We start from the raw sequence: 72,089 nt of genomic DNA, 5'->3' as shown, positions 1-72,089 counted from the left end.
TGTGCCTAGATATTTGTAGCTGGGTACAATATCTACAGTCTGTCCGTTGACAACACTCTTCTGGGGGGATTGTGGGGAACGTCTAAAATCTATGCATAGCTCTTTTGTTTTTGAACCATTAAGCTGCAAGAAGGCGTTGTCACACCAGGATAGAAAGTCGTCTACCACTTGCCCGTGACAGTTCTCATCATTGTCAAGCAGGCTGACGATGACCGAGTCGTCAGCGTATTTAATGATGAATCTATTTTGGAAATGGCTAACACAATCGTTGGTATAAAGAATGTAAAGAAAGGCAGATAAAACACAACCCTGGGCGAGCCAGTAGAAGATGTCAGGAAGCTAGACAGTATCTCATTAACCCTTACACGTTGAGATCTGTTAGTTAAGAAGTCAAGAATCCAGCCCACCAGACAGGGATCTACAGTGTAGATCCCTGTCTGGTTAACTCCTTTGGTGTAGATTCTACACCAAAGGAGTTAACCAGTTTATCAACCAAGACATGGGGCTGTATGGTATTAAATGCTGAGGAAAAATCAATAAAGAGCAGCCTAGCATGGGTTTTACTACCTTCAAGGTGTTTGTGCAGGAGATTAAGTAAGGTGGCAAGTGCATCTTGAACACCCCTTCCAGCCCTATACGCAGACTGGAGGGGGTCCAGTAAGCGCTCAGTTTTTGCCACAAGCTCAGACTTGATTAGTTTTTCAAATTGTTTCATGATCAAGGAAGTTAGAGCAACAGGCCTGAAATTATTGAGCGTTTGGGGCTTATTGCTCTTGGCCACCGGAACTATAGTGGACTGTTTCCAGAGGGATGGCACCTTCTGCTGGAAAAGAGATAGATTAAATATATAATAAAAGATAGGGCCTAGTTGTTCAGCGCAGGTCTTTATCAGGTGACCCCCGATATTGTCTGGGCCGGGTCTTTTCCCAGGCTTACAGCCTTTAAAGGACTTGATGACACTCTGTTCATCAAAAAAGGGTTTTAAAGGGGGGGCTGACTGCAGACTGTTCCTTAACACGCAATGGTTATTGCTGAAGTCATGGACATCGAATCTAGTATAGAAATAATTTAGGCTCTGAGCCAATTGATGATCGGAGGTAAAGTTGGGCAGCTCAACCTTTTTCCTTTCTCCCTCTTTCACCCCTGTAATTGTTTTCATCCCTGCCCAGGCAGAGCCCAGGTTGTTTGATTTGAGTTGAACTTAAATTTAGTTTTTGTACTTCATTTTACCAGCCCTTTTGGATGGATGAACCCTAATGGGTCCATGTTACATTTTTTTGCATTAATATTAATTCACAAGAACTACACAATTAGATAATGTGCAAGAATAGTTATTTTGACCGTTTGCCTGTTATCGCTCCTAATGGTACCAACTAGGCATGTATATCGTATATCGATATATATATCGATATTAATCCCGTAGAGGGGAGCTGTGTGTGTCTGTGACTGTGCCCAGGTGATGATGGTCAAATGATGGTCAAATGACTAAATAGTTAATGGGTCTTGATAATGAAAATAGGTTGAAAACCACTGGGCTATACTGCTGTTTGTTATATCGAGTGAATTCCTCAATAAACCGGTTGTATTATAAAGAGAGAAAAAAGAAAAAACCCCATTAAACAAACTGCCCATTTTCGATGCTTGCACATTATTTCAAAATACTGCGCCCATCTCTGGCTATATCCGGGTTCCCTGGTGATTTATGGGACTCATTAAACAGCATTCGACACCTTCCCGACACATACCATCCTTCTCCTGAATAAATACCTATTTATCTCTTGCCAGCCCTCTCTCTCTCTCTACACTACACGCCCTGTAGTCTGCAGCAGCCGTCAGTCCTCTCAATCCTGCATTGTAATTTGTATACATATATCTGTTGCTTCTGTTGCTGCCGGCTACCCCAAATTAATTAGACCATAGACTGAGTAATACTGACATACCGAAGAACCCCACGTTTTTCCCCTGCATTCTATTTTATACATCCTGAGGGAGTTAATTAAATATGAGATATATATTACTTGCCATTGTTAATCTAGTAAATATTTAAAACAACCCCCAGCATGAATATTGATTATAGCGTGGGAGGATATGCTAGTACAATGTGTCCCGCAGACAATATTCTGTAGTTTTCTATTGCAGTCATTATTCTCTACTTGCCTGGAGCTTCAAGTTCATCCACTTATCCTATATTAGAACATTGTCTTAATTCCTTTTTTCTTCTTTATTGTCCCCAAATAGGGGACACCTGCAGGGTGAAAGTGGTTAAAGGCCCACTTCACCACTTTTCAACCTAATAGGTCCTCACTAATTATCATGTAATTATGAATATAATAATCATCTACTCGTACTCGTTGTCTCATAGGAGGGCTGTGGGCAGTTCAGAAACCGTCTTCCAGTGACATCATCGATGGGGAATACAAGCTAATAGAAACGGCAGGCTTTCTAGTCCTGAAAAGTTGCAATGCGAAAATGGAAGCCATCGTTCTCACGATAATGAAAATCTAAACATTTTTGTAAAAAAATCTTGTTTAAAAAAAAATCTGCCTAATGATGATGTCACTGGAAGACGGTTTCTAAACTGCCCACAGCCCTCCTATGAGACACAGACTGAGTAGAAAAAAATGGTGCCATTTTATCATGATTATTAGTGAGGACCTATTATATGAATATAGGTTGAAAAGTGGTGAAGTGGTCCTTTAAGTCTCCACCTGCATGTAATTCCTCCACCGCCTCTCGTGCTCGTCTTTTCCCCTCTCACGTTCCTCCTCCTCTCACTAATCTGTCGAATGGGACTACAGACACTTCTTTAGCGTTATCTCTCATGCACGCACATGCACACACACGCACACACGCACATATCGTATACACACGTCTTATGATGCATCCCATCCCACAGTTTGTCCATCAACTCAAACAGAATATTCTATATCCATATTTTATTGTTCTCAAACCCCTGCCTCTCTTTCTCTCTTGTCTCTTGTGTTCATAGTATACTGTCTCTCCACTGCTTCTTAATCCCTTTAGCTGTTTCTCTCCAGTGGTTTCTCTCTTTCTCGCCAATGCTCTCTTATTCTCTCTCACCGTTTCTCACCAATGCTTTCTCACCCTCTCTCACTTTATCTCGGATGAATCCCCCCCCCCCCCCCCCCCTTTTCCCCCTCACTGTATATGTTTCTTTTCCCTTTTTGCTACCTTTATGATGAATTCCTGTTCTGTTCTTTGACTATATAGAAGTGTCTATTTGTACGTCTCTAAATGTTTTGATGAATTGAACATGGTGGACCCTCTTGTAAACAAGTGTAATGCTTAATTGGGTCGTCCACTCACATCAATCTCACATCAATCAATGCTTTCCATCTCACTCTTTCTCTGTGATGCTTTCTCGTAATGTCTCACTCTTTCTTTGTGATGCTTTCTCGTAATGTCTCACTTTTCTCTGTGATGCTTTCTTATGTCCCACTCTTTTTATTTTTTATTTATGTAACCTTTATTTAACCAGTAAAAAACCCAGTGAGACTGTGGGCTGTATTTTGCCTTTGAAGGAACACGTTATTCCAACCAGTTCCTTTCCCCTCAATCCTTAATTAATCCCCCCCTTCTCTCTCTCTCTCTCTCTCTGGCCCCTGGCCAGCCGGGGCGGCTGGCCAGGGGGAGGCAGTTTAGAGACCAGGATTACTGCATGTTTTTTGTGAGGGTACAAACCCTAGGGGACACGGGGAAAACATGCAAACTACACACAGAAAGGCCCTTTCGCCAACCCCGCCTCGGGTATATGCATGGGCACTGATGACACGGAGGAGAGATCACGCCCCCAGTACCCACAGCTTCCCCAACGGGAATCGAACCCAGGACCTTCTAGGCATTCTCTCTCACACTTTTTCATCATTGCTTTTTCATTCTCTCACTCTTTTTCATACCAAATGCTTTCTCATTCTCTCTCTCAATCTTTATCTCTTTCTTACTACAGTATGTCACACTCGTAAGTCGCTCTTGATAAGCGTGTCTAAATTGTAGATTGTACAAAGTTTAGTTTGTCCCGTAAGTTTTCTATATCCATCTTTTCACCAATGCTTTCTCATCTCGCTCACTCTTTATCCCCAATGCTTTCTTAAATTCTTGCACTCTTTCACCTTCTTGCTCTTTCATACATGGGTTATTCCATCTCTCTTTCACACACGCACGCACGCACAAGCTCACACAGCCCATATTAGACTTATTAGTTTGTCCTCCAACTGCAACAGAACAAAGAATTTCTATACCTCCAAACCCCTCATTCCACTCATTCCGTTTGTTCTCATCTTATTTGCACTCTCTCATATTCTCACTTTCTCTCCAATACCTTCTCTCACTCTTTCTCCCCAATGGCTTTCTCTCACTCTTTCTCACCATTGCTTTCTCACTCTCTCTCACTCTTTACCTCCAATGCTTTCTTCTTGTCTCTCTCTCTTTCTCTTACCTGTTCTTGATCTTTCACTCTTGGGTCATTCCTGTTTTCTCTTCCTGCCTCTTCTCCCCTCCTCTGCTCTCTGCTGACACAGGTTGCTCTTTTACTCAATGTATTTATATGGTTTCTTTTGAATAGATTCCCCAACTACCAATAAATCATTGTTGGCAAGTGTATTCGGAAATGTTGTGCAGTATATTGTCTATGTTGTTAGTGGGTGTATGTGGCTGTGGATGTGTGTGAGAGTGTGTGTGCGTCTCTCCACAGCTGCGCTCATCTCCCTGCAGCTCCACTGTGCAGTGTGCACCCCCTCCTTTCTCTCATCGTTTCATTTTCCCAGCTTGCTCACTCTCTCATTTGTGTTGCCTCGCTCCCTTTTTCTTGCTGCCCCCTTCTACCTCCACATATAAACATGCATGCATGGATTGCACGCACGGACACGGCAACACGCACACGCACACGCACCACATCCATCCATCCAGGATGATCCCCTTATGCCAATCCTTTTTTCTCATTCCCCTCCCTCCCCCACACTGTCATTCTTTTGCCCCTTAACTCCGTCAGGCTCTCTTTACACCCACCACCTGGGCTCTGGAAATTCAGATTTCCTATATTTCCATCAAGGGATCAATAAAGATTTATGTTATCTGATCCCCTCTGTCACACACATTCGTTCTGGCTCTTTCTCACTTGCGCAAACTCTTGCTCGGTTCGACACAATTAATGTCATTATCTCAAACAGTTTCTTTCTTTCTTTCTTTCTTTCTTGCATCATGTTAGAAAAGTCAGTCAGTCAGTCAGTCAGTCAGTCAGTCAGTCAGTCATTTCGTGTATAGGGCTGGGCCTGCTGTTGAAGGTGCAGACAGAAAGGGTATAGTGGTCCTGTAAAACTGGGCAAGGAGGCAAGAGAGAGAGAGAGAGAGAAAGAAGGGGGGGATGAATTAAGGAGCAGTAGAGAATGTAGCATTAGGATTAAAAAAATCCTTAGTAATCTGAGTTGAGAGAGAGGGTTTATGTTTATATAAGGTAAAGGATGGAATTAGTGATGCACGATTAATCGGTAGCATAATCGGAATTGGCCATATATCGACCATAAAAAATAGGGATAGGGATTAAGCTTGTTTCCATTGTGGTCCTATGTATAATATCGGAATCGGTCAGAATCGGTATCGGCAGATATGACCCTGCAAATAATCGGAGATCGGATATCAGTCATAATTTCAGAAGCGTGCACCCCTAGATGGAATGTATTGGGGCGGCAGTGGCTCAGGGGTAGAGTGACCAGATGGAAACCGAAAGGTTCCCAGTTCGAAGTGTCAAAGTGTCCTTGAGCAAGACACTGAACCCCTAATTGCTCCTGATGTGCAGGTTGGTGCCTTGCATGGTTTCCCCCGGCATCGGTGTGTGAACGTGTGAGTGAATGGGTGAATGTAATGCACAATCTCTGTAAAGCGCCTTGGATAATGACGCTATATAAATGCACCATTTACCATTTATGGCAACAAGGAGCGCAAGAATTGAGGCCTTTTGAAGCAGGGAACAGAACTGTGAAGGTGAAGATTACGGCCCTGCAATCAGAGAAGCATGTTATAGGCTATTGGTACTAGAGAGAGAGAGAGAGAGAGAGAGAGAGAGAGAGAGAGACAGAGAGAGAGAGAGAGAGAGAGCTTGTGTCCACGTGTCAGTAGATGAGAGCCGAGGCTGATGGATTACCTTTAGAATCAAAGAGGATAGTGTCGTTAGAAAGGAGTCCGTGATTGAGTTCCGGGTCCCCACTCCCATAACGACTATTGAAGGGCAGGGTCCTTGATGGAAGCACTCTTGGCCCCAGCAGTGCTGCTAGCAATTACACACACACACTCGCACATGCACGCGCACACACACACAGTCCGTTTGCGTTCAGACTGCAGCACTCCCCCATCACATTCATTAACTCAAAGGAAACGACTTGTTCCAAAGCATGAAATTAATATTAAGATAGTATAACATGTAGCCTAACCACCTTCATTAGTATGCATTACATCGGGGTATTACAACTCGGTTTAGTGGCACACCAGCTTGCTAGTAAACGACTTTCAACTTTTAGCGTATTTTATCTGATATAGGTGAAAGATGGATGGATGGATAAGGTACAAAAATTAAAGACTTTATTTATTTCTCTGACGTTTCAATCCTGTGGATCATCTTCATCAGGTCATGTGAACATGCACACCAGTTTTTTTATTTTATAATAATGAGGTGCCCCAATTGTCCCCTATTTAGGTGAACATTTTCAAGTTCTGTCAGATTGTGCTGTACAAATCCACAAGACAGTCAGCTGGGATAAAGATTAGGGGGACTGTCTAAAGAATATTTAAAACTGGAAGCAGTTTTGACACCTGATCTTCTGCTGGGATTTTTGAGCAACGTGCGTGAAACCTTCTACACACAATCTTTGGACCATGTGTGTGTGTGTGTGTGTGTGTGTGTGTGTGTGTGTGTGTGTGTGTGTGTGTGTGTGTGTGTGTGTGTGTGTGTGTGTGGCTGCAAGCACCTATAACAGGCACTTGAACAGGCATAACTCAGCCCTCATTTGGCCAAAAGCCATTGAACTTGTTTACACACTCACGAGGAACACATTATGTTACTTTGTACGTGAAGAAATGTGTTAAAAAATAAAAATTGCTGTGATTTCATAGACAAACATTTAATAAGTAAGTAAGTAAGTACATTTTATTTATAAAAGCACCTTTCTTAACAAGGTTACAAAGTGCTGTACAATGCAGTGCAAATAAGAACAACATAATCAAGGTCAAATAACATCAGGAAAATGTTTCCGAAATAAAAACGTTTTCAGCGAACTTTAAAAAATATTGACAGACTCAGCATTTTTTAAAGTGCAAGGCAGGGCGTTCCATAAAGTAGGTGAAACTACTGCAAAAGCACGGTCAACCTTTGTCTTTCGCTTAGTCCCAGGAACCATTATTAGGCCTTTGTCAGAGGATCGCAGGGATCTCACATTGACCTTGGGGGGCAGAAGATCACAAATATACGGTGGGGCCAGTCCATGTAGGCCTTTGTAGGGCTTTAAAAGTAGTTAAAAGGATTTTAAAATCTATTCTAGCCTTGATGGGCAGCCAATGGAGTGTGGCTAAGACCGGGGTGATGTGTGCTCGACGGTTGGTGTTGGCGAGAATTCTGGCTGCTGTGTTCTGTACAAGTTGAAGTTTGGATAATGAGGAGCTGGATAGAGTGATATATAGTCCGTTGCAATAGTCAAGGCGGGATGAAACAAATGCGTGCATAAATTTTTTTAGGTCAGTGGGAGTGAGAATAGATTTTATTTTAGAAATGTTGCGTAAGTGAAAAGCATAACCCCTGGCTAATTGAATCAATCTTTAATTGTAAGATGCTTATCCAAACCAGAGTAGACTCGCGTAGCCAGACAACTATTCCACGATCTCCGAATGCTATATAATCTGGAACTATACTATACACCCCCCTAAATCCGAATAATCTATTTGTCATTTCCGTTCACAAAAAACATATTTTATATATCTTTAGAGCTAAAAAAAAATATTCCCATTTCTGCTAAGCAGCAAGCTTATTATTTATTTATTATTTATATTTATATTAGGCTAAATTTGCGCGACTAAAGACGAAACGGAAGTGGGGAGGAGGCTTTATTTTACTCATGATCAGAGATTCCTATCACCAGACTGTATGATGGGAGCATTTTGAACATTGCAAGAGGCAACAGTCTGGCAACACAAGACTAAACCGGAGTCAACATTTTATTCTGTCTTTCTCTGGAATCGACACGAGACAGTGTCACGCTAAAGGTTCACAAAGTTTATTACACACAACAGGAACATATATAGAGCTGGATCCCAACTGACGTGACCACAAGATATCAGACATAATAACCGCTAACTGCAGCAAAGCTGACCTTGCTGTCTGAGATGTCTGTAATACATATCAAGTACAGTGTGTCTCCTCTCACGTACAAGTACACAGCCATGGGCGATCAGATCATAACAGATATGTGCCAATTAAACCCTTGATCAACATTGGAAAGTACTGTGGCTGCAGATGGCAGATGTTGCAAAACTTTCTTTGAATTGCCTGCAATGCAACATTCAGCAGCAGGAAATTGACATCTCAGTCCCCATTTTTAATTACTGTACGCTAGGTCCAAGTGATCAATGTAAAACATCAACTGTGGATATTTGCACGGCCTCGTTGCCTCCATAGCCATGATAGGTCAAGGCCAGGAAGTCCCCCTGACCATCATACAGTATCTGCATTGAGACCTGATACTCAAATAACTCTCTCTCTGCCTTCATCCTGTCAACATCAACTCATTATCAGGCCTTTCCCACCCCAGGGAGTGAGCTGTACAAGATATGCAGACTGTCTGCAGGATACAAATATCATTGATTTTAAAAGTCAATCCACTATAATTGGCCATCTACTTGGCCAGAGGAAGGGGGTGAATGGGCTAACCTGAACCCTGTTGAACCTTGGCAGTGTCCATGGCATCAGGGTTGATACATTAGATGTTATACTGTCTTCCTGCCTGCCTGCCTGCCTGCCTGCCTGCCTGTCTGTTAAATTAAACATTTCTGATTAATTTTATTTTTGTATCTGTATTCTATCCCTGTCACAATGCGCTGGCTGGCTATAGACCCCTGAGAGATGGACCCCTGAGGTGGAGCGCCTCACCTACTGTATACCAGCAGCTCCCAGTAATTCAAGCTTATCCCCATTGGAATGCTGCAAGGCGTTCCTCTGCTATGGTAGTGATCTTTCATGATCTCTCATTTATCACTCTTTATTGGATTCACCTTCATTTCTCTTCTGAGTCTGACAATCTCTGCTTTCAGGTTTATCTACAGTAGGTGTAGACCCTACAGGGCAGGAATTTCAGGGAGGCCACGAAGGCCATGGCCGTCGTTGCCCCTCAGTTTGGCCTTGTGCCCCTCAAAAACATTGAGGGGCACAAGGTCCTATAACGCCACAGGGCATGCCAAGAGCTGGCACTCCACCTCAGCGGTCCATCTTTCAGGGGTCTAGCGCATTGTGAGGAGAAAGTAAGTGGTACAGTTAGCTAGTGCTGCACAATTAATCAAAGATTGAGATCTAGATTCAGACACCTATGCGATCTCATTTCTAAAATTGAGCAAGAATCGTGAATCGTGTCCAATTCATGTTTTTGCTACACAGTAGTTGGCTCCAGGTGCCACATTTTGAATGTAGTAATGTTCAGCAACTACAGACTAAAGACAATAAATATTTTCAATTCTTGTGGAGGAAGATCGAGATTCACATTTGAGCAAGATTCGTGCAGCACTACAGTCAGCTGATGGCCGGGGCATTAAGGCCACAGTGGCTTCCACACATGTGCTTGTAGATTACAAGCTTGTTCCCCATCAAACAAAGATTTGGCAGACCCCCTGCAGTTTGATTTGATAGTTTATTGAGTCACCTTCACCTTATTGCTTGAGCCATGCACGGTGCACATTTACCAAATTATTTAACACTTACAGTATCACAGTATCACTGGACATAGGAGTGGCTAGAGCCCCTCAAAAAAGCTTAACTTGTGTGCCTATAATAAAATATAATAAAATGCCCAAAATAGGGCAAGTTGTTTTAGGAGTCCTAATACTAATTTAACTGCAAGCACTCTGTATATACAATTAGCTGTTGTGGCATGACTCACACAAATGTAAAGCCACACAGTAGCCTATAGGCCTATACAGGTCTATTGGTTTGCCATTTCTCTGTTGTAGTATTTCACACTGTGTTTAAACAGAACAGACCAAGTGTTGCAGCCTTGGTTGTGCTACTGAAACTGTGAAGGGAAGACATAATTAGGGAGTTATATTAAACTGTGTGTGTGTGTGTGTGTGTGTGTGTGTGTGTGTGTGTGTGTGCGTTGGCGTGCGTGCGTGTGCGTGCGTGTACGCACTGGATGTCCCAAAGGCTCTCCTTCTACTTATTATACTGTATGGCTAGCTGTCAGTCATAATCGAAGATGGAGCATTAGCCTGTGGAATCTCCAGCTACAGTATGGCAGAACGAAGTCGAGTCTTTTGATCATGCCAGTCTTTCAGAAGCACTGGGGCCATGGCATCATACCAACCAGCACAGCCAACCCACCCTGGAGCGCGGGCCGAAAGTCCTCTGGAATCTCATGACTTATTACTTCCAGCAACAATGGAAGCACATTGGGAAAACGTCCGTTTTCCCAACAAACAATATTGAATAATTTACACGCCGTGGGCCGAGTTCAGTCTCTGCGGTTACATTCAAAATGGTAATGAATACGTTTTGCTCATTTGTGTAAAATGTCTTCGAGGAAATACTGCAGGCAGGGACCAGCAAATTGACAGGGAGAGTTGTATACCCGTATTAGTGTGAAGGAAGCAGGAGTGTACTAATAATAAGGCTTAACTCTGGGGATTACATTACCAAAGCAAGGGAGCTGGGAGCAGCAGACACACTATACCTGAGGAAATTAAAGTTGGATGCAGCAGTCATCCTATTGGCTTTTTCATTAGTGATGCTGAGGATACCTTCCTCAGCATGGCAATGGCCAGTTAACAAGCTAAAGTCTTATCTTAATTTTCTTGTGTTGACTTCTCCAGCGTTGCACCCTCCGTTTTCGATCTTCTGCCGCACGCTCTGTTGCCCATCAAGTGGAATAATTTGTCACCTGCTGTGCTGCTGTGAATGCAGAAGACTGCCCCCCCACCCCCTTTTTCTCAAGTAGATAAACGTGTGAGTACATCCCAGTGCTTCCCAGGGGGAATCCTATGCTATATTGCTATCTCATCCTGGTCTGAATCTGTCCGTAACCTTGGCAACTAGCATCATCCAGGACAAGTCAAGGGTGGAAACTAAAAACATATTACTGAGCTTGCACTCATCGTCTAGCTTGGGGCGCATATGTTGCATACGTTGGTCCGACATACTAACAGTCCGACATGCATCCGACAACATGCGTGGCTGGTTAAGACTCACCCGTGGCTCCCGACATGCGTTGCCGGTTAAGACAGGTTAGGGTTAGGTTAGGGTTTGGGGTAGGGTGTCGGACTAATGCCTGTCGGACTGTTACTATGTCGGACCAAACTAGCTTGTCCCCACTGGAATGCTACAAGGCACCACCACTGCTGTGGTATTCCGGCTATATCTCAATTTAATCATTTACACTGAGTACCTCTCTTCATTGGATATCGCCTTCATTTCTCTAATGTGCCTACAATCTCTGCTTGGCTCAGCTGTATCATGCAATGTTCCTTTGGTTGTGAGCTTGTAGATCTACTATGCATGCCAAATGTCCGGCCCAAAATAGGGAGGTTATAACTTATATATCGTTCAGAGCATCTATCTCACCCTGCTCGGAGTCCTCGAGGAAACTGACCTTAATCCTGGCAACCACTACCAGTGAGGCCAAGTAAACTGGCAAATACAGTTCATATTCTTGAACTTGTTTTGATCCAGCTAGCTTTAGCTTATCCCCATTCCCCGCTGGATTGATAAGGGGCCAAGGGCCATTGCTCTGCTGTGGCGGTGATCTCTCTTCAATTGAGCCGTTGATCTCTCTTTATTGGATTCACCTTCTTTTCACTTCTATGCTGACAATCGCTGCTTGATTCGGGTCTTTTCATATAATGATTTATTGTCTCCCCATTTGTCAGCAAGCTCACATGTCTCTTTTCATAAAAGCATCGGCTTTCATGGTAATGAGTTTGACCACATAATTTGCAGCCGCCTTCTCTCTTATAAGGCGAGTTTTACCTTTTGTCAAATTGTTACGTCCACTGACCCAAACGCTCTCCTTCTAGAATTATCCCTTCCCCCGGAGCAAGTCCTCTACTCTCTGCCTTAATTCCTGCTTTGAAAGTCAGATGAGATGTGTGAGTCAGGAATGATTATCGTCTGGCTTACAGTAGGTTGACATGTCACTCTGTATCCCAAGAGGATGACCAGGTGACATTATGGGAATGTGCTCCCTTGTCACCTTCATCGCAAATGTCACGTTAACTCCATCATCACTCTGACAGGCCAGCTAGTGGCAGTGTTCACGGTCATTGTTCCCATATTGTAGGGCAGAATATCAAATAGTTTAGACTTTTTGAGCGGTGCCTCCGCTCCATTACGCAGCTATGTGTGTCCCTATGTATACGTGTCCCTGTGTCTGTCCGAGCACGGAAAGCTGCAACACGCTAACTCTGTCATTTCTCGACCATTTTGGACGTGGGAAGGCTCGGGGGGGAGGCAGAGGGATTGGCAGGAACCAACCAACCAGTATTTTAATCAGTTTTTCCCCACAACAAAGTTGCTACTGATTGACTGTTGGATTGATTAACGATTGCAGGGCTGAACGTGTCCATTATGCAAATTTTCAGTAATATGAGAGAAGCTATGTGCGTGCATGCGTGCGTGCGTGCGTGATAAATTGACCTATGTGCACTGCTGTCGAACTTCTATTCCCCAGAGGGATTGGCAGGAACCAACCAACTGACATGGTCCACTGGAAACCTCCTCTCTCTCTCTCTCTCTCTCTCTCTCTCTCACAGACTCTCACACACAGTCTCTCTCTCTCTCTCTCACACACACACACACACACACACACACACACACACACACACACACACACACACACACACACACACACACACACACACACACACACACACACACACACACACGCATCGCATGCATGCATGCGTTCGCACACACAGCGTGCCATAGGGATAAAAGCACACCAATGACCATGCACCAGTTGATTGATTCAGGAGTTGCCCTGAGGGAAGATTTGTGTCTAAAGAGCCAGCCAGGACTGTGCGTGACTGTGAACAATTCAAGCTCTATACACCAGCAACAATAATTAGCAGCAGTTTCTAGGTTTTGTATTATGATTTCTACTTGAAGGTCTGCAGCGAAATGGCCAACAAGCATGTAAACTTGTAAATAAATACTATTGCTGACCCTCTTGTGTTTATGATCTTCATCTTTTTCATCACATAGATGAATGGATGCATGCATGAGTAACTTCACCCCCGCAGGCTGACACTGCCACATTGAATGTGCTGAATATTATAATAGATAATAAATAGATTCCATGGTGTTGTTGGAGGTGCTTCATATGTTTCTGCTGAGAGCCCTGCTCTTCAGGCATTAGAAAAATAGCCCAAGTTTTGAGCTTAAACCCTTATCACTCCTCCATCCATCCATCCATCCATCCATTCATTCATTTATTTAAATGTTTCAAGTGAATTGGTGGTAGTGTCATTGAGGAAGAAATGATATTGATTGTTTTGGCCTATATCTAACCTTTATATTGGTGGCTGTGGGGGCATTGGATGTCTCCACTGGGGCTAGTGGCCGTTTGTTTGTGTTATAGCCTATCTTGTTATGGTTTACTTTTGTCCTTGGAGCAGCTACACTATACAGTACATCATACTACCTGAGTGTTATTGTACGTCTCCCCATGATATCATGTTACATATTAAATCACCACCTGAGAAGATTGTCTCGACTCCTATATATTGCCTCATCGATTATTGTTTTCTAATTCAGAATAAACGGAACACCTCAAGGCAACACGTGTTCCAGTAGCATAAGGATTTGTGGAACGTGGTTTAATGAACTATCGATTGTGATGAACAATGTGTTTTCGAATTCCTGCCGACACATTGGCTGTTAGCATACTTGGGGGGGGGGGGGGGAGTCCCTTGTGAGTCCGCTAGCTTCTGGAGAGAACACGCGCGTTTCTGAGACCCCAGTAGACCACATATGCCAGATTGATGATTGTTATGTAGAAAGTAAGTAAATAATGTATCAATTCCTGGCCAGGAAATAAATTACTTTTCGTTCAACATGTGGTGTGGACACACTTTGATGCTTTCCCAACACAAGTCCCCCCCTCTCCGCTCCCTATTCCTTCCACCCTATTCCTCAGATGCTCCCCTTTCAGAAGCTTTTGTTCAATATGATTAAACGCCTTCCCTTCATCCTCTACGTGTTCCTCTACACTCTACACTTATTCCAGCTCAGTATTTCTCTAGCCCAATCTCTAACGTCCCCCTTTTTCTCCCCCCCCCCCCCCCCCCCCCTCCAGCTCCCCCTTCAGCAGGCCAGTCCTCTCCAGGCTGCATTCGAATGCCTTATTTATATGTAAATGAAAAAGCCCTACAGTATATTGTCCCCGACCAAATGCGTAGTAAAAGCAGTGGCGTGTGGGCAAGCGTGACAGTGCATGACTAAAGGAGAGATGGAAAAGGTATATGTTATTGTTACCTACAGGGAGGTTATCTTGCAGCTGAATGCAGCAGATATCATCCATTCAATTCAGTCACAGATTCTCCCACTCGGTAGTAGTGCAACATCTATTATGAGTGTTTGAACTGTGGAACGAGAAGGCATGCCACGCGCATTAGATGATGATTTGTGTGATACTGATACGAATGTGCACTATAAGGCTTTTATGCTTTTAGTTGCGCGTGGGTGTTGCATGCCACAAATAGCAGATCTACAAACTCACACCACAACTCATGATGTTGTGCAGTTCGGCAAAGTATATAGGGAGAGCGGGGCAGGTTGTTATACTTTCTGTTTTCAACCAATACAATGCAAGATAAAAGTATGGCAATCTGTTTTCTTATTCCTTTTGGTGCATCCTCTTCTGGGTCAAGGGAACAGGAACAACCATTTTACATGCATGTCCTTTTACAACTCTCAAAGTAATGGGGTTTGCACCCAGTTGTTTATTTTCACCTACTTAGCTGTGAATCAATCATAATTATAGGCCTGCCGCCTACATGATTTTAATCGGAAGCGAGTCCAGCCTGCTGTCTGTGGTCACTTAATGGGAGATGGCGTGTCTGGGCATTCTGTCTGTGGAGCAAAGGACTCATCCCTGTGACACAGTGTATATATAATAAATGGAACAACTGACCCGTTCACAGGATCAATCTGTCCAGAGTTCAGACGATGGGGCCAAATCCCTTGAGATTGAGTTGAATAAACACCACAGTTCAGTTATTGAATTTAGATTTGTGTCATAATTGAGTATTTGTTTAGTAACTGTGAAGACAAAATGGTGCACATGAACACACCCCACTCTCCCCCTATAAATCAGGCAGTCAATGTAGCTGACATGAGCTGCAGTTTGCATACAGATGTTCTTTCTCGCCTGTGTATCAACTATATATCCTAATACACCTTTGACTGGTAGCAATGTGCATAGTGGTAGATTGGATTGCATAGTGTGTTAGATTTGGGTGTAGATTTTGAGTGGTTGATTTATTAGCTCCTTGAGCTATACCATGTGTGAACATACGCATGTGCGCGCGCGCACACACACACACACACACACACACACACACACACACACACACACACACACACACACACACACACAGTGTACTCACACGTACAGTATATGCACACGAGGACATACCTGCCAATTAAAGTATATATCATTGATTCTTTGTCTCCACTGGGTCAAGAAAGAGTGCATCAGCAAAGGAATGAAAAAAGTATATGGATTCTTTAATGGTTGCGCGCTTCATCATGTCTCATGTCTTCATCAGATCCTCGTCCGGTGAGGCAGCCCACTATACTGTAGTGCTTTGTGGAGGAGAGAGAGAGAGAGAGAGAGAGAGAGAGAGAGAGACAGACAGAGAGAGAGAGACAGAGAGGGGGGGAGGGGGGGGGGGAGGCGGGGGGAGTGAGAGGGTTCCATAAAGTTCAGAAAAACACCACTAGATGTGGTTCTTCCTCTTCTTGTTGTCATTATACACCTGTTGTCGGTTGGGTTAATATTGCCATTAGTATTGCAATGTATGTATTATTGCAAATTATTATTTCAAATGTAGAGAGTGCATAGAATTGAAGTGACATTTTATTTATATGGCAGTACTTCACAATAAGTAAAAAGAAAAATCATAATAAAAATAAATGGGTATGGTTTATAACATGAGGGCAATCCTGGACATAGATCTGCTATATTTTATTTTCAAACATTCTGAAAATTAAGGCTTTCATAACAACACGCCCCGTGGTCTGTTCCACATTGGTGAGCTGCATGGTGAAGAGGGTGTTGAGGGTCTGCCAGAATGGATTTTTGTCCTCCCGAGTGTCTCTAACTTGTTCAAATGGCCATGATCAGTTGGTGCCAAAGTCTCTGGTTGACCTTTATGCAGATGAAGTCAGTGTTGGCACAAAAAAAGTATTTTGTCTTCCAGAATGGTATACGCAAGTAACTACAGATTTTCTGTTTCCACAGCTATGCCATCAAAAGGTCAGTGCCATTAACACCATCTTCAGCGTATAGGATTCAGGGTCCAACCATTGATTTTCAACAGATATAATAGCCCTTTTAGAATGTGGGTATTCAAATGCTCATTTGCTTAAAGTTGTGATGAAGCAGGTAAAAAGACATGAGTGAGGAGACTGCTGTATTCCTGAATGTCCCAAACAGTGCAGCACATGTACAGTAAACAATAAATCCCTTATTGTTTTCCCTCTCAGTTCTTCTCTCCCCCCCTCTCCAAGGCCCTGCTCATATCACCATGTTTACTTCATGTTGACATGGCAAATATTTTAGGGTGAAATAGCAGTGATTCATATATACACACACTCACCCAATGCTGTGTTTGTCTTTAAACTTCACTTTCCCCCCAAATCGTGTATATAAGCTGCATGGTTAGGATGCGTTGATCACTCTGTGCAGAGTTTAGAAGACTGGAGTGCATTCTATTCCAAAGAGGGAACTACTGCTTTTTTTAATGGGGACCTTTATTGGAATTTGAGAAAATTTAACAGATTGTACATGGACTAAGATTGTTGGAGGTGCATGCCATGGCAAATGGGACACGATTGTCTAAAGAAATAGACTGTGTGTGTGTGTGTGTGTGTGTGTGTGTGTGTGTGTGTGTGTGTGTGTGTGTTCTCTTGCTACAACTGTTAATTTTTGAAAGTGGAATTTACGTCGCTGTGGTTTGCAATCCGTCTGCCGATAAGGGTCCACATGCGTGCTTGTAATTTGCTTGAATTCCAGCATTCAACCTTTCTTTGCTGACTATATGTCCTCTGAAGAGGACAAAAGGGAAAAAGGGGCATTTGATGACTCGCATATTGACGACAATGACAATCTCATGATCCCTTTCATCACCTGCGTACTTACTTGTGTCAGGAGTGTGTGAGGGTGTTTACACATAACAGCGGGCTGCGAGTACATCGGGCCCACTTCTGACCCCCAGCAGCGGGCATGACGCCGTGTCTCCAGGCTCGACGTCCTTCTGCTACCGTTTACTAAACAGTCTTGATAGGACATGACTGTTTTAGTAAATACAGAAAGTGTGTGTGTCTGTGTTTTGGGTTGACGTGGCACCAAGGTGGTTTGCTCTTTTCTTTCTGTTCGGCTTAAGAGTCGCCTGAATCAAAGCGGTGACATTTGAGTTGTTTATGCATCTTTCACATTCAGAGACGAGTAAAACATTAACAGTCAACACCTGCCAGACTTGTGGAAATATACGTATAGATTTCCCTTTGCCCACACAGCTATTTATTCAGTGCCCAGCTCACACAGCACACATACACAGACACGCACGCACGCGTGCACACACACACACACACACACACACACACACACACACACACACACACACACACACACACACACACACAAATCCACCATGATATCGTATAATCGTTCTCTAAGTTTATATTATAAACACCACACACACACACACACATGCGTTCCGTTAGTTCTACAGGTGTGTGGAGGACTGCCACGAGCCAGGCAGCAGGTGAAGCTGAGGATTTATAGATTTTAATCGCTTCTCTCTGTTGAGCAATAATTCTACTGCCTAAGGCGAGGAAGGCCTATACAGCTTGGTGATGATTGATGGATTCTGTGCAGCTTACTACAGAAGCAATGTGTTCCATAATGCATGGATAGATTGCTTTAAACCACTTTTAAACCACTTTTATTTGAGTCATTTTCACACTGTGGTCCCAATTTTTGGCATGTTACTGTAGGCAGCCGACAGCAGATCTACAACCTCTTGATCCGCTCTTTTTGAGTGGTTTAAATCATCATGCCTGTTATAGTCATGAGAATATCCAATAGCCAAGGCTGTGTAAGTGTGTATACAGTACAATAAACAAAAAGGGCCATATCAAAGTCAGATAATATGCTTACATTTTAAAGTGTACGATGTACCTGCTAGTGCTACCAATACCCAGTAAGTTCTGTACAAATTACTAACGGACTAAACTGCGAGGGAAGGGGAGTTCCACAACATCAAAAAGCCTTCAGCATTTTGAGTTTGGATGAAAGAAAGATTAATTTGGTTTCAGAAAGTCTGCAAGGTAAATCCCTCAGGTTTTACCGTTTCTGACCTTGTCATCCCCTAGCCATGGAATGATTAACGGTCACGAATTTGCATCGGTTTGAAACCGTCTGAATTAGTCTGCAGAAGGTGATGTCTGCTGTTAATAGCCATTCTCTGGGACAAAATCCCTATAATGTTTCTGTTGGCAGATTTAGCTAGACAGGGCTCATAGGGATAGACGAGGCAACCCCCAGATCTTCACCTGTCAGCTCTGAGTTTGAATAAGATGTAAGAGCGAGAGGGGGGGGGGGGGGGGGGGGGGGTGCTTAATTGGCAATGCAAACAGCCCAGAACGCCAGGCCAATTTGAGATGGAAATATGGCATGTTGAGACAGAGTTTATTTGAATATACTTACAAGAATATACACCTTTACCTCCTCCTTTCCTCTCTCCCACCCACCTGTTTCTCTCCCCCTCTATCTGTCTGTCTGTCTGTCCCTCCCTCTCTCTCTCTTCCCTGGCTTCCTTCATGATGGTTTTCCTGATGTCAGCCTTGAGGAGAACACCGGGTCTGGATGGAGTCTGTAAAAGTCATGTTATTTGCATATGAATACCCCGGTGGCCCAGATGAGTCCTGAGGTTTATGGCTCGAAACAGGCAAGACGTCTCACAGAGTTGAATGAGATGTGCTTTTAAAGTCTGACGAGGATGATGTGGCGGGGTATTATGACCCATCATCTGCAACCACATTGCAGGTTTTGAAATCAGTTATGCAAATTTGTGTCTTATTTGTGCCAAGATATTAAATTCCACTTGAGTTTTCTCATATGTATGAATTAGAAGGGTGTCTGTGCATGCGTGCGTGCGGCATGCGTGTGCGTGTGTGTGTGTGTGGGGCAGGTTGAAGGGGTAATCTCTCTCTGTTTAGGGTAAATGACGGTCATGCTGCCTGTGTTTCTGGGTAAATAGATGCCTAGGGGTAGCAGACATCTATCAAATAGTTGATCTTTATATAAATAACACATGCAAGACCAATTTGAAACCATAGACAATTGAAAATACATACATTTATGCAAAGTGAGTCAATGATCACACAGAGTTAGCCCACTTAAATCACATTCATTTACATGCAAAAACCAATCATGTTGTTCTTCTGCCAAACACAATAGAGCTGATGGCACTCATGATTACCTCAATTTGTTGGCTTTTGTCAGGAAAAGAAAGGAGTCATAGAGACGACTACATGATCAGTCAGCAGCTTATACTTAATACATTCACCATTCCAGATGATTCCAGATTTGTATTGCTATATCTTATCTGAGTACGCTATAGAGCAGGGTTTCTCAACGTGGGTACTGTGGCAAGTATTGTGACGCCGGTAGAGGTTTACGAAGCTTATTATTGTTCAGTCTTCCTGGTCTGCTCTTTCAAAGGCGTGCAAGATTCAAAGACTTTATATATGTCACATGCTCGTACATGTTTGTGCACTGAAACGTTGTGCGACTCAGCCTGACTGAGCTGCAAGTAATGTCCAACAAACTACAAGTAATACAAAAAAAGTTGAACACCCTATTTGTGGGCTAACATTTGGTGAAAATAGCCAATCTACAAGGTCACAATGTGTTGCGTCGCAACGCGTGGTGAGCTTGTAGATTGGGTATTTCCGGCCAACCTATCTAGTACCGTATGAAGCAAAAACAGTAGGGAGTATAAAGCCCTTGGGAATCCGGTCAACCAAGTGTAGGGTTTAAGACCGGATTCCACTATCGCTTAAACTTTAAAGGACCACTTCACCACTTTTCAACCTATCTTCATATAATAGGTCCTCACTAATAATCATGAGAAAATGGCGCAATGTTTTTCTACTCGGTCTGTGTCTCATAGGAGGGCTGTGGGCAGTTCAGAAACTGTCTTGCAGTGACATCATCGACGGGGAATACAAGCTAATAGAAACTGCAGGCTTTCTAGTCCTGAAAAGTTGCAATGCGAAAATGGAAGCCATTGTTCTCACGATAATCAAAATCTAAATATTTTTGTAAAGAAATCTTGTTTAAAAAAATATCTGCCTCATGATGATGTCACTGGAAGACGGTTTCTAAACTGAAGACGGTTTCTAAACTGCCCACAGCCGTCCTGTGAGACACAGACTGAGTAGAAAGAAATCGTGCCATTTTTTCATGATTATTAGTGAGGACCTATTATATGAAGATAGGTTGAAAAGTGGTGAAGTGGTCCTTTAAGTGATAGGCTATAGGTTGCCGCTTGCCTATCGCGGGCCATGGCTCTATAGCCGACTGCAGGTAGCGTAACGTACGCGGCTTGTTAATACAAAGTTCCGGGTTCGCTTCCCGGCCCGAGGCTTCATTGGTGGCAGCGGTGGGATTTGAACCCACGCCTCCGACTAGAGTATGTTCAGCGTACGTTACCAGTCGGCTAAAGAGCCTTGGACCGATAGGCAAGCAGCAATGCAGCCACCTATATCCTGCAGTTGTCCCCCCCCCCCCCCCCCCCCCACCCGGATGCGCATCCACGCGGCACGCACGCCAGCCAGGAGCTATAGGCTCGACTGACTGGGGGGGACCTCCACACCCAGGCAGGTGACGTGCTGTTGACTACGCTCAACTAATACGACCTGTGCCCCCAGGGATACAGAACAAAAACACACCGCTGCCACCAATGTAGCCTCGGCCCGGGAGGCGAACCCAGGGCCTTGTGTCAACAAGCTGTGTTTTTTGATTGATTGAAATAATTATTAACTGTTTGCAGAATTACAGTACATTTCAAGCACAACTCAATACAAAGACTGTTAACTGTGAGTGGACGACCCAATAAAGCATTACACTTGTTTACAAGAGGGTCCACCTTGTTCAATTCATCAAAACATTTAGAGACGTACAAATAGACACTTCTATATAGCCAAAGAACAGAACAGGAATTCATCATAAAGCAGGTAAAAAGGGAAAAGAAACATATACAGTGAGGGGAAAAAGGGTGGGGATTCCGATTTTACGGGGGCCAGTTTCGAATTACAGCTGTCCGTAGGTGCCCTTTGAGAGCGGTTTTGAAGGAGTCAAGGGATTTTGCATGTCTTAATGACTGTTGGTAGGGCGTTCCACATTTTGGTGGCATAGGAGCGAAAATAATTTAGTCCCTTGTATGTGCCGAATCTGGGTTGTACATGGTTCGTTGCACTCCCTCTGGTGTTGTCGGTGTTGACTTCGTTAACATTAAGGAAGTATTTAGACAGGTACATGGGTATCTTGGTGGTGTATCGAATCTTGTGGACCAGACCCATTGCAAGATGCTGTACTCTGTCGTCAACCCTAAGCCATAACAGCCTGTCAAAGTGGGCAGGGGTGAGGTGGGTTCGTGGGGTGAGGCCAAGTAGGAGCCTGACCAGTTTGTTTTGGGAGGTCTGGACTCTGGAGCCTTGTTTTAAGGGCCTTTGAGGTGCTGTGGTACCAGGAGGTACATGCATAGTCGAAGAAACCTTGTACGAGGGCTCCTGTTAAGGTCTTCAAGGTGTTTTTGTTGACCAGTGAGGAGATCCTGTAAAGGAATCTTGTTCTTTGTGTCACGTCCTGTCCTAGGACGTACCACGCCTGGACCGCCGTCCCTACCTTTGCCCCTCTGTTGCCTCCCTTCTCCTGGCTGATTGTTGAGACTGTGTCCACCTGCGCTTCTAAGCTGAAGAGACTTTGGTTAATGAGCATGGAGGTATATTAGGGACTCTGTGTTATTGGTTAGGTTGCTCGATTATAACACTGTTTCCCAAGAGTGGGACTTTATGTTATGTATGCCCTGGGAGGGCTTTCTGAGTTATAAATAAAAGTTGTTGCCTGGACGTTGTTGCCTGGATTTCTGCATACGGGTCCAAATACTGAGGTGTTCCTGACAGTATAATCGAGCCCGTCGAGGACTCACCACCACCCGGGCCCCCTCGTCTTCCCCTCTCCCTGGCCCCCTCGTCTTCCCCTCTCCCTGGCCCCGATGCTGGACATGGCCTTTCCCCTTGGTTCTCCCTTTCCTCTGTCCGGCGGGCCCCCGATTCCCTGTTTGGTGGCAGGACGACCCCCACCTTCGCCGTGGTCGATGCCAGGGGGGTTCCTGCCGTGGGGCCGTTTTCGGGGCTGCCGTCCGGGCAGGTCTGCTGGGCCCCATGTTTCGGTTAACCGGCGCCAGTCACTGCGCTCGGGCGGGGTTCGACCCACCCCTGGCAGTTTCCAGACCCTATTCCCACCCTCCCCCCCACGAGGATTCCGGCCCCTGGTCCACTGGTTGGTTTCCCCCCCCCCCCCTTTCTCCTTCGGTCCCTGGGGAGCGGGCCTTTGAGGAGGGGGTGCTATCACGTCCTGTCCTAGGACGTACCACGCCTGGACCGCCGTCCCTACCTTTGCCCCTCTGTTGCCTCCCTTCTCCTGGCTGATTGTGAGACTGTGTCCACCTGCGCTTCTAAGCTGAAGAGACTTTGGTTAATGAGCATGGAGGTATATTAGGGACTCTGTGTTATTGGTTAGGTTGCTCGATTATAACACTGTTTCCCAAGAGTGGGACTTTATGTTATGTATGCCCTGGGAGGGCTTTCTGAGTTATAAATAAAAGTGCTTGAGTGCAAGACGTTGTTGCCTGGATTTCTGCATACGGGTCCAAATACTGAGGTGTTCCTGACTCTTTGATTGACTTTTTTGATTACGTGAGTGCAGTACTTTCATCCGACGGAGCATTGGTCCGAACGACAACCTACCTCCTCCCTCACCCTAACCCTAACCTCCCCCGGGGCAGACACCTAAACCTAACCGCAACCCTCTCCCGACCCGCAGCACACCTCAGAGCATTGCTCCTTCGGAGCAATGCTCTGTCGGATGATAGTATGCCTCCCTGATTACGTTGGTGGCCATTTTATCACCGGAAAGATTAGCCTCCAGGAAGGAACCTAAGTCGGTAATTTCATCTTTACGTGTGATAATATTGTCACACACTCTAACCAAGAAGCGTACATAAAAACCTATTAAGTGTACAAAGACGGTATCAGTACACAGACATTGGTGTCTGAAAAGAATGACCAATTGAGTATGGGGGGGGGTATGATTATTAACACATTTGCACCTAAAGATATACAGAATATACCATTTAGAAATGATGACATGTGGACTTACAACAGAAATGCTGCAGAGCATATATTATGGCACTTTTTACACCCAAGCTACCTGATTATCATAGAGGTGTTTTAGGTGTTTTCATTTCTTGGATGGCAAACAACATAAAATAGTTGTGTATAAAATTGGATTATATCTTGGAAAACTGATCAATCAGCAACTGCTGTTTACAGTAATTGAGAACAGACAACAGACAAATTCACAAAATTAAATAACAATTTGGAGCATCTGAATCTTCTGTGTTATTGTAACTGTGTAAGAAAAAGTAAAATAAAAATCCCTTACACCATCTTTTTATTATTATAAAGTATAAGTATTATGAGCTTCATCAGGTATCATTGTAACTGTACTGGGGGGGGTGGGTGTCCTCACTTTATGTTACTTTAGGTTAGGGTTGCACGCTGTCGGACCAGTCATACTTCAGAACAATGCAGTGGTTATAATGTAAGTGACCCCCTAAAATAATCATATTTGAACTGGGGACCCCCACCCGGATAAGCACATGGAATGTAGGAGTTGGGGCATTAAATTGTATTTGACTCGGTTCCACAGATCAATATTGTGAAAATAGCCAATCTACAAGCTCACAACGCCTGTAGGTCGGCTATTTTCACGAATGTAGCTAATATATTATTTGACAACTTGTTGTTTGACCAGTTTTTGAGTGCTCCTATGCGTTTATGCATGTCTGCCCCCCCCCCCCACATGTAACATCATGTTGTTGACATCAGATATCATTGTGAAAAAGCACCACTCACTTCACACAAGTGTGATTTGTTTTTAGTTTTTTAATTATTTGTCACTCATGTTCAAAGTAATGCCCAACATAAATTATAAAGTGTTATAATAGAAGTAGCTAATAAATAATACATAAAAAGTAAGTAGTAATAAAGTGTAAAAACACATCTTCTCTAGGACAAATATGCAAAATAAACAGGTTAACTTAGTATTGTGCCTTCCATCCTTTATGTTATAACTTATATGTAGTATTATTACTCTGTATGTGCTGCAGGTGAAAATAGAAAAATGATGGATGAGTAAGATAATATATATATAATATACAGTTCATTCAAGCAGCAGAAGAATGAATACACAAGCAACCAATATGTACACAGTGCAAATAGCAGTCAGTATTATGTGGTATATCAGTTCTGCCCTATGATATAATCTAACAATTGCAAGGGAATTGCGTAAGAAAAATGCTGTGTGTGGCCGAGCTCCGTTGGTGAGGGGTTATGATATGATAAACTATAAACTGGAGAAACGTGTGTTTCTTCTGCCTCCCTTTTTTTCTGAGCCTTTCACACTAAATTGTGTGTGACCGTGTTTTTAAAAACAGTGAACTCGGGGTTACACTTTAACCCAGTTTTTACAGTTGGTCCCTCTTTGGGAACTCAACACTCGAGATGGTGGGAGAGGGATTTTGATGTGAAAAGCAACGTAAAGGGATAGTAGGGGAATGTAGATTCTCATAGTTCACTATCAGTTAACCATCCATCACAGAAAGATCAGGTTACACTGACATGCGGGTTCCACTCTTTCTCTCAATGGTCATCGCTTTCCTGACAACTGGTTTGTCAGTTATTTTCTTCTTTTTTTCCCCCCTTGTAGGTTTTTTCTGTACTCAGAGAGGAGTCATATTTCATATCTTTGTGAAAAACAACTGCAATTTGTGGCGGTATAGGCCTACTGTAGTGTAGACAAATTATCCCATCACCATCAACTTAAAGGACGCATTTGTTTTTAATTTAAATAGATTTTATTCATATCAAAAAAAGGAACATTACATTAACAACATTACATTATAAACTAATTTTGTATCACAATGTTAACAACAAGCTGACTGTATAAACATATTAATAAACATTAAACCACATAAATATTTACACATTTTAACCAACTGCATTGTGTATTGGGAATCTCAGTTTTCATTGTTATCAGATTGCATGTTTTAGCCACTTCTGCTGAAGACTGAATAGAAAAGGCTCCTTTCTTATCTTCCAATGATCAGGCACATATACTGTGTAGACACTTGACTGTAATTAGGCAACACCTTAAATGTGCTGTCTGAGCACTGTGTGGGCGATACCATCAAAGAACCCTGGATAGTAGTGTGGAATGACCTGATGTCAGCAGGGGATCCGATTGAGGATCTGTTAATAATGAGTCAGATCTGATAGCGACAGGCTTAAGTTAGAATACAAGCTGATGAAAGGTCTGATAGTGAGGCAGGTTGGGGATTTAGGGAGTGTCAGTTGGAGAAGTGTCGCGGCTGACTCAGCTGTTCCTGTGGGAATCAGAGCCTCTTTACTGAACTGTCACACGCTATAGTGATCTCAACTGACGCAGTCAGCGCAAACACACAACTATCTTTGTGTGTGTTTGTGATGTGCAGGTGTCTCTTCTATTAACAGTGTTTGTCAGCAGAGCCTCATGGCAAATCACACAGACTGAAAGTGTCTCTGTTTCACTCCTCAAAGTCTCATCATACCTCTGTCCCCTCACGGGAGTACAGGATTCCTGCTGATCCCAGTCCAGGGTAGAAATGCCCATTGAACTGGCTGAGGATGGGGCTACTGTAAGTGAGGGCAGAGTGAGTGGGCGAAGAGGAGAGTGCAGGGGGAGGTGGAAGTGGCGATGCCCACTCCGGGGCACCAGAGCTGGGGGAGTAACTACTAAAGCCCCCAGGCTGTGTGGACCTATGAGGCCCATCCATGGACAGGCTAACCTGCAGGGGCCTGCTTAGCCCATTGCCCCCGACCTCATTTGCTGACCCGTCTGCCACTCCAGACATCTCAGAAAGAAAGCTGCTCAGGCACGGTGTGGGTACAGAGGATGACGGAGAGGGGATTCTGTCAGGTGTTGGGGAGATGTCAAGTGCGTGTTTGGGGCTGCCTCTCTCACTGTCGCCTGACTCGGGACCTCCTGAGCCTCCCTCCCCACCAGACAGGGAGTCAGACTTCCTCTTTCTTTTGCGCCGGAAGTTTCCATTGTCAAACATCTTCTCACAGTTTGGGTCTAGCGTCCAGTAGTTGCCCTTCCCTGCAACATCAGAATGCAAAATAGACAGGGTTTAGATTTTACAATTTGGTGCAAAGTAGGCTAACCCAGACAATGTGTCAGACGCCAGTATAAACACAAGGGTTTGTAGTAAAATGTTCAAGTTTTGATGCAGTACTAAAAACTTATTTTAATGAACATGAACAATGCATGTATATTAGGAAAAGCAGCGTCATTTTATAGAGGCTTCATTTTATAGAACCTGAGATAAAATATAATTAAAAAGACAATTGTTTGTCAAACAACAGTTCATTCATACAAGTTTATTTTACATACCTGGATCGTCCTCGTCTCTGGGGACCTTCTTAAAGCAGTCATTCAGTGACAGGTTGTGTCGGATGGAGTTCTGCCAGCCAGCCTTGCTCTTGTTGTAGAACGGGAAATTGTCAGCCACATACTGGTAGATCTGACTTAATGTCAGTCTTCTGTCCGGTGCTCCATGGATTGCCATGGCGATCAGAGCGGAGTAAGAATAGGGGGGCCTCACCAACTTCATCAGGTCTTCTTGCGAAGGAAGGGAGAACCAGCTCAGCTCCCCTCCGGGACCCCCTGGCCCAGCAGGCCCCAGGTAAGGCCTCTGCATTCCATAGTGCTGAGGCACAAAAGGGGGCCCGGGGTTCCCTGGTGGGGCCGTGGTGGCCAGGTAGGGAGGTGCATTGATCCCGGAGCCGTTGAACCAGAGGTAAGGGTTTGGCGTGGTGGTGTAGTCGCCCAGGTCATAGGAAGATGGGGTGGTGCGCTGGGGGCTCGGCAGCGAGGGAGGAGGGTAGTAACAGTCGCTGTACATGCTGAGCTCAGGGGGTTCCTGGCCCAAGCTGGGAAACTGAGGTCCGCACCGTGGAGGAGACTGACCCTGGGCCTCGAAAGAAGACATTGTAATGTTGTTCTCACCGATCCAGAACTCTCCTTCAGCCTCTGTATGTGGTTGTCCTTTTCTCTTGTCTGTCAGTGGAGATTTTTAGAGTCCTTTCCTTGGCAGGTCTTGGCACTGCTGTCTGTGAGCCAATTGGTTCTCTTGTCTTTGTCCTGTCTGCGACTACCTGGAACTAGTAGTAGGCTCTTGGCTTTGTGTCAGATGTCACATGTCACACCTACTTTATCTGTTTCCCTGGTTACACCCACAGTCACTTCTGATTGGTTACTTTCTCAGGTAATGTTTTTGTCAGCTTTTTCCCCTCCAGGTGATTTTTTTCTCTCACTCTCAATTAAGTAATTTTCCACTCTCACACATCTAGTCCACATAAAGCTGTAATTATTCTGAAATTATACATCGGTTGGGTTAAATAGGTTGATTTCCAAAAGGCATTTGTTTAGGTTTTTTTTTGTTAAGGCATATGAAAGTACCATTAGGTCTAATAAAAATATATCCCTAAAGAGAATCTTTATCTCTGTTATCTAATAATAATACACTAATAATGTACTTCTCAATACAGAGCACTTTAAGTCTGTGTCATAAAATATACTGCATTTTATTATTTCATGGGCTAGTATGAAATATTAGTTTGAACTGGCAGTGTCAATTTGCACTAAGTACATTTACTTAAGTACTGTACTTCACTTCTCCACTACATTTTGGAATCAAATATTGTACTTTTACTCCACTACATTTATGTGAAAACTTTAGTTACTTTGTAGAAGATTATTATTACAAAACATACATAGGCCTACACTAACCACTTCAGCCCTCATACATTTCGTCCATGTGAATATAGCTGATCTGCCATTTTTCAAAAGATTTTCAGACATTTGATAACTTGTAATGGGACATTCTGCATAATGAGTAGGCCTATAGTCCTGTAGCCTACTTTTACTTTAGGTAGGCCTACTTTAAGTACATTTTGATGCCAAATGTACTTTTGAACAGCAGACTTTAACTTGTAACGAAAGTACTTCTACATTACAGTATACTTACTGTACTTTTACTTAAGTAAGAAGAAGAATTGAGTACTTTTGACTGTCACACTGTCAAAAATAGTATAATAATAGGACTGGCCGGGGCATTAATGACAATGGGCAGTGTCACATTTACACAACACTACTTGAGATTATAGACAGTACGACGGTGTCGCGTGCCGAAGATAACAGATTTACAAGCCCACAACAACGCGCCGCGAGGCAGCGTCGCGAGTTTTTAGATCTGTTCGCTGATCTGTTAACTATTTTGGCACGTGACCACCAGCAACGCATGCACATGACGTCACGTCAGTCGCGAGACGAGACGAGAAGATACAATCAACCACGGCGTCACAAGAGAAAAGAAAGAAGTTGAACACGAATTTAACAGTAGGTTGTTGTTCCCCCCTCAATATAAAACGTGAAATAATATTAATAATAATATATGAAGAAACTTTACACACGGTAGCGGTAGGTAGCCTGCTTGTGTTTTTCTAAAACCAACGTCACACTGTTTGAAGCAAGCCCCCCAAAATGAAACGTTCCTATTCCAACTTCAAACCATTGAAAACGCTACTAATTTTAGTAGTTTGTGTTAATTAAACAGTTTATTTTGCGAACCAATTGTGCCACTTTTGACGTTTGGTTTACTCAAAGTCAGTTGTTTCTGTGATAAGGGTCCATTTGGTTTCATTTGTACACTTTCAGAATCCGAAGTTATAAACACAAGGCAAGGGTCTACTTGGTTCCTACTTCTTAACTACCGTATCCATCATTTATCTGGAACCCCCTCAAGGACCCCTGGGAATCCCCAGGGGATTTCTTTCTCCCTGGAAATAAAAACGTCTGGGTTTCCGAGGCTACTTGGTTCCTAACTATCCATCATTGGGTCCATTTGGTTTCATTTGTACACTCTCAGGGTTCAGAATCAGAAGTTTCCCTTTGAGAACCCCATGCATTAGACCAAGGACCACCATAGAGTGTAGTGTAGCCTACAAATGGAAACCAAATGTACCCATATGGGTCCATTTGGTTTAATTTGTACACTTTAAGAATCAGAAGTTATAACCACATAAGGGTCCATTTGGTTCCTAAAAGTTCTTAACTATCCATCATTTATCTGGGGACCCCCTGGAACCCCCTCAAGGACCCCTGGGAATCCCCGGACCCCACTTTGAGAACCAATGGTTTAGTCTATTTGTTATTGTTGGTTTGTAGATGGCAGAGTCGACATCTTCTTCTAACACTGACACTCACCAGAAGAACAACAGCAGCAGCAACGAGGACATGTTGGACGTGAACGAAGACTTGGAGAAAATGACCGAACACGTCGAAAATCAATCAGGTTATTATTTATTATTTGTGCTTTTCTGTCACTCAAACACGAACACACACAGGCTTCAATGTGTTTTTGATTGACAATGGGTCGACCACGGCTGAAAGCTAATTAGACCTGTGAAATATACACCTGAACAACCTTGGCTTGTGTTGTTATGATAGACTTGCATACATTATCAAATATCTAGATATCCATGGTTGAAGGCCAGTTTGACACTGCACATAATGTGGCTCATTTACTTATATAGTCCCGTTCCCATCCTACGTGTTTCATGCTGTTGCTGCTATGACCCCTGAATTTCCCCACTGTGATGATCATGAATAAAGTTCGATCGTATCTTCTTATCCTACAGTGCAGCTGACCTGGATGTCCTATGACATGGTGGTGCTGCGGACAAACCCAGAGCTGTCGGATACCATGTTGAGGCTGGAACAAGCTTGCCTGAACTGCCGGGCTGCTGTGTGTGGGACCGGGGATGATGGCCAAGATTTAGACCAACGGCAGCACCTGTCTGACTGATGTGCGATCGATGTGTTGTTCAGCTTAACCACCAGCACCCCTTTGAACGATGTTTGATATTACTAGTGATCAGTTTCTCAAGAGGTGTGAATTTAATGGTGTGTTATTAACCAGTGCCTGGCAAATAATATATGTGCTGTTCAATTTGGCCGAATTGTAGTGCTGCACAAAATGTTTAATTTTATTGAAATCAGTTGATGTTGTTTCTGTTGCTGAGTGGAACAAATAATAAAAAAATAAAAATGAAAATGGATTCAGTTGTTGTTTATTTTAGTCATGAGGGCAGAAAAGTGAAGATGCCAAAAGTGATTGGCCAGAATGACTTTTGTGATGATTTGATTGGCTGAGCACGGAATGAGATGTATGATAAGAGGGCCCCTCACTTCACGAGTGTGATTTTTTTTTTCTGAGGGTCACTAGCCTCTCTTATGCCCAGCTTTGAGGGTTTGTGTGAACACAAACATTGGCTGATCACCCCATTCAGTATTTTAGCTGTGATGTAAGCGCCCCCTCCAGAGATACTTCCGGGTCCTACTTTTGTATTGCTTTTGTGTCCCCATAGAGTTATACTGTGTCCCTCCGTCGGACTAAATCTGAGACTAAAACAACCACGAAAGTCTCATTTTACCACTTTCGTTGCAACTAAAGAAGCTACTGGTCTCCCAAATATGTCTGTGACAGGCCGTCTGCCCCACACTGACTGAATACTATCGCCATTTTTTTTTCATTGTGTCAACTAAATGCTCCATTAGAGATCGTATTAATGCAAACTAGATTCAACATACTCAACCCTGCACACATTCTAAATATGCCCCCGAAATTACGTCTGACTTAAATACCGAATAGCGATGATCACAAGTACACATTGAGGATAAAATTGAGGGCAGAAAAGTGAAGACGCCAAAAGGGATGACCAGAATGACATTTGTGATTATTTGATTGGCTCAGCATGGAATGTGCTGTATGATTATAAGAGCGCCCCTCACTTCACACAAGTGTGGTTTTTGATGGGTTTATTACTGACATTTTGTCTTTCAGATGGAGAAATCAGCAAAGACTACAGAACAAAGTGACTCCATTGATCTGGAACACATATTGAGAGGACTGGACTCACTGTCAAACTGCGTGGGCCAACTGGCACGTATGTATGCCTGTTTATTCATTTTCCCCTCCCTTGCCACCTAAAAAAATAGCTACGAGGCTTGATTGTGTCATAAAATTGATCTCGATGGGGATCCATTAGCGCATATGCAAATTACGACTACAACTAGTGCCAGATCTGAAATGTGATACCAAGAAGTGCATAACAAACCCCCAACTGCTTTGCAGTTTAGCCATGCATGTAGAGTAGACTCCAGTGGTATGGGGTGTCGTGATGGTTGACAGATAGATCCCTGCTGATGAGTAGCACAGATAGGGGAGTAACTGAAGGATCACATAGACAGGTTGCCCATCACACACCACTTGATGCAAGATATGATGGTGTTCCTTCATCTTTGCCAAGGGGGACAGTTGGCAGGCAAACAGGCATCCAGACAGTAATCCTTCGCAACTGTGCTGTCAGGCCTAATTATGACACAACTCTGAGCTAAGTTTCAAAACTGCAAGCCCAGGAGCCACGGAAAGCGAAAGTGTTTTTGTACATTCTAATCCAAACTTGGGGTGCACTGTATGTAGAGGGACCCTTGGCTGTGACATTTGATGCTTAAATCCTTGAATAAACACGGCCTAATGGTGTAGTAACTGTGAGAAAAACATGCACGATGTAATGATTGTGAAGATAAGCTGTTATGGTATGTACGGATGAGTGACACTCTAATGTAAACTACAGTCTGTGGCAGTTACGGTCTCAGGTGCCTGCACTTATCTGCTTTCACAGCATTTATTTTGGTGATACGACCAACCTGCTTTTGTTTTAATGAATTATTTATATTTGTATTCTACCATGCATGTCTAAGTACTTACAGTCCTTGCAATAAGCATTAGTAAAAAACAATCATTCCATTCCCAGCTATTCCCAGATGTGCCATTTTCCTGTTAATGGCATGGCTTCATTTTTAATTGTACAAACTTGGCATTAGTTTACATTTGAAAAAGTATTTAAGTATTAAATCGCCAATTTCAAATCAACCTTTTCTTTTAAATGCAATTATATCATAGCTTTGACAAATAACAGTGCAGTTAATTTATCCTGTTCGATTATCTATCCTAAGCAAATCTCTGCAAGTTGATTTCCATACTGGCGGTAGTGGCTCAGGAGGTATAGTCGGCGACTGGAAACCCAAAGGTTGCCAATTCGATTGCTCCTGGGTTTTTGTCAAAGTGTCCTTGAGTAAGACACTGAACCTGCTAACTGCTCCCGATAAGCAGGTGCCTTAAGGTTGACTGCATGATTGTTTACGCTGTGACTGTGTCAGTGGGTGAATACTGAACATTGACCAGAGAGAGCTGAAATCTCAATCTGCCTGATCATACAGTATCGTGCCATATTGTAAACCACTTTGAATACAATGTGCCATAGAAATGCAGACCATTAATATGCCATAGAAATGAAGACCATTGAACATTTATACTGTGTTGAAATGAACAGAAGCAAATGGCTTTGTGGAAAATCAAACGAACAATGGTATCTATCCTTTGGATGCCAGACCACCAGTGTGGTTCTTTTAATAAAATAAAACCACAGATTTTCTTTATATGTAATGGTCTTTTCTTGTTTGGTTTTCTGTATGCAGTGCGGACTGAACTCATGCTGTGTGATCTCATTGTGTGTGTCGGTCACCCTGACAAGATTACATTTCTGTGCACAACTGAGGATGGAATGAAACAACCGGGTTCTGTGTCTGAAAATGAGGAGTGAGAAAGGACATAAAGAATACATGGTATGTATAACAGCTGTAGTTACAGTATTGCCTAGTATGGGGGGAATTTTACCTGGCAACTAACATGTAATGCATGGATATTAGATATCCAGGATCTGTGTGATATCAAAACTAGGGATATAACAAAAATAATTGTAATCATAAAACCATCTGCACTTTTCTATCAACTTAAATTGCTTTAAAACATAGTCAAAATAGCTATCTTCAAGCTTAGAACTCAATATGTGATTATTATTTTTTTAAAGATTTCTGAAACCATAGCCAAAATAGGGACGCCAGTTAGAAAGTTACAAAGGGCTCTGAAATAAAATGGAACAAAACTAGAATAACTTAATCAGAACTAACGCAACACTCATTATATGAAATTGTAAAGTACAAATGCCATTGTGCACATAGAAGTGCACTCACTTTGGCAGCCACTAAGTACACCAACAAACTGAAGCCAAAACAATAACTGACACTGCTGGGTTGTAACGGCCCACTCATGACGCTGTCATTAATCTCACAACCATGCTCGCAACATGCATGTGCATGCAGGTCTGCACACACACACAAAGCAAAACACACACACATTCACAGTGTAAGAATCATTTCTCCTGCTCAATAAATGTAACAGACACAAATACACACAGTGCCAATATGTATACACAGACAGGAGGAAGGAAGGCACTGGAGCAAACTCGGACAGTTAAAGCCTTTAATGAACAGGGTGCAGGTAAAAACGACAATGTTTTAATGTAACTATAACATCTTCGTCAGGTCATGTACTGTATACACGGACACCCTTAGGTATTGGTTCTGGTCTGAGTGCTGCAGGGTGCAACAGACTGCTTTGACATGCAGAGCTCCGGTCCAAGGAATTGATCAGCACCAGTGGAGTGTGTGTACACTACAGTAGTCGATCATTTCCTTCACCCTGGGGAAATAAGGCACAGAAAACAAAGTAGAAAATAGTAGTAGTAAAATAATCACAAAACGGCACAGGTTAAATCCCTGAGGCAAAGATAATGTTCGAATGCTTCACATGCTGTCTGTAATTCTGTGCCATAAAAGGTGAGGACAGGAAGCTGTGGTCTGTTTTCTACACATTTTCAGCACATTTGAGGTGCCGAGTGTTTTATACATGTTTTTTGACAAAAACAACTGATGTGATGCATCATATTTTTATTTTAACATCAATATAAGAAATAAATGCTATAAACTGGTTACACTCATTGTTTCCAGAGCTGTCACTTATTTCTTATTTCCATGAGGCAGATCTGCATGAGAAAGGTAGGCTTGAAATTGCTTGAGGAGCTGATAGAGTACGTTGCTGCACCACCACACACGCGCGTGCGTGAGATGTGTCTGTCTGTCTGTCTGTCTGACTGTCTCTCTCTCTCTCTCTCTCTCTCTCTCTCAGGGTGTGGTCCATTCCTGATCTTGTTGAGTGCAGCTTCAGCCTGAGCCCTGGTCACCCATCCTTTGTACCAGCACGGGTCCATACCCTGAAGAATTCACCAAAATGGAACATTCACATTATAAAAAAATCTAACTAGTTTTGTGTTGCTTTTCATTTGGAGTTTTCCACAGCTGTTTTACAACACTGCCATCTTCTGTCCACCATGCCAAGTTACTCCATCGTCAAATAAAAAATCTAAAGACACATTCTGAATCAACTCACCAGTGTTGTGAACTACGATCCTCCTGGCCGGCTTCTCGCATACCGGTACCACATGTCTGGTGGTTGGGAACCTCTGGCCTAGGTGATTGGGTAAGAGAAGGGTCTATGTTGACCTTAATGGACTGATGAAGGGAGAGATAACAGTTACATTAACATAACCATACTGCATATTTCACTATCAAGACTTAAAAACATCCATGAAACTTGTCAGGTATACAGCTTAATCCATTAATGAATTTAAAATGTCAGAGCAGCCAATAGACAATTGAAATAACAATTTAAATCAATCAATCAGTCAAAGATCAATCAATCAAAACTCGCCGTCTCCTAGATCTAGAGCAGTGGTTCTCAACCAGTGGTCCGGAGACCACCAAAGGTCCTTGATCCTAATACATCTAGGGAAGAGGGAGTTCCAGCTAAATGATGGAGAGTTGGTAACCATATGGACCCTTATTTTTAACTTTTGTTTTGATCAATGTTTGCCTACAACCACATGGAATTGTGGACAAAATCCTATCCTATGTTTTGGGTCTGAGGGGATAAATCTCATCAAATGGTGGTCTGTGGCTCAAATGCTGAATAAATAATAGATCTTGATATGAAAAAGGTTGAAAACCACTGTCCTAGGTTTACCCAGGCCAAGAGTCAGGGTAGGACATTCATATGTTCAGAGGGAGGGTCCTCAAATCATCCTCGCTATCTCTGGTCTCAGACCAGAGCATCCATCCATGCATTCTTCTGGACAATCATGCCCGGTCCGTTCTGTGCAGTCATAGTATGTTTGGTCAGAAATACTGTTAAATTACATTGAAAATGACTAAACAACATGAATCTAGCAACAAACATGCTATTATTTTGAGTTATTTTAGACAAATTGAGGTTGACAGCCCATATTTGTTTTACAACAACGCCATCTGCTGTCTGCCTCCCCAAGTTACACATCATTGAGCCAGCCCAGTCAATCTAAGATTTGACCCAAAATAAATTGCAATAATAATCATTCAAGTATTTATTAACAGTTTGCAGAATTACAGTACATTAAAGTATATTTCAAATTTGAATTAGCTTAGATTGACTGGCCTATTAAGTAAATGTCTTGAAATGAGGTCATTTTCGACCATAAGCCTAACATTATGAATTATATATTTAACATTTTGTTATTAAACCCCTCTGGCCTCTCACATTTCTGGTCATGGGTGATTATTGGGTGCTATGGCCGACTTGGGGATATTTCTCATGTTTCTTTTTTTTTTAAACATGCTTAAATAAAAACCCATCTTGCACGAATTGAGAGCTTTACAATAGAAAGCCATGGGACATTTGAAAACTGCTGCCTACCAGTCACAATGTGGGACGGTCTCAATTTGATTTGTTACATAAAATATTATACTCTGTGTTTTCTCAAAACAAATTAAAAACCTTTTTTTTTTTTTTTTTATCAAAGAAAGTTGCTTAGTTGAGACATTTCTTAGCTTGACAATTATCCACAATGAACAGTAACCTAACTCAGTGCGGTTTGCACTCCTGGAGCGCCATCTTGTGGTGGGGATAACGATTGCATGGAACAAACTGCCAGATCAGATTGCTAAAGAACAAGAAGAAGAAGAAAAATAATTATTACATTACATACATTATCATATTTGTCAGGCGAAACAAACGCCAGAATCTACTGTCTACAGGACACAAAGCCACACAGACCTCTCTTCAAGAAACTACTTCCAAGACCTTTGAAGTCACGTGGTCCTGTTGTAGTCCTTCAGGTCAAAGTGGAACCGGAAGTCACGTGGTTCTGTTGTGTAGTCCTTCAGTTCAGAGTGGCTCCGAGGCTAGCTAGCAGCATGCTAGTGTAACGTATAGACAAGACAACGTTTCGCGTGCGTTCTCGAATTAAAACATTCCTTATTGGACTGACTGGAGGTCAGACACTGTGTTAAACACTGGCAGACATGTATGACCAGGACGAAGGTAAGAAGCTGATGTTTGAACCCATGGTTTGAACTTAACGAAGACGAGACGTTGTTTTTTCCTAACAGACAGTCGCTAAACGCTACTGGCGCGCTCTTGTGTATATACATTTTAAATCTCTTCTGACGTCAATTGGTCTTATTATATTACTAATTATAATAACTGCAACATAACTGCTATGTAAACATGGGCGGTGTCGTCATTTATTGGCTATCTAGCCATTGTTATTGTGTGCGCAGATGTGTTGCGTTACATTCACTTTGTTTTATGGATGCTGCTAACATCGCTTTTGAGTGACGTTTTATAATGTCGTGATTTCTATGGTATTATTCCGTGCAATCGAAGTATGTGCAGTATCTATTCTATTGTTATGATGAATTGAACATCATAGACATACATCATAACATCATAACAGTGTAATGCTTTATGGTGTCGTCCACAGTTGTACTTGAAATGCTTTCAAGCGTGATGAAGTTGTAATAACAACGCATACGTAGTTAAAGGACTTGTTGACATTATTATGTATTATTGTGATGTTCATTATTGCCATTACTGTACTCCAGACATCCAGTATGATGAAGACGAGGACGAAATTACGCCAGATCTGTGGCAGGAGGCCTGCTGGATTGTCATTAGGTAACGTTATACTGTCATAACCAGTACAAGACGTTATGATGTAATTTGTTTTAAATAAGTTGCCAGATACCATAAAGTCCCCCCCCCCCCCCCCCCACACACACACACACAACCTAGTCTTATATTCAGGCCAATAGGGTATATATATTATATATTTTTACATTAACCACTTGAACCCTAGCATATACTGAGTAGAACTTTAGCCAAATATAGCTGATTTAAGTGAAGTGGTTTGGTGTATGTAGAGGGAAATAAGAACAGGCTAAGTACTTTATTAGTATTGACTGTTTAGGTGGTTAAAATGTCTGAAAATAACATTTATGTGAATCCAACATAAACTCACGACACTGCTGTCACACAAGTCTACAAAGCTATGAAAATGTTTAATCTGCAACACAAATACATACAATATGTATGTGGTGGGGGTCCCTGCTGAGCGTTTTCGGATGTTTTCCCCTGTATTTAATGTCCGTAATCAGCCGTTATCAACACCATTCAATGCAACCAGTATGGACATTTCCACATGCGGAAGTTGTTGTCAGCCATTGTCCGACGTTGCGTTGTCTGACTATTACTAACCCTAACCTCTTAACCGGCCACGTAATTCCCATAACCTCATATCAGTCTTAACCAGTCTTAACCGTACAGTAAGTCAGTTTCACGATGTTTTCGCTTTGGCTGCAATCATTTCACGTCCGCATTTCCTAGTCGCCTACTCTCCATACTGGCTGCATTGAATGGTCTTGATAATGAGAACACACTGGTGATTATAGTTTGATAACATTCAAAGTGGGCGCCCTGCTTCATCTGTCTGGTTGCTGTTTTCAGCTCCTATTTTGATGAGAAAGGTCTGGTGCGTCAGCAACTGGACTCATTTGATGAGTTCATCCAGATGTCAGTCCAGAGGATCGTGGAAGACGCTCCGCCCATTGACCTGCAGGCAGAGGCTCAACACACCTCTGGAGAGGTGGAGGAACCGGTGGGTGGAGAGACTGGAGACATATGTTACTGCTAATAACGGTGCACAGACATTAGTATCTGCCTGGGGGCAAATTTATGTCCTTCTGGCAAATTCGGTTGTTTGATCTAATTTAGAGGTGCTCCGAACGATTGGCCATCGATCGGTGATCGTCTGATTTTCACTCCAAATGACTCGATCGGTGATCAATTTCCCCCATCTGGCATTTATGCCATTTAAGTGGTACTGTATATAAAAGTCAATCAGATATATAGTATTGTTTTGCATCTTTGTGACTGTGAGAGGCCAAAACATTCTCCCCTTCCTCCCCACACACAGGAACAGTTATAACGTGGGTTTGGACATAATCATTTTGGAAATATGATCGTGAGAAAAACAATCGGTCATCGGAATCGATCTTAATCTATTTATACGGTGGTCTACTTTGGCTAAAGCCTGCTATAATCTAATAGTTTGTTGCTATTGTCTCTACAGAGAAAGCTTGTTGTTATAATCAAATAGTTTGTTTCTTTTGTGTCTACTTATTTACTTAAATAGTGTTCCAGCTGTCTCTAGTTTATTGACAATGTTTACATGCACAGAAAATACACATAATGAATTATACACCACCATCAAAAGGATAAATGCAAGTAAGCCAACAGCTTATTTCCGTTGCAGTTCCTTCTCTACATATAAAGTCTGGTATAACTAAAAGTTTGTTGCTCTTTGTCTCTCTATAGCCTCGCTACCTGTTAAAGTTTGAACAGATCTATTTGTCCAAACCAACTCACTGGGAGAGAGACGGTGCACCATCTCCCATGATGCCCAATGAAGCTCGACTACGCAACCTCACGTATGTTTAATACCTACCGTGGCGTCATGCGTCTATTCCCTTTTTAGAAATGCCTCTAGTCTCCACTTGCAATATACAAGACTACAAACTCTTGTTTAACATTTCTTTGTCTAATTTGTTCTCGATCAGAATGGTATCTCTTACTGTGGTGTCACTGGCACTGCTGATTACAAAAGGCTATTATTGAAAATAGGCTTCTATATTTAGTTATAAATGCTGTTTATGCTTTTAGCTCTCTTCCTTCCTTGCTCAGGAATAGTTTGTCAGATGAATTCACTTATACAACTGTGGGACCAACACATAATTATAAAAATTATATTTTGTGTGTTAAAGCTCTATATTCTGATAGTAATCATTGTTATACAGCAGTGGTTTTCAGTGGTCCGGGGACCGCCAGTGATCCTTGAGGGTGTTCCAGGTGGTCCCCAGCTTAATGACGGAGAGTTGGTAACCAAATGGAACCGTGTAGATCTTTAACTCTTGAGAAACCATTTGGTTTCATTTTACACTCTCAACAGTTAAATTATTGTTATCCATCTGCATTACCGGTAGTTAATTTACAAGAAGTCTACCCAATTGGAGAATGCAGAATAATTGTTATTTTGATCCAACATTTGCCTCTTATCTCTCCTATGGTACCAACATCAATACAGCATGGAATTGTGGACCAAAATCTTATCCAAGGACAACAAAAAAGTCTAGGGTTTGAGAGGCTAAATCTCATCAAATGTTGGTCCGTGGAAAACCACTGTTATATAGTATTTGATCAGTAACACGTGTTACGTGTTACATATTACATAAATGGGTTCTCTCTCCTGGGGAGACCACTGTCACAGAACAAACCTCTCTACAGAAATGATTACTATCACAATAGACAGCTTTAACCTTTTAACATATCGCTTACAAAACCTTTAATTGTTACTTGAAATGTGCTATCTGTGGCTGTATGTAGACAGCAATTCAATATTTGTCTTTAATATAATATAATGTAATGAATTGTTTATTACAGGTACTCTGCCCCACTGTATGTAGACATAACTAAAACCATCATTAAAGAAGGTGAAGACCAGCTTCAAACTCAACACCAGAAGACCTTCATCGGTAAAATACCCATCATGCTTCGCTCCACCTACTGCCTACTGAGTGGCCTAACGGACCGTGATCTCTGTGAGCTGAACGAGTGTCCGTTGGACCCTGGAGGTTACTTCATCATCAATGGCTCAGAGAAGGTAACCAAACCTCACAGGTTCAATTCCCAGTGTGTACAGTCACGCACGGGACGATACCACCCTCAAGTACTCGTACTCGGAACCGGCCCGATACTCTGACCCGATTACCAAAACATTCAATTCACACTAGTTAGAACAAGATGTTTTATTTATTGCTAATAAGCAAAATAAAGAACAGTTTGGAATTTGATATCTTTTCAAAATCGTTTCAGGATATTATTATTGTGGAACATTACAATATCAATACAAGTACAAGGCATGACAATGACATTTAATTGGAGAAAAGGGGGTAAAATATTATACAATATAATACTTAGAAACATTTAGAAGACATTGTTTAGAATCAGATCTTCAGGTCTTAATGGGTGAATGATTTCAGTTTTTTTATTTGTTGGTGTCTAGGTGCTGATTGCCCAGGAGAAGATGGCCACCAACACGGTGTACGTGTTTGCTAAAAAGGACAGTAAATATGCGTACACCGGAGAGTGCCGCTCCTGTCTAGAGAACTCCTCCAGACCCACCAGCTCCATCTGGGTCAGCATGATGGCCAGAGGAGGACAGGTACTCTCTACGCATCACTTACAACAATGGTTCTGTTGAACACAAATAGCGTTGATTTTGACAGCAAAATTGATAAATAAATAGATTTTAGTTTTTGCCAGTCTTTGGAATGAAACTGAATTTAGTTTTAGTCATATTTTAGTAATCTGAAATGTTTTTGTGTTAGTGTAATTTTAGTCGACTAAGTATCACAACATTTTAGTCAACTAAAGGTACAGTTGATTTAGTCGACTAGAATGTATTTTGCCGGGTCTTGATGGTGTCGTAATCATGGCTGATCAGAACCGGCTTTGTTTGAACATCCTGTTCGAAGCAGCCCCAGAAATTGGTAGCTCAAAATCTAATAATTAAAAGCCCTGAGATGGGCCCAGGCCGTAGCGTAACGGTCTGGGCACCGGACTGGTAATCCAGTCGCAGTGTGCCGCGGGTTCGACTCCCGGACCCGACACGGCCTTTACTGCATGTCATCCCCCCATCTCTCTCCCGTTTCCTGTCAGCCTACTGTCTGTCCCTTAAAAAATCAATAAAAGGCGTAAGCCGCAAAAAAAATATCTTAAAAAAAAAAAAAAAAGCCCTGAGATGTACTAGCTGCAGTATATTTATGTTTGTGCATATTTTTGTATGGTCGATCACCAGGGTGTGAAGAAGAGTGCTATTGGCCAGAGGATCGTCTCAACGCTTCCTTACATCAGACAGGAAGTTCCCATCATCATCGTGTTCCGAGCGCTGGGCTTTGTGTCCGACAGAGACATCCTGGAACACATCATCTATGACTTTGATGACCCGGAGATGATGGAAATGGTAAAATATCTGCCCTGTGCTGCGTTGTAATGTTGTAAAACAGTGGTTCTCAAACTATTTAACCCATTTTGGAGGGGAACCCCTTTTGGTGTTAGCATTATGTTATGCTTTAGCTATTGAAAAATAGCAGATCTACAAGCTCATAGCGCGCCACCGAGTGGCGCGCTACGAGCTTGTAGGTCTGCTATTTTTGAAAAATCAAAGAACGACTGACATAGAAACATAGCTTTTTCAGAAAACTGTCAGGATGTAGAAGACATTTTTAGAATCTGATCTCAGGTCAGAATGGGTTAATGTCAAGGACCCCCAAAATTAGCCTGTGGACACCCCATTTGAAAATATATGCCAAAGAAGAGACAATTTGTACGGTTCTAGCAGTGATTCTCAACCATTTTCCTTTAATTATTAGGTGAAACCCTCCCTGGACGAGGCCTTTGTGATCCAGGAACAGAACGTGGCTCTGAACTTCATCGGGTCGAGAGGAGCCAAGCCTGGTGTTACGAAGGAGAGGAGGATAAAATACGCCAAAGAGGTTCTACAGAAGGAGGTCCTGCCACACGTTGGAGTCAGTGACTTCTGTGAGACAAAGAAGGCTTATTTTCTAGGGTAAGAAACGAGAAGGAAAGTGGGGGGCCTGGGCCGTGGCTCAGCGGTCCAGGCACCTTGGCTGGTAGTCCAGTCTGGCAGTGTGCCGCAGGTTCGAGTACTCCCGATCCCGACGGACTTTACTGCATGTCACCCCCCCTTCTCTCTCCCCAACAAAAAGAAAAAGTGGTGGTATAGACATCTTTGTTTAATGAACTTAAATTCACCATCTGCCCTACAAACCTGTACTATGTAGTAGCGTCTGCTTGCTTATTTAACCACTTTCAACCGGCATCCCTATTATGGACATGTAGGCAAAAAATGGAATCAAATAATCCTTGTATATTATTTACTCGCTATTTTTGAATTTCTTTGTTTGAATGGGGCTTAAGTGGTTAACATCTCAGCCTGACTTTAATTTGTTATTTACCCTAACTACGGTAGCCGTAAACTGACCCATATCGGAGTTAGGAGCTCAGTATTGATGTTAATGTTTAATATTGTGTTATTTCTTTATGAAGGTACATGGTACACAGACTCCTCCTGGCTGCTCTGGGCAGAAGAGAACTGGATGACAGAGATCACTATGGCAACAAGAGGCTGGATCTGGCTGGACCACTATTGGCTTTCCTCTTCAGAGGGTGAGACTTATTTTATGTCTGTCAACATAATGTCCTGACAAAACACCTTATCAAAATGAATACGATTTTATTCCGACTGCCTTCATTGTCAATCTCAATTGAAAGGCAAATGTATTGTTCTTTATTATGTAATAAGACCTGAGCATCATGGTTTATTTGATAATTATTTATATTGTTTTTTGTTTTGTTTTTATCTAGTATGTTTAAGAACCTGCTGAAGGAAATCAGGATTTATGCCCAGAAGTTCATTGACAGAGGAAAAGACTTCAACCTGGAATTGGCCATCAAAACCAGAATCATCTCTGATGGTCTGAAGTATTCTCTGGCTACTGGCAACTGGGGAGATGTCAAGAAAGCTCACCAGGCCAGAGCTGGAGTGTCCCAGGTCAGAAAACCTTAAATACCGTAATGTTAATTACCCTGCCTACAGTGAATGTGGGAAAGGGTATTATAATACACAATAATTTGTGGAACATTTCACATATAATGGTGACATGCCCAAAATAAACTTCACGTACAGCTAGTGTCGTGTCATGTTCCGCCTCCCTCCACCCTGTCTCAATTCAATAATCCGTTATATTTTGATATGTAATTAATATTCTATTATTTTAAGGTGTTGAACCGGCTCACCTTTGCTTCCACCCTCTCCCACCTTCGGAGAGTCAACTCCCCTATTGGCAGAGACGGAAAACTGGCCAAACCACGTCAGCTCCACAACACACTGTGGGGAATGGTGTGTCCGGCTGAGACCCCTGAGGTGAGCCTTACGCACAGCTACACCAGTATAGTACCCAACTACATTTAAACTTCTGCAACAGTGGTTCTCGAACATTTTCTTGTCAAGGAAATACATATAATATATACACTTATATATACACTTATAATATATACACTTGGCCACAGACAACCATTTGAAAAGATTTGGTGCCAAGATAAAGATTTGTCAAAACAAAAAACAGAAATGGCAGATCTACAAACTAACATCTTCTAGATCTGCTATTTTTGAATTTTCGGAATTTGGGGGCTTATGTGTTAAAACTGTTCTCATTTTCCTTGGGACCCCCTGAAGCCCCTCAAGGACTAATGGCGGTCGCTGGACTTCACTTTGAGTACCAGAAATGTACAACACAAACCAGTGAAACCACAAAAAGGTGGAAAAGGAGAAGGTGCTTAAATACTATTTTCCTGTGGACTGTAGGGACATGCTGTAGGCCTTGTGAAGAACCTAGCTCTGATGGCCTACATCTCAGTAGGATCTCAGCCGTCTCCCATCCTGGAGTTCTTAGAGGAGTGGAGCATGGAGAACCTTGAAGAGATATCGCCTGCCGCTATCGCTGAGTATGGCCCTGTCTGTCTACTTTAACCCATTCTGACCTGAGATCAGATTAAAAAAATGTCTGTTTGAAAATGAAAATGTTTGATGTCAGTCGTTCTTCGATTTAAAAAAAATAGCAGACCTACAAGCTCGTAGCGCGCCACTCGGTGGCGTGTTATGAGCTTGTAGATCTGCTATTTTTACATATAGTGGAAGATTTAAGGCACATTTGACTTCAAGTCATGATACAGAGAAACCCTTTGGCATGGAAGTACCTTAGGGTCATAATAAAAGATTTATCCAAAGACACAAGCTGCATCACCCTTCATTTATGAAATATACACCTTTTTCAAAATGGCCGCCGACAATAACCCACTATTACACCATACCCCATATCTTTGCTTCTGTTAGAGCTATAATAATAATATTGGTGCCAAAGTATATCTTTTTAGGGTCAAGGAATCCAATTAAATAGATTTCAAGAATTAAAAACCCAATAGTTTTCTCGTTACCATGACAACGGGGGTAAAATATGCACTTTTAATTCGAAAAAATACATTTTAACAGGGTAACTTTACCCCCCCTCACCCACTAAAACTTTCATTTAGTTTCCTCTTTGGCATGGAAGTACCTTAGGGTCATAGGAAAAGATTTATCCAAAGACACCAGCTGCATCACCTTTCATTTCTGAATTATACACCTTTTTCAAAATGGCCGCCACCATTTACAGCAATACAGCATAGCCCCTATCTTTGCTTCTGTTAGAGCTATAATAATAATATTGGTGCCAAAGTATACATTTTTAGGGTCAAGGAATCCAATTAAATAGATTTCAAGACCAACAAATCCAATTGTTTTCTCATTACCATGACAACGGGGGTAAAATATGCACATTTCATTCTAAACAATACGTTTTAACAGGGTAACTTTAACCCCTTATCCACTAAAACCTTCATTTAGTATCCTCTTTGGCATGGAAGTACCTTAGGGTCATAGGAAAAGATGTATCCAAAGACACAAGCTGCATCACCTTTCATTTCTGAATTATACACCTTTTTCAAAATGGCCGCCACCATTTACAGCAATACAGCATAGCCCCTATCTTTGCTTCTGTTAGAGCTATAATAATATTGATGTCAAATTGTACATTTTTGGAGCCAAGTAATCAAATTCAATAGGTTTCAAGGCAAAATAAATAAATACAAATAAAACAATCTCATTACCATAACAGGGGTAAAATATGCCATTTCATTCGAAAATATATGTTTTAATAGGTTAACTTTCCAACCCTCACCCCTAAAACTTTTATTTAGTTTTCCCTTTGGCATGGAAGCGCCTTAGGGCAATTGGAAAAGATTTATCCAAAGAGACAGGTTGCATCACCCTTCATTTACGAAATATACACATTTTCAAAATGGCCGCCACCATTTACAACAATACAGCAGATCTAATATCTTTGCTTCAGTTATAAAATTTTGCTCATTTCCACTCATCATCATACATCATCAGCCAATCAGCTGAGCACATTCCGTGCTCATACATACACACGTACACACAAAGCTGTTCATATAGGAGTGGCGCTCAAAAAAACAATGTTTTTCTCATCACCATCACAATTGTGGTAAAATATGCACATAATTAATCAAATAAGTCTCAACAAGGTGACATAAAATTTCCCCCAGCATTGCACAATACAGCGGTTTCCTGCTGAGTACCATGGCCTCAGATTTGGAGATGCTGATCCTCTTCCTATGGCCACCAAACACTCGACAACAATCTAATCCAGTGAGAGTTGAAGGTCTCGGACCGAATGTGCCATCAGGACCACATAATCTGCATAAAGCAGTGAAGCAACCCTTAGCTCCCCGAAGCGTATACCCTCTCCTCCACGGCTGCGTCTCGAGATCCTGTCCATGAATATCACAAACAGGATAGGTGACAATGCGCAGCCTTGGTGGAGGCCAACCCCCAGTCCCCACCACAAACAAATCTGACTTACTGCCCCACACACGGATACAGCTCTCGCTTTGGGTGTACAGAAATTGAATGGCCCTCAACAAGGACCCCCTCACCCCATATTCCTGCACCCTGCATCCACAAAACACATGTAGACCGGATAACATACTCCCAGGCCTTTTCCAGGATCTGTGCAAGAGTGAAGAGCTGGTCAGTTATTCCACGACAAGGATGGAATCCACCTTGCTCCTCTTGAATCTGAGGTTTGACTATCGGCCAGACCCTCCTTTCCAGTACCTTGGTGTAAACTTTGTCAGGGAGACTGAGCAATGAGATACCTCTAAAATTGGCACACACCCTTTGGTCCCCTTTCTTAAAGAATGGCACAACTGCAGTCTGCCACTCTTTAGGCACAGTACCAGACTTCCGCGCAATATTGAAAAGATCCATCCATCCATCTTCAACCGCTTATCCGTAGTCGGGTCACGGGGGCAACAGCCCACCAGAGAGCTACAGACTTCCCTCTCCAGAGCAACATTAGTAACTTCCAAGTGTTCCAAGGCCAATGAATGGCTGTGAATGAATGGATCTCCTCCCAGTGGGACTTGCATCGAGGACCTCCCTATAGGGAGACGCCCGAAAGGCATCCTAACCAGATGCCCGAACCACCTAAGATGGCTCCTTTCCAGGCGAATAAGCATCGACTCTACTCTGAGTCTCTCGCGTGACTGAACTTCTCACCCTATCTGTCCCTATGTTGAAAAGATGTGTCAAGTGTCAACCAATCCCCTCAACACCCAGAGCCTTCAGCATTTCTCGACAGATCTCACCAACCTCTGGGGCTTTGCCACTGTGGAGTTGCCTAACTGGCTGCTTCCCGTCAGGCCTGCAACTGCCTGAGTCTCCCGGGATAACATATACTGACCATAACTGTTATGGTCAGCCCATAATTAGCACAGAAGTCCAATAAAAAGCCACCACTCGGGTTCAGATCAGGGAGATCATTCCTCCCAATCACGCCACTCCCAAGTGTCTGTCATTGCCCACATGCGTTGAAGACCCCCAGTAAGACTACGGAATCCCCCACAAGAAGTGCCCCATACAGGGCCCCATGTAAGGCACCTTGAAAATGCTGCATGCAGAGGCAGCTATACATGGCTCACTGCAGATACTTGTCTCGTATACATTATGTGAATAGGATTTGCAACCCCATTGTCAGGGTATTGACCCTATGTACACTTTGAAGTTTACCATCATAGCTTTAACAGAAGCAAAGAATAAAGATCCATACCTTTGCTTCTGCTGTATTACTTCAAATGGTGGTGGCCATTTTTAAACGCATAATTTCAGAAATGAAGTGTTCTTATTTGTCTCTTTGAATAATGTCTTTCTTATTGCCCTATAAGGTACTTCCATACCAAAAGTAAAAGTAAATGATGTATTTTTTTAAATTAAATTTGCATATTTGTCCACCCGCTGTCATGGTAATTAGTGATTATTTATTTTTTGCATTGAAAACTACTCAATTTAATTCCTTTGTTGAAACCAATATTATAGCTCTAACAGAATTATATGAGCTATGTTGTATTGCTGTAAATGGCGGCAGACATTTTTAAAAATGCATATATTTCAGAAATGAAGAGTGATCTTATTTGTCTCTTCGAATAATTTCTTTGCATGTTACTTCCATGCCAAATGGAAAACTAAGTACAAGTTTTAGGGTGGTGGGGAGGGGGTGGAGGTTACCCTGTTAAAGCATGTTTCTTCTAATGAAATGATCATATTTTACCCCTGTTGTCATGGTAATGAGAAAACTTATTGGATTTTTTTGTCTTGAAACCTATTTAATTGGATTCCTTGACCCCATAAATGTACACTTTGACACCAATTTCATCATTTTAGCTCTAACAGAAACAAAGATATGGGCTATGCTGTATATGGCGGCGGCCATTTTTAAAAACACATGTATTTCAGAAATGAAGAGTGATGTTATTTGTCTCTTTGGATAATGTCATTTCTATGACCCTAAGGTACTTCCATGCAAGAGGTAAAACTGAATTAAAGTTTTAGGGGGTGAGGGGGTGGAAAGTTACACTGTTAAAACGTATTTTCTTAATTACATTTGCAAATTTTAGCCCTATTGTCATGGTAACAAGAAAACATTTGGGGTTTTTAGACTTGAAATAGATTTATTGGATTCCTTGACCCCAAAAATGTACACTTTGACATAAATATTATTATTATAGCTCTAACAGAAGCAAAGATATGGGCTATGCTGTATTGCTGTAAATGGTGGCGGCCATTTTGAAAAACGTGTATATTTCAGAAATGAAAGGTGATGCAGCTTGTGTCTTTGGATGAATCTTTTCCTATGACCCTAAGGTACTTCCATGCCAAAGTGAAAACTAAATGAAGGTTTTAGCAGGTGAGGGGGTGTAAAGTTACCCTGTTAAAATTATTTTTTTTATGAAATTTGCATATTTTACCCCTGTTGTCATGGTAACGAGAAAATGATTGGGTTTTTTGCCTTGAAATCTATATATTTGGATTACTTGGCCCCAAAAATGTATACTTTTACATCAATTTTATTATTATAGCTTTAACAGAAGCAAAGATAGGGGCTATGCTGTATTGCTGTAAATGGTGGCGGCCATTTTGAAAAACGTGTATATTTCAGAAATGAAAGGTGATGCAGCTTGTGTCTTTGGATAAATCTTTTCCTATGACCCTAAGGTACTTCCATGCCAAAGAGGAAACTAAATGAAAGTTTTAGTGGGTGAGGGGGGGTAAAGTTACCCTGTTAAAACGTATTTTTTCGAATGAAATGTGCATATTTGACCCCCGTTGTCATGGTATCGAGAAAACAATTGGATTTGTTGGTCTTGAAATCTATTTAATTGGATTCCTTGACCCTAAAAATGTATACTTTGGCACCAATATTATTATTATAGCTCTAACAGAAGCAAAGATACGGGCTATGCTGTATTGCTGTAAATGGTGGCGGCCATTTTGAAAAAGGTGTATAATTCAGAAATGAAAGGTGATGCAGCTTGTGTCTTTGGATAAATCTTTTCCTATGACCCTAAGGTAGTTCCATGCCAAAGCAGTTCTCTGTATCATGACTTGAAGTTAACGGCAAAAAAATCGGCCTTAAATCTTCCACTAATACAGCCAACACCAAAAGAGGTTCCCACCCCAAAATGGGTTAAGCAGCCTGTAATGACGTTAACGTTTTTTTAACTGATCGTTGCCAACAGATTGTTTTTTGTTGATCTCATGTTGATCTCAACTCATTTGTTAGCTCTGCATCATTACAAATGAAGGTCTACCTCAATACAATGATCTCTAAAGGTTTGAATGAATGTCCAACAATGTTAATTTAGCTATGGTAGTGGAACCAAGTGGACCCGTACAATCTCAAGAGTTGTATTAACACAGAAGGTTTTACTGTGTAGCACTGACACTCCACCTGAAATTATAATCATCACAGATGAAACACAATTATTTTTAATGTTCCACAGTGAGGGGGATATTTTCTTGTTTCTCGTCTAGTTAATGCTTTAATGGTATTGTGTGTGTTTCTAACAATATGACATGTTTTCCCGTCTCCAGTGCGACCAAGATCTTTGTGAATGGATGCTGGGTTGGCATCCATAAAGACCCAGAGCAGTTGATGAACACACTGAGGAAACTGAGAAGGCAAATGGACATCATTGTGTCTGAGGTAAAACATCAGCTATATCCTGGCCTATAATATAAACCAGAAGGCACTGTAATAGGAGGCAGCACATATCTAAGGTTACATCATCATTAATATTATTGCTGTATATTTCCACTGCGGAGAGAGATGAGGATGTGCCTCTGTATACATAGTCACCCCCTGTTGGTCTACTGCAGTACTGTCCTGAATGATTTAATAATGACATTAAGATGTAAGAATCAATTATAAATACTAATTGTAATATATTTGTAGGTGTCTATGATCAGAGACATCAGAGAAAGGGAGATCAGGATCTATACAGACGCTGGTAGGATCTGTCGCCCCCTTTTGATCGTGGAGAAACAGAAACTGTTGCTGAAGAGGCGTCACATCGATCAACTGAAAGAGAGAGAGTACAACAACTACAGGTAAGTGGACCATTAAATGGTAAACGGTGCATTTATATAGCGCTTTTATCCAACTCGCTTTACATAGATTGTGCATCACATTCACCCATACATACACCGATGGCGGAGGACACCATGCAAGGCACCAACCTGCACATTGGGAGCAATTAGGGGTTCAGAGTCTTGCTCAGGGACACTTTGACACCAACTCTGGGGGAGCCTGGGAACCTCGTGGTACCCATCTGGCTGCTCTACCGGGAACTATAGTTACTCTACCCCTGAGCCACTCCTGCCCAATTAACTGTTGCACACCTATTAAGTCCAAACCACACCAATGGGTTGCCATGCAACTCCTTGCAACCGTTTGGTTGTGAGTAGATGCATGGCGACCAATTCACTCTTTGGACAAAAATCCTCTCTCTCCATCCACTACCATTGAAATAACATGTTTTTCAGTTGCTTCATAAGTTCATATTGATATTCTGTGCACTCAATTATTATTTTAATCGTTAAAGGAATCGAAAAAGGAACATCACAGCTACAGAATGGTGATTGGGCATATCATGTTTGTTTTTTCCAAAAATGTTTTAGCAAATTCAACATAAACAAGGCGGAACCAGGGCGGAACTAGCCTGGGCACCATTTCATTTAGGGTATATGATCCTGTCGGGAGCGGATGATATCGTTACGTCATGTTGTAGTAGGAACAACGGGCGGCAACTTCCTTTCCCCTCAAACCGAATTTTCTCACTAAAAGCTGCAGGCTACGAGAGCTTTTATTGTTATTCTTCCGGTTTGAGGGAAAAGGAAGTTCCGTTTGCTTGTTCCTGACTTTACATGACGTAACGATATCATCTGCTCCCGACTAGGGATGCACCGATCCGATACTCGTATCGGAGATCGGCACCGATCCAGGCTAAAATTCTAGATCGGGTATCGGATCGGTGGCCGATCCATTATCCGATCCGATAATTATGTGTAATTACAGTATGAAAACAACTCTACCTCCTCTGTGACACAGCAGTGTAGTATTGACAGTATAACATGTGGAATGCAGCCAGGCTAGCCTGCGCACACATTAACCTGGTCTAATTGTTGCACAGTTATTTAATAAATAATTCAGTGCATTTATATCTGTGTTTGTTACATTTTGTTTTACAAAGTTGGGAAAGTAATGTTTAAGTCAAGCCTTGATGTTGCCTTACACAAAATAATGATTCCAGACTCCACACAGTGAGGCATACAGCTTAATAGGTTATTACGTTTCTTTGTGGGGGGTATCGGATCGGTACTCTGTATCGGCAGATACTGGACCCCCATGTATCGAAATCGGTATCGAATGCCAAAAAGCCGGATCGGTGCATCCCTACTCCCGACCGGATCATAGGGAAGACCAGGCTTTCCTCCGAGGTGGTGGAAAGCCTGTCGAGGCGAGGTTAGGGCGGAACAAGGCAGAAAGAGCCTGCTGGTTAGTCAGTCAGGGACCAATCAGAAAGCTGACAAAGGGTGAATTGGTGTGGTTTAGGCCATTTCATTGAACCAGTTGAATCACTTGGGTCGACGTGCAACAGGACATATCACACCGCTGGGACGAACACTAAAACCGCCTGGACCCTTTGGTGTGGTTTTGGCTTTACAACGTGTACTACTAAATAATGTGTGTTGTGATGTGTGCAGTTGGCAGGATCTGGTGGCCAGCGGTGTTGTGGAGTACATTGACACATTGGAGGAGGAGACTGTGATGTTGGCCATGACCCCTGATGACCTCCAGGAGAAAGGTGTAGCCTACTGCTCCACCTACACCCACTGTGAGATCCACCCGTCCATGATCCTGGGAGTCTGCGCTTCCATTATACCCTTCCCTGATCACAACCAGGTGACCATAATACCCCCTACTACTGCTGCACAACTAATCCAAAGATTATTGCGATCTCCTGTGACACCTACTGTATGCAATCTCATTTTGTGAAGAACTAGTTGGCTGTCCAATTCATTTTCGTTACTCTTGTGTTTTTGCTACGAGAGTGAGACTTGTACAGCAACTACAACTACAGTGAGAATCGTGATTTCAATTCTTGTGGTGGAGAATTGAGATTCACATTTGAGCAAGAATGGTGCAGCACTGAACCCTAAAACGTACCATCATGTTGAAGATAGCGGATCTACAAGCTCACAACACACTGACACGTTGTGAGCTTGTAGATCTTCTGTATTAATTTGGAATAGTTAATTGATTGTAATCGAGGCAAAAGCTTTAACCCATTCTGACCTGAGATCAGATTCATACGAGGTTTCCGCCGGACAAACACTGGGTCTGATGAACCCATTCTGACCTGAGATCAGATTCTAAAAATGTCAGTCGTTCTTAGATTTTTCAAAAAATAGCAGACCTACAAGCTCGTATCGTGCCACTCGGTGGCGCGATATGAGCTTGTAGATCTGCTATTTTTTCAATAGCTAAAGCATGACATGATGCTGACACCAAAATGGGTGCCGGTCAGAATGGGTTAAATAGTTTTTAAGTTTTAAGTCATATTGCCCTGGCCCTACAGTCAGATATGTTTATGTTATGTGGTGTTATATTATGATATTTTGTCTGTTTAGTCTCCCAGGAACACATACCAGTCGGCTATGGGGAAACAGGCGATGGGTGTTTACATCACCAACTTCCATGTTCGTATGGACACCTTAGCCCACGTGCTGTATTACCCCCAGAAGCCCCTTGTCACCACCAGATCTATGGAGTACCTCCGCTTCAGAGAACTGCCTGCCGGTACGACATAAAATATCTATACACACATCATGCATGTAATTATGTGGCCCGTGTTGGTTTTCTTTATTGACTTAATTGATCATCTTGATGTTTCAGGTATCAACTCCATTGTTGCCATTGCGTCATACACCGGTTACAACCAGGAAGATTCCGTCATTATGAACCGCTCGGCTGTTGACCGAGGATTCTTTAGGTTGGATATTTAGCATTTTGCACAAACTTTCAATTTAAATTTTATATGAAATGGTCTTTTAAATGTTTTCATTTTTGTCATTGTTCTGTAATTGAATGCGTCTGTGTTGTAAGGGTACAAAGTGATTTGTAAGGTGGTATTTTGTGCTCCAGGTCCGTGTTCTACCGGTCCTACAAGGAACAGGAGTCAAAGAAAGGCTTTGACCAGGAGGAGATCTTTGAGAAACCCACCAGGGAGACGTGCCAGGGTATGTCGTCTGCTGATGTTACACTTTATCCCTAAACCTAACACCCATCTCTAACCTCAGCCATTTATATCTTTATACCTAAACCTAACAACCTATAACCTGCAGCCATTTATAACTTATCCTTAAAGATCTTTAACACGAGGTCTAAAAATAAGTTAAACCTAAACTATCTCTAACCATGGCATGTGCATACGCTGTGTGAGATGATTTCATGCTATAGCTGCGGTTCTTTCTGTACTTCACCCTTTTAAAGTAGTAAATGCGCTATAGAGTATTTAAGTCCGACGTAATTTTGTAGTGCTACGTTACGTCCGGGTCCAAGTGGCACCAGCTCCCGTCCGCATCTCATTGTAAATAGAATATCTAAACGCGTGAATCTTTTTACAATCGACGTTATTTTTCAGAAAGGAAGCCATTGAGGGTTAAATGGGTCTTAATGCTTCCAACCCTAGTAGAATTATTAATGTTTTGTACAAGTGTCCATGACAACAAAAATATATGATGTAGAGACAATAAAGACTATTATTATCATTATTATTGAAGGTGGCAACCATTTGCTCTGTAAAATATTTCGGGGGCATATTTAGAATGTGTGCAGGCTTGAGTATGTTGAATCTAGTTTGCATTAATGAGGATTTAGTTGACACAATAAAATAAAATGGCCTTAGTATTCCATGTGGAGCAGACGGCCTGTCACAGCCAGATTTGGGAGAGCAGCGCAGCTTTGTTGTTGCGAGGAAAGCGGTAAAATGAGACTTTCGTGGTTGTTTTCGTCTCGAATTTAGTCCGACGGAGCATCACAGTATAACTCTATGGGGACACAAAAGTAGGACCCGGAAGTATCTCAGGAGGGGGCGCTCACGTCACAGCTAAAATACACCATGCTACATTATGGCATGAATTTCACCTTACACATTTACTTATGGTGGTCAGAGTTAGACTCACCTCTCCTGCTTCTCCCCCAGGCATGAGACATGCCATCTACGACAAGCTAGACGATGACGGGCTGATAGCTCCAGGGGTTCGAGTCTCCGGAGAAGACGTGATCATTGGGAAAACAGTCACCCTGCCGGAGAACGACGACGAACTGGACAGCACCAACCGCCGCTACACCAAGAGAGACTGCAGCACTTTCCTCCGAACCAGCGAGACTGGCATCGTAGACCAGGTCATGGTCACTCTCAACCAGGAGGGATACAAGTTCTGTAAGATCAGGGTGAGTCTTGGCTGACCTCTGATGCCTGGAGCCCAAACTCTGAGGACTAACCATGAATTGGCTCCATCACGTGTCGTCCACTCTGCTGTCTAATGTCTTAATGTTTCACTAATGTCTTCTGTTTGCAGGTTCGATCTGTTCGAATTCCACAGATTGGAGACAAGTTTGCCAGTCGACACGGACAAAAGGGAACCTGTGGAATACAGTACAGACAGGAGGTAATACACAACAGAACTATTATACTACTGAAAAACTGAAATTACTGCTGTAGTACAGATGGAAGGTAATGCTTGACTGGTCCAATAAATCGGCTGGCCGATTTGTACCAAATTACTTGGTGGACGTAGTGATCATTAAACCAATCAATGGCGGCAATAGTTATAACTACAAAGTGATTTGTGTGCTCACTGCTGTGTGTGAACATCACATAGCAATGCGAAACATTAAACTGGGACTTCTTAACACAAAATACTTATTGAAACATAAAAGTGTTGGATGTCCCAGGAATGAGTTGTGTTTAATGGTGGGCTACAATTCCATTTAACTGAAAACAATTGATTCTGTATGTGAAAGAAATTCAAACAGCAGTCGATTTTATTTGTATTATTCTGTTCAGTCATGAACATCCCTAGTTAAATCGTTTTATTGGCTCTTTAACATTAGTTGCAATAATCAAACCAGAACTAACAAATGACAGGTGTAGTAATAGTAACCGTATTAATCCTTCTGTTTGTTGTGTATTTTAGGACATGCCGTTTACATGTGAAGGAATCACTCCTGACATCATCATAAACCCTCACGCCATCCCGTCTCGTATGACGGTCGGCCATTTAATCGAGTGTCTGCAGGGAAAGGTATGATTGACATTTGCATAATTTACTGTGTTCACAAGGTTACAATCAAAAAGGTTAAGTGCCATACTACTATTTGACCAGGAGATGGGGTCGTTGACCAGTGCCAGCCGCATTTGGAAAAAGGTCAAAGTTCAGCTAGTTGATGTAAACATGGCATGAACCCTGGATGGAAGTCCACCATCTTACTGAGGTCCATATCGGCCGCAGTAAGATGGTGATCCGTGTTATTATCATAACTAAGTCAATCTAAGGTGTAATCAAGCACCGAATAGACTAATATGAATGTCAAACTGGGGGTCATTGAAATTAAATGGGTTGAGTATCACTGCTAGAGCCGTAAAAGTCTTCTCTTATGGGGGTCCCTGGAATATGTTTTCAAATGGGGGTCTGTGGGCTAATTAGTGTCAATTTGGGGGTCCTTGACATGACCAAGTTTGGGAACCACTGGTATACTGTAGGTGTTACAAGGAGACACAATGTTCCTGTGATGTTTAGAAAGATAATGGAAGGAGCTAGTGACTGAACTTGAATAGAGAGAGCAATGTAAAAATAATAATAATAAGGTGACAGCATTTGAATAAACCAGATATATTAGTATAGTGTAGTACAATGGTTCTCAACCTTTTATGGATCAGGGGCACAATTGAAAATCATTCACGGCCTCGTGCATTTTCAGAGCAAATTCCTATATATCACAATGAAGACTAACTTCAAGGTTTCACGAAAACATCAACCACTCCTTGAGAACCACTGGTGTAGTACTAGTAGTATCGTCACCATCACTATTATCAGTATAATAATAATTTGTTTTATATTGTAGGTGTCGGCTAATAAAGGGGAGATTGGCGACGCCACTCCATTTAACGATGCCGTTAATGTCCAGAAAGTTTCCAACCTGCTGTCAGAGTACGGCTATCACCTGAGAGGAAATGAGGTACCGTCTCTTACCTCTTTGTTTTTTGTAATCTGTTTCTAGATTGTTAATAATAAATATTTAGTTATAAATTATGACTTAATTGTCATAATACTTAAAAGAAAATCCTTTGCTAGATCAAATACATTGAGATGAATTGATGGTCTCCCTCCCCCTTCAGGTGTTGTATAACGGCTTCACAGGTCGTAAACTGACGTCTCAGATATTCATCGGTCCAACATACTATCAACGTCTCAAACATATGGTGGATGACAAGATCCACTCCAGAGCCAGAGGACCCGTCCAGATCCTCAACAGACAGCCAATGGAGGGAAGATCACGGTAAATTACTAAAGGGGTTCTCTTCCTGTCCACAACCTTCAAACCGCCAACCCAAGGGGGTAAATCCGCAACATCGGATTTGGAACCGGAGACCAATTGGGTCTCCATTGACCCTCTGAGCGCGGTTCAGAGGTGGACAGCCGCTGCCCCCGCCGGCGGGGGCAATGGGGCTCAAGAGGTTTTAATAGAACTAATAACTTAACATATTAATAACAGCCTCAGGCTATAATCTACAAACTATAAGCTTTATATCGTTGCTGTCCGGCCGAAACCTTGTACCTCTCTGTATTTCAACTTGTGATGTTTCGTTGTAAATTATCATACAAGAATGTCGCGCAAAAGTAGTGAAAAAAAACACTTGTAGAGCTTTGTCTATTTGAACTATTTTAAATCTATCAAAAATAATAAAAATCTAGGTGTTTAAGATGTTACAAGGTTTCCAGACAAATCTTCCTGACTGTTTTGTTTCCTGGTGACTGTCCTTCATTTCGCTGACCTTGACCGTTTGTGTTGTCACAGAGACGGAGGCCTTCGGTTCGGGGAGATGGAGCGTGATTGTCAGATCGCTCACGGAGCTGCTCAGTTCCTGAGAGAACGTCTGTTTGAAGCTTCGGATCCGTACCAGGTCCACGTCTGTAACCTGTGTGGTCTGATGGCCATCGCCAACACCAGAACACACACCTATGAATGTAGAGGGTGTCGCAACAAGACACAGGTAAATGCACACACACACACACAGAAAGATAAAGAGTTTAATATTATAAACATACAGGTCCATCCACATTAGATGGGGATGCACTTGGCTATGTGAGGGCTGTGCTATCAATTATCCAGTGGTACTTGGCTTTGTTCCATGGTAGTAACACCATTCTGCCAGCAGTCTGTGATATTTATAATGTTGTAAATAGACTATTTAACAGTTAGTCCAGCGTAGGGATGGAGCTCGTACATTTTTTATTGATAACAAGCACCTTATCAATTAGGCTTATCGAGCCGGGTTCTTATCGAGCCCACTATGGTGAATTTTCTATTATTTTGTGGAAAGATGGGAGACGAGAAATTCTGAACAGATATTTTTTAAATCAAATACAGTAACTTTCTAACAGACGAAGGCAATTTTTGGCCTTTTTACCAATACATTTATATCAAAGAAAATGTTAACTGGTTAATATGTGTACCGTCACTTTAAAAGTGTCCTTTTGTTTACCCGGACAGCGCTGGTTGGCATGCAGGTATCAATACACTTTTAGACCGACATGTTTGTGCCAGCATGGGCGATTCGAATTATTTGTTTAAACATGACGTCATGGGCCGCTATATGCTCGATAACAGGCTTGAAAAGCCCAAAGCTAATTGATAACGGGTACTCGATAAGCTTGTTATGGAATTTTTTCGGGTATCGGTTAGCGAGCTCCATCCCTAGTCCAGCGTCTTCTCCTTCCTCAACTATTGTCCCTGTTCCTGTGATGCAACAGACTAGCCGTTTCAGGCTTGACTGTTGAAATCTATTTCGTATAGTGGGTATGCACGTGACATCATCATCAAACCCGGAAGTTATGCAAGAACGCCTACTGAGTGTCAAAAAACTGCTTTCTGGCCTTGACAGCCCATTCATCCGAACAGAAAAGTTGTATTTGATTGTATTAAATGATGTCGACATGATGAACGACATTAAACTCGATTTGCCACTCGATTTGCCATTCACTTTATGCATGTGCATACCCTCTATTATTTGTAAACCTCTGTACCTCTGTTGTATTCTATTCTTCTGTGTTCTGCTCGATTTTAGTCTATTCTATAATTATTCTGTTCTGTTGTTTAGATCTCTCTGGTTCGGATGCCATACGCCTGTAAACTTCTGTTCCAGGAGCTGATGTCAATGAGCATCGCTCCACGGATGATGACCAGCTAGGAACACTTCATTTCTCCTGTCTTCCTATAAGAACTTCATCTTCCTGAAACGATGACTGTTTAAAACCTTTTTTCCACCCTTCCCATTGTCAGTAGTAATTGTGTTAGTTAGTTCACACTATTATCCCAGAAAGCTAATTAAACTTGACACTTTTGTCAAAGATTCCCCATTTCGAGATATTTTTGTAAGAATGACTGAAAAGTCTGTGGGGGGGACAAAAGAAAGAATTTTTTTTTTACTTGACTTACTTGAGTTGACAAAGGACAATAAATGATTATCACAAATACAACTAAAGTGTAGAGAACAAAAGCATCCAATTTATTGTTATCTATGTTTGTAAACGTGAATAAACATTCTTGATTGTTTTCTTCCTGCAATGGCATTTTTATTATTTGGCGTTTCCATTTCACTATATTTGAAATGGGGCTTAAGTGGAATTCATAGAAATGTACTCGAGTCAAAACTACAATATTTGTCTTTGAAATGTAGTGGCGTGAAGTATATCTCAAATGTAAATACTGATGCCATCACGCATATGACTAAAGGGCATTGCAAACGTGAAGCGGGAACGCTTCACGTTTGTCTCGGAGTGATTTTCATATTTTTTTCAACTCCTCGTTTTTCATCCTTTGTCTCGGACGCCATACTATAGCATGCCGTTTCCGTTTTTCATAATTTTTGAGGATTTGAAAAAAAAGAAAATCACCCCAAGACCATGGACTATAGCCCATGGTCTCGGACGGCGTACTATAGCATGCCGTTTTCGGTTTTCATCATTTTTGAGGGTTGAAAAAAAGACGAAAATAACTAACTACAAAACATTTCAAAGTAAAAAGTTCCAGCATGTGTCTCCACAGTAAGCTGAATAATAAATAGTGTGAATGGAGTTTCTAGGTGAAAGTACTTTATGGCGTGCCAATGTCTGCCATTGAGCCCCATTGTAAAATTCTCAAATTTGAAAGCACTATTTCTAAAACTTGTTATGCACCAGTCTAGGGGGTCTGGTACACAACATAAAATATGACACTCCCGCCTTCCCCAACTCCCAAGCAGCCACTCAAACAAGGGTTAAGGGTGAAAAAGCAAATATATATTTATTAACAAAAATAGTATTACAAAAGGGTAAAGGTGTTAAGGCAACTGATAGGTAATGTTAAATAAGAAAAAAGAACTAGAACCAAAATTATCTTCCCTAACGAAACAAAACACAAAAGCTTACCTCCTTAACTTAAACAGAACTTAACATGGAACGGAACTCAAAATCACCTACTCAGACTTGGACAGCAAAGCAACAAACTCATATTAACAAAACATAATCAACTACGGGCGGTGGCCAATTGGGAGCCGAGGAGGACAGGTCTGTCCCCTGCATGCCGCACTCTCTTCTGCTCCTCTCTTATATAGGGAAAGGGCCACCCTCGTTAGCCACTGGAATGTCTGTTTGGACTCAGGCCTTCTCCACCAATCAATGGCTGCCCCGAGTTTCCCCCACCAATGGATGGCCGGCTGGAAGTCTCCCCTCCAATGGACGGCTGTCCACCTCGCTCTGCATCCATCCAGTCACGCCCAGGCTCACGGTGCCATCTCCATCTGCGACGATGCACAGGGCGCTGCATAGGGCGCACACACCACTTCACACCAGGACCAAAAGTCATGTCACAGAATAGGAGTCATGTCACAGTACAAACCATCTGATGAAAAACGAGGTTAAAAAAAAAATCAAAAATTCAAAAAACGATGTGCTATAACCCATGTTTTTGAATTTTTCATTTTTTTCAAATCCTCAAAAATGATGAAAAACGGCGTGCTATAGTATGCCGTACGGTATGGGCTATAGCCCATGTTCAAAAATGATGAAAAACGAGGTAAATTGTTTTTTTCAAAAATTCAAAAAACGATGGGCTATAACCCATGTTTGTTTTTTTTCAATTTTTTTTCAAATCCTTAGAAATGATGAAAAACGGCGTGGTATAGTATGCCGTACGGTATGGGCTATAGCCCATGGTCAAAAATGATGAAAAACAAGGATAAAAAAATAACCCATGTTTGGGTTTTATTTTTTATTTTTTATCCTCAAAAATTATGAAAAACGGCGTGCTATAGTATGCCGTACGGTATGGGCTATAGCCCATGTTCAAAAATGATGAAAAACGAGGTTAAGTTTTTTTATTAAAAATTAAAAAAACGATGGGCTATAACCCACGTTTTTTTCATTTTTTCATTTTTTTCAAATCCTCAAAAATGATGAAAAACGGCATGCTATAGTATGCCGTACGGTATAGGCTATAGCCCATGTTCAAAAAAATCAAAAAACTAGGTTAAAAAAATAAATAAAAAAATAAAAAAAACGATGGGCTATAACCCATGTTTGTTTTTTTTTTGTTTTTTTTCAAATCCTCAAAAATTATGAAAAACGGCGTGCTATAGTATGCCGTACGGTATGGGCTATAGCCCATGTTCAAAAATGATGAAAAACGAGGTTAAGTTTTTTTATTAAAAATTAAAAAAACGATGGGCTATAACCCACGTTTTTTTCATTTTTTCATTTTTTTCAAATCCTCAAAAATGATGAAAAACGGCGTGCTATAGTATGCCGTACGGTATAGGCTATAGCCCATGTTCAAAAAAATCAAAAAACTAGGTTAAAAAAAGAAATTAAAAAATTAAAAAAACGATGGGCTATAACCCATGTTTGTTTTTTTTTTCAATTTTTTTCAAATCCTCAAAAATGATGAAAAACGGCGTGCTATAGTATGCCGTACGGTATGGGCTATAGCCCATGGTCAAAAATGATGAAAAACGAGGATATTATTTTTTTCCAAAAATTCAAAAAACGATGGGCTATAACCCATGTTTTTTTTTTTTTGTAATTTTTTTCAAATCCTCAAAAATGATGAAAAACGGCGTGCTATAGTATGCCGTACGGTATGGGCTATAGCCCATGGTCAAAAATGATGAAAAATGAGGATAATTTTTTTTTCAAAAATTCAAAAAACGATGGACTATAACCCATGTTTTTTTTTCTTTTCATTTTTTTCAAATCCTCAAAAATGATGAAAAACGGCGTGCTATAGTATGCCGTACGGTATGGGCTATAGCCCATGGTCAAAAATTATGAAAAACGAGGATAATCTTTTTTTTCAAAAATTCAAAAAACGATGGGCTATAACCTATGTTTTTTTTTTTTTTTCATTTTTTTCAAATCCTCAAAAATGATGAAAAACGGCGTGCTATAGTATGCCGTACGGTATGGGCTATAGCCCATGGTCAAAAATTATGAAAAATGAGGATAATTTTTTTTTTCAAAAATTCAAAAAACGATGGACTATAACCCATGTTTTGTTTTTTTTCATTTTTTTCAAATCCTCAAAAATGATGAAAAACGGCGTGCTATAGTATGCCGTACGGTATGGGCTATAGCCCATGGTCAAAAATGATGAAAAACGAGGATAATCTTTTTTTTCAAAAATTAAAAAAACGATGGGCTATAACCCATGTTTTTTTTTTTTTTCATTTTTTTCAAATCCTCAAAAATGATGAAAAACGGCGTGCTATAGTATGCCGTGCGGTATGGGCTATAGCCCATGGTCAAAAATGATGAAAAATGAGGAATTTTTTTTTCAAAAATTCAAAAAACGATGGACTATAACCCATGTTTTTTTTTTTTTTTCATTTTTTTCAAATCCTCAAAAATGATGAAAAACGGCGTGCTATAGTATGCCGTACGGTATGGGCTATAGCCCATGGTCAAAAATGATGAAAAACGAGGATAATCTTTTTTTTCAAAAAATCTAAAAACGATGGGCTATAACCCATGTTATTTTTTTTTTTTCATTTTTTTCAAATCCTCAAAAATGATGAAAAACGGCGTGCTATAGTATGCCGTACGGTATGGGCTATAGCCCATGGTCAAAAATGATGAAAAATGAGGATAATTTGTTTTTCAAAAATTCAAAAAACGATGGGCTATAACCCATGTTTTTTTGGTTTTTGTTTTTTTTTAATCCTCAAAAATGATGAAAAACGGCGTGCTATAGTATGCCGTACGGTATGGGCTATAGCCCATGGTCAAAAATGATGAAAAATGAGGATTTTTTTTTTTCAAAAATTAAAAAAACGATGGACTATAACCCATGGTTTTTTTTTTTTTTTTTTTTTTCAAATCCTCAAAAATGATGAAAAACGGCGTGCTATAGTATGCCGTACGGTATGGGCTATAGCCCATTGTCAAAAATGATGAAAAACGAGGATAATCTTTTTTTTCAAAAATTCAAAAAACGATGGGCTATAACCCATGTTTTGTTATTTTTTCATTTTTTTCAAATCCTCAAAAAGGATGAAAAACGGCGTGCTATAGTATGCCGTACGGTATGGGCTATAGCCCATGGTCAAAAATGATGAAAAATTAGGATAATTTTTTTTTCAAAAATTCAAAAAACGATGGACTATAACCCATGTTTTTTTTTTTTTTCATTTTTTTCAAATACTCAAAAATGATGAAAAACGGCGTGCTATAGTATGCCGTACGGTATGGGCTATAGCCCATTGTCAAAAATGATGAAAAACGAGGATAATCTTTTTTTTCAAAAATTCAAAAAACGATGGGCTATAACCCATGTTTTGTTTTTTTTTCATTTTTTTCAAATCCTCAAAAATGATGAAAAACGGCGTGCTATAGTATGCCATACGGTATGGGCTATAGCCCATGGTCAAAAATGATGAAAAACGAGGATAATCTTTTTTTTCAAAAATTCAAAAAACGATGGGCTATAACCCATGTTTTGTTTTTTTTTCATTTTTTTCAAATCCTCAAAAATGATGAAAAACGGCGTGCTATAGTATGCCGTACGGTATGGGCTATAGCCCATGGTCAAAAATGATGAAAAATGAGGATAATTTTTTTTTCAAAAATTCAAAAAACGATGGACTATAACCCATGTTTTTATTTTTTATTTTATTTTTTTATCCTCAAAAATGATGAAAAACGGCGTGCTATAGTATGCCGTACGGTATGGGCTATAGCCCATGGTCAAAAATGATGAAAAATGAGGATTTTTTTTTCTTTCAAAAATTCAAAAAACGATGGACTATAACCCATGTTTTGTTTTTTTTTCATTTTTTTCAAATCCTCAAAAATGATGAAAAACGGCGTGCTATAGTATGCCGTACGGTATGGGCTATAGCCCATGGTCAAAAATGATGAAAAATGAGGATAATTTTTTTTTCAAAAATTCAAAAAACGATGGACTATAACCCATGTTTTTTTTTTTTTTCATTTTTTTCAAATCCTCAAAAATGATGAAAAACGGCGTGCTATAGTATGCCGTACGGTATGGGCTATAGCCCATTGTCAAAAATGATGAAAAACGAGGATAATCTTTTTTTTCAAAAATTCAAAAAACGATGGGCTATAACCCATGTTTTGTTTTTTTTCCATTTTTTTCAAATCCTCAAAAATGATGAAAAACGGCGTGCTATAGTATGCCGTACGGTATGGGCTATAGCCCATGGTCAAAAATGATGAAAAATGAGGAATTTCTTTTTCTTAAAAAATTCAAAAAACGATGGACTATAACCCATGTTTTTTGTTTTTTCATTTTTTTCAAATCCTCAAAAATGATGAAAAACGGCGTGCTATAGTATGCCGTACGGTATGGGCTATAGCCCATTGTCAAAAATGATGAAAAACGAGGATAATCTTTTTTTTCAAAAATTCAAAAAACGATGGGCTATAACCCATGTTTTTTTTTTTTTTTTTTTTTTTCAAATCCTCAAAAATGATGAAAAACGGCGTGCTATAGTATGCCGTACGGTATGGGCTATAGCCCATGGTCAAAAATGATGAAAAATGAGGATAACTTTTTTTTCAAAAATTCAAAAAACGATGGACTATAACCCATGTTTTTTTTTTTTCTTCATTTTTTTCAAATCCTCAAAAATGATGAAAAACGGCGTGCTATAGTATGCCGTACGGTATGGGCTATAGCCCATTGTCAAAAATGATGAAAAACGAGGATAATCTTTTTTTTCAAAAATTCAAAAAACGATGGGCTATAACCCATGTTTTGTTTTTTTTTCATTTTTTTCAAATCCTCAAAAATGATGAAAAACGGCGTGCTATAGTATGCCGTACGGTATGGGCTATAGCCCATGGTCAAAAATGATGAAAAACGAGGATAATCTTTTTTTTCAAAAATTCTAAAAACGATGGGCTATAACCCATGTTTTGTTTTTTTTTCCATTTTTTTCAAATCCTCAAAAATGATGAAAAACGGCGTGCTATAGTATGCCGTACGGTATGGGCTATAGCCCATGGTCAAAAATGATGAAAAATGAGGATAATTTGTTTTTCAAAAATTCAAAAAACAATGGGCTATAACCCATGTTTTTTTGGTTTTTTTTTTTTTTTTATCCTCAAAAATGATGAAAAACGGCGTGCTATAGTATGCCGTACGGTATGGGCTATAGCCCATGGTAAAAAATGATGAATAATGAGGATTTTTTTTTTCAAAAATTAAAAAAACGATGGAATATACATGTTTTTTTTTTTTTTTCTTTTTTTTCAAATCCTCAAAAATGATGAAAAACGGCGTGCTATAGTATGCCGTACGGTATGGGCTATAGCCCATTGTCAAAAATGATGAAAAACGAGGATAATCTTTTTTTTCAAAAATTCAAAAAACGATGGGCTATAACCCATGTTTTGTTATTTTTTCATTTTTTTCAAATCCTCAAAAAGGATGAAAAACGGCGTGCTATAGTATGCCGTACGGTATGGGCTATAGCCCATGGTCAAAAATGATGAAAAATGAGGATAATTTTTTTTTCAAAAATTCAAAAAACGATGGACTATAACCCATGTTTTTTTTTTTTTTCATTTTTTTCAAATACTCAAAAATGATGAAAAACGGCGTGCTATAGTATGCCGTACGGTATGGGCTATAGCCCATTGTCAAAAATGATGAAAAACGAGGATAATCTTTTTTTTCAAAAATTCAAAAAACGATGGGCTATAACCCATGTTTTGTTTTTTTTTCATTTTTTTCAAATCCTCAAAAATGATGAAAAACGGCGTGCTATAGTATGCCGTACGGTATGGGCTATAGCCCATTGTCAAAAATGATGAAAAACGAGGATAATCTTTTTTTTCAAAAATTCAAAAAACGATGGGCTATAACCCATGTTTTGTTTTTTTTTAATTTTTTTCAAATCCTCAAAAATGATGAAAAACGGCGTGCTATAGTATGCCGTACGGTATGGGCTATAGCCCATGGTCAAAAATGATGAAAAATGAGGATAATTTTTTTTTCAAAAATTCAAAAAACGATGGACTATAACCCATGTTTTTTTTTTTTTTTTTTTTTTTTATCCTCAAAAATGATGAAAAACGGCGTGCTATAGTATGCCGTACGGTATGGGCTATAGCCCATGGTCAAAAATGATGAAAAATGAGGATTTTTTTTTCTTTCAAAAATTCAAAAAACGATGGACTATAACCCATGTTTAGTTTTTTTTTCATTTTTTTCAAATCCTCAAAAATGATGAAAAACGGCGTGCTATAGTATGCCGTACGGTATGGGCTATAGCCCATGGTCAAAAATGATGAAAAATGAGGATAATTTTTTTTTCAAAAATTCAAAAAACGATGGACTATAACCCATGTTTTTTTTTTTTTTCATTTTTTTCAAATCCTCAAAAATGATGAAAAACGGCGTGCTATAGTATGCCGTACGGTATGGGCTATAGCCCATTGTCAAAAATGATGAAAAACGAGGATAATCTTTTTTTTCAAAAATTCAAAAAACGATGGGCTATAACCCATGTTTTGTTTTTTTTCCATTTTTTTCAAATCCTCAAAAATGATGAAAAACGGCGTGCTATAGTATGCCGTACGGTATGGGCTATAGCCCATGGTCAAAAATGATGAAAAATGAGGAATTTTTTTTTCTTAAAAAATTCAAAAAACGATGGACTATAACCCATGTTTTTTGTTTTTTCATTTTTTTCAAATCCTCAAAAATGATGAAAAACGGCGTGCTATAGTATGCCGTACGGTATGGGCTATAGCCCATTGTCAAAAATGATGAAAAACGAGGATAATCTTTTTTTTCAAAAATTCAAAAAACGATGGGCTATAACCCATGTTTTTTTTTTTGTTTTTTTTTTTCAAATCCTCAAAAATGATGAAAAACGGCGTGCTATAGTATGCCGTACGGTATGGGCTATAGCCCATGGTCAAAAATGATGAAAAATGAGGATAACTTTTTTTTCAAAAATTCAAAAAACGATGGACTATAACCCATGTTTTTTTTTTTTCTTCATTTTTTTCAAATCCTCAAAAATGATGAAAAACGGCGTGCTATAGTATGCCGTACGGTATGGGCTATAGCCCATTGTCAAAAATGATGAAAAACGAGGATAATCTTTTTTTTCAAAAATTCAAAAAACGATGGGCTATAACCCATGTTTTGTTTTTTTTTCATTTTTTTCAAATCCTCAAAAATGATGAAAAACGGCGTGCTATAGTATGCCGTACGGTATGGGCTATAGCCCATGGTCAAAAATGATGAAAAACGAGGATAATCTTTTTTTTCAAAAATTCTAAAAACGATGGGCTATAACCCATGTTTTGTTTTTTTTTCCATTTTTTTCAAATCCTCAAAAATGATGAAAAACGGCGTGCTATAGTATGCCGTACGGTATGGGCTATAGCCCATGGTCAAAAATGATGAAAAATGAGGATAATTTGTTTTTCAAAAATTCAAAAAACAATGGGCTATAACCCATGTTTTTTTGGTTTTTGTTTTTTTTTTATCCTCAAAAATGATGAAAAACGGCGTGCTATAGTATGCCGTACGGTATGGGCTATAGCCCATGGTAAAAAATGATGAATAATGAGGAATTTTTTTTTCTTAAAAAATTCAAAAAACGATGGAATATACATGTTTTTTTTTTTTTTTTTTTTTTTCAAATCCTCAAAAATGATGAAAAACGGCGTGCTATAGTATGCCGTACGGTATGGGCTATAGCCCATTGTCAAAAATGATGAAAAACGAGGATAATCTTTTTTTTCAAAAATTCAAAAAACGATGGGCTATAACCCATGTTTTTTTTTTTGTTTTTTTTTTTCAAATCCTCAAAAATGATGAAAAACGGCGTGCTATAGTATGCCGTACGGTATGGGCTATAGCCCATGGTCAAAAATGATGAAAAATGAGGATAACTTTTTTTTCAAAAATTCAAAAAACGATGGACTATAACCCATGTTTTTTTTTTTTCTTCATTTTTTTCAAATCCTCAAAAATGATGAAAAACGGCGTGCTATAGTATGCCGTACGGTATGGGCTATAGCCCATTGTCAAAAATGATGAAAAACGAGGATAATCTTTTTTTTCAAAAATTCAAAAAACGATGGGCTATAACCCATGTTTTGTTTTTTTTTCATTTTTTTCAAATCCTCAAAAATGATGAAAAACGGCGTGCTATAGTATGCCGTACGGTATGGGCTATAGCCCATGGTCAAAAATGATGAAAAACGAGGATAATCTTTTTTTTCAAAAATTCTAAAAACGATGGGCTATAACCCATGTTTTGTTTTTTTTTCCATTTTTTTCAAATCCTCAAAAATGATGAAAAACGGCGTGCTATAGTATGCCGTACGGTATGGGCTATAGCCCATGGTCAAAAATGATGAAAAATGAGGATAATTTGTTTTTCAAAAATTCAAAAAACAATGGGCTATAACCCATGTTTTTTTGGTTTTTGTTTTTTTTTTATCCTCAAAAATGATGAAAAACGGCGTGCTATAGTATGCCGTACGGTATGGGCTATAGCCCATGGTAAAAAATGATGAATAATGAGGATTTTTTTTTTTCAAAAATTAAAAAAACGATGGAATATACATGTTTTTTTTTTTTTTTTTTTTTTTCAAATCCTCAAAAATGATGAAAAACGGCGTGCTATAGTATGCCGTACGGTATGGGCTATAGCCCATTGTCAAAAATGATGAAAAACGAGGATAATCTTTTTTTTCAAAAATTCAAAAAACGATGGGCTATAACCCATGTTTTGTTATTTTTTCATTTTTTTCAAATCCTCAAAAAGGATGAAAAACGGCGTGCTATAGTATGCCGTACGGTATGGGCTATAGCCCATGGTCAAAAATGATGAAAAATGAGGATAATTTTTTTTTCAAAAATTCAAAAAACGATGGACTATAACCCATGTTTTTTTTTTTTTTCATTTTTTTCAAATCCTCAAAAATGATGAAAAACGGCGTGCTATAGTATGCCGTACGGTATGGGCTATAGCCCATTGTCAAAAATGATGAAAAACGAGGATAATCTTTTTTTTCAAAAATTCAAAAAACGATGGGCTATAACCCATGTTTTGTTTTTTTTCCATTTTTTTCAAATCCTCAAAAATGATGAAAAACGGCGTGCTATAGTATGCCGTACGGTATGGGCTATAGCCCATGGTCAAAAATGATGAAAAATGAGGAATTTTTTTTTCTTAAAAAATTCAAAAAACGATGGACTATAACCCATGTTTTTTGTTTTTTCATTTTTTTCAAATCCTCAAAAATGATGAAAAACGGCGTGCTATAGTATGCCGTACGGTATGGGCTATAGCCCATTGTCAAAAATGATGAAAAACGAGGATAATCTTTTTTTTCAAAAATTCAAAAAACGATGGGCTATAACCCATGTTTTTTTTTTTTTTTTTTTTTTTCAAATCCTCAAAAATGATGAAAAACGGCGTGCTATAGTATGCCGTACGGTATGGGCTATAGCCCATGGTCAAAAATGATGAAAAATGAGGATAACTTTTTTTTCAAAAATTCAAAAAACGATGGACTATAACCCATGTTTTTTTTTTTTCTTCATTTTTTTCAAATCCTCAAAAATGATGAAAAACGGCGTGCTATAGTATGCCGTACGGTATGGGCTATAGCCCATTGTCAAAAATGATGAAAAACGAGGATAATCTTTTTTTTCAAAAATTCAAAAAACTATGGGCTATAACCCATGTTTTGTTTTTTTTTCATTTTTTTCAAATCCTCAAAAATGATGAAAAACGGCGTGCTATAGTATGCCGTACGGTATGGGCTATAGCCCATGGTCAAAAATGATGAAAAACGAGGATAATCTTTTTTTTCAAAAATTCTAAAAACGATGGGCTATAACCCATGTTTTGTTTTTTTTTCCATTTTTTTCAAATCCTCAAAAATGATGAAAAACGGCGTGCTATAGTATGCCGTACGGTATGGGCTATAGCCCATGGTCAAAAATGATGAAAAATGAGGATAATTTGTTTTTCAAAAATTCAAAAAACAATGGGCTATAACCCATGTTTTTTTGGTTTTTGTTTTTTTTTTATCCTCAAAAATGATGAAAAACGGCGTGCTATAGTATGCCGTACGGTATGGGCTATAGCCCATGGTAAAAAATGATGAATAATGAGGATTTTTTTTTTTCAAAAATTAAAAAAACGATGGAATATACATGTTTTTTTTTTTTTTTTTTTTTTTCAAATCCTCAAAAATGATGAAAAACGGCGTGCTATAGTATGCCGTACGGTATGGGCTATAGCCCATTGTCAAAAATGATGAAAAACGAGGATAATCTTTTTTTTCAAAAATTCAAAAAACGATGGGCTATAACCCATGTTTTGTTATTTTTTCATTTTTTTCAAATCCTCAAAAAGGATGAAAAACGGCGTGCTATAGTATGCCGTACGGTATGGGCTATAGCCCATGGTCAAAAATGATGAAAAACGAGGATAATCTTTTTTTTCAAAAATTCAAAAAACGATGGGCTATAACCCATGTTTTGTTTTTTTTTCATTTTTTTCAAATCCTCAAAAATGATGAAAAACGGCGTGCTATAGTATGCCGTACGGTATGGGCTATAGCCCATGGTCAAAAATGATGAAAAATGAGGATAATTTTTTTTTCAAAAATTCAAAAAACGATGGACTATAACCCATGTTTTTATTTTTTATTTTATTTTTTTATCCTCAAAAATGATGAAAAACGGCGTGCTATAGTATGCCGTACGGTATGGGCTATAGCCCATGGTCAAAAATGATGAAAAATGAGGATTTTTTTTTCTTTCAAAAATTCAAAAAACGATGGACTATAACCCATGTTTTGTTTTTTTTTCATTTTTTTCAAATCCTCAAAAATGATGAAAAACGGCGTGCTATAGTATGCCGTACGGTATGGGCTATAGCCCATGGTCAAAAATGATGAAAAATGAGGATAATTTTTTTTTCAAAAATTCAAAAAACGATGGACTATAACCCATGTTTTTTTTTTTTTTCATTTTTTTCAAATCCTCAAAAATGATGAAAAACGGCGTGCTATAGTATGCCGTACGGTATGGGCTATAGCCCATTGTCAAAAATGATGAAAAACGAGGATAATCTTTTTTTTCAAAAATTCAAAAAACGATGGGCTATAACCCATGTTTTGTTTTTTTTCCATTTTTTTCAAATCCTCAAAAATGATGAAAAACGGCGTGCTATAGTATGCCGTACGGTATGGGCTATAGCCCATGGTCAAAAATGATGAAAAATGAGGAATTTCTTTTTCTTAAAAAATTCAAAAAACGATGGACTATAACCCATGTTTTTTGTTTTTTCATTTTTTTCAAATCCTCAAAAATGATGAAAAACGGCGTGCTATAGTATGCCGTACGGTATGGGCTATAGCCCATTGTCAAAAATGATGAAAAACGAGG

At 40.6% G+C, this 72,089-nt stretch overlaps 4 protein-coding genes across 4 annotated transcripts in view; 2 read left to right on the top strand and 2 right to left on the bottom strand.

The window, feature by feature from the left end:
* The window catches only part of gabrp (gamma-aminobutyric acid type A receptor subunit pi), a gene marked incomplete at its 3' end in the record, with an annotated part of 17,816 nt that extends 13,239 nt beyond the window's left edge, over nt 1-4,577 (bottom strand). The window contains exon 1 of the mRNA XM_083786331.1: nt 4,457-4,577. The remainder of the gene's footprint in view (nt 1-4,456) is intronic.
* A 21,031-nt stretch (nt 4,578-25,608) lies between these two features.
* Nucleotides 25,609-28,045, bottom strand: foxi3b (forkhead box I3b). Its single transcript, XM_083785178.1, has 2 exons — nt 27,270-28,045; nt 25,609-26,975 (listed from the first exon to the last, which is right to left on the bottom strand). Exons 1-2 carry the CDS (start codon nt 27,865-27,867, stop codon nt 26,419-26,421), a joined length of 1,155 nt encoding a protein of 384 aa, XP_083641304.1. The 5' UTR covers nt 27,868-28,045; the 3' UTR covers nt 25,609-26,418.
* Nucleotides 28,046-29,218: 1,173 nt separating this feature from the next.
* syce3 (synaptonemal complex central element protein 3) lies at nt 29,219-30,905 on the top strand. Its single transcript, XM_083785434.1, has 3 exons — nt 29,219-29,276; nt 30,105-30,231; nt 30,578-30,905. Exons 2-3 carry the CDS (start codon nt 30,105-30,107, stop codon nt 30,742-30,744), a joined length of 294 nt encoding a protein of 97 aa, XP_083641560.1. The 5' UTR covers nt 29,219-29,276; the 3' UTR covers nt 30,745-30,905.
* A 6,188-nt stretch (nt 30,906-37,093) lies between these two features.
* On the top strand, nt 37,094-59,714 carry polr2b (RNA polymerase II subunit B). Its single transcript, XM_083785725.1, has 25 exons — nt 37,094-37,254; nt 37,818-37,890; nt 38,719-38,869; nt 39,589-39,701; nt 40,711-40,930; nt 41,333-41,491; nt 42,128-42,292; nt 42,702-42,898; nt 43,399-43,518; nt 43,717-43,903; nt 44,132-44,275; nt 44,717-44,856; nt 50,402-50,513; nt 50,763-50,917; nt 52,574-52,772; nt 53,501-53,669; nt 53,766-53,862; nt 54,015-54,109; nt 55,075-55,325; nt 55,454-55,543; nt 56,072-56,179; nt 57,000-57,113; nt 57,274-57,434; nt 57,954-58,149; nt 59,257-59,714. Exons 1-25 carry the CDS (start codon nt 37,236-37,238, stop codon nt 59,344-59,346), a joined length of 3,525 nt encoding a protein of 1,174 aa, XP_083641851.1. The 5' UTR covers nt 37,094-37,235; the 3' UTR covers nt 59,347-59,714.
* Nucleotides 59,715-72,089: the final 12,375 nt, after the last annotated feature.

This window comes from Protomyctophum parallelum (genome assembly GCF_964188405.1).
Source record: "Protomyctophum parallelum genome assembly, chromosome: 16".
NCBI classification, from domain to species: Eukaryota; Metazoa; Chordata; class Actinopteri; order Myctophiformes; family Myctophidae; genus Protomyctophum; species Protomyctophum parallelum.
This window is presented reverse-complemented; position numbering and strand designations above follow the sequence as displayed.

Coding starts and splice junctions, on each gene's coding strand:
- syce3 (XM_083785434.1), top strand. CDS start 30,105: ATGGCAGAGTCGACATCTTCTTCTAACACTGACACTCACCAGAAGAAC. Junction 30,232..30,577: donor ACACGTCGAAAATCAATCAG/GTTATTATTTAT, acceptor CTTATCCTACAG/TGCAGCTGACCTGGATGTCC.
- foxi3b (XM_083785178.1), bottom strand. CDS start 27,867: ATGTCTTCTTTCGAGGCCCAGGGTCAGTCTCCTCCACGGTGCGGACCT. Junction 26,976..27,269: donor CAGAGACGAGGACGATCCAG/GTATGTAAAATA, acceptor CTGATGTTGCAG/GGAAGGGCAACTACTGGACG.
- polr2b (XM_083785725.1), top strand. Junction 43,519..43,716: donor TTGGCTTTCCTCTTCAGAGG/GTGAGACTTATT, acceptor GTTTTTATCTAG/TATGTTTAAGAACCTGCTGA. Junction 55,544..56,071: donor GAATACAGTACAGACAGGAG/GTAATACACAAC, acceptor TGTGTATTTTAG/GACATGCCGTTTACATGTGA.